This window comes from Vicia villosa, unplaced genomic scaffold (assembly GCF_029867415.1).
Source record: "Vicia villosa cultivar HV-30 ecotype Madison, WI unplaced genomic scaffold, Vvil1.0 ctg.004076F_1_1, whole genome shotgun sequence".
NCBI classification, from domain to species: domain Eukaryota; kingdom Viridiplantae; phylum Streptophyta; class Magnoliopsida; order Fabales; family Fabaceae; genus Vicia; species Vicia villosa.
The window spans coordinates 3119-75207 of NW_026706369.1; the positions used below are offsets into that span (position 1 = coordinate 3119).

At 35.5% G+C, this 72089-nt stretch overlaps 4 protein-coding genes and 1 non-coding gene across 5 annotated transcripts; 4 read left to right on the forward strand and 1 right to left on the reverse strand.

The window, feature by feature from the left end:
* Positions 1-4128: 4128 nt before the first annotated feature.
* On the forward strand, positions 4129-4776 carry LOC131641785 (uncharacterized). The gene has a single exon (XM_058912091.1). It carries the CDS (start codon positions 4129-4131, stop codon positions 4774-4776), a length of 648 nt encoding a protein of 215 aa, XP_058768074.1.
* A 12785-nt stretch (positions 4777-17561) lies between these two features.
* LOC131641786 (uncharacterized) lies at positions 17562-18209 on the forward strand. The gene has a single exon (XM_058912092.1). It carries the CDS (start codon positions 17562-17564, stop codon positions 18207-18209), a length of 648 nt encoding a protein of 215 aa, XP_058768075.1.
* Positions 18210-20634: 2425 nt separating this feature from the next.
* On the forward strand, positions 20635-21282 carry LOC131641787 (uncharacterized). The gene has a single exon (XM_058912093.1). The coding sequence runs from the start codon at positions 20635-20637 to the stop codon at positions 21280-21282; it is 648 nt and encodes a 215-aa protein (XP_058768076.1).
* A 2679-nt stretch (positions 21283-23961) lies between these two features.
* On the forward strand, positions 23962-24429 carry LOC131641788 (uncharacterized). The gene has a single exon (XM_058912094.1). It carries the CDS (start codon positions 23962-23964, stop codon positions 24427-24429), a length of 468 nt encoding a protein of 155 aa, XP_058768077.1.
* A 36344-nt stretch (positions 24430-60773) lies between these two features.
* Positions 60774-60880, reverse strand: LOC131641789 (small nucleolar RNA R71). Its single transcript, XR_009295624.1, has one exon. It is a non-coding gene; the product is annotated as a small nucleolar RNA R71 (small nucleolar RNA).
* Positions 60881-72089: the final 11209 nt, after the last annotated feature.

The window sequence follows — 72089 nt, forward strand, 5'->3', positions numbered from 1 at the left end:
CAACTTTGCAAAAAAAAGTAAAATAGGGGACGAAAATTGTATAGAAAACTCAAAAAATAGACTAAAATAATAGTTTTTAAAATACAGAGACCAAAATCAAGAAAAAGACAAAATATGAGGACTAAAGTTGCGATTATAAGCCAAAAAATTTAAACATAAAAAATACCGTTTGTAATTTTCATGTGAGTGCATATTAGAAAAAGCGGACCGATAAATACGAGATTCATTAATGTCAAATTTCAAAACCAATAACGATCCTTCACAAATTTTCATGATATATTACTTTGATAGACATTTAAATTCTCTTCGGCTATCCTCCATCTTCTCATGAAACAAATTTTAAGAAATCATACTTAACTCTCCCAAAGTAAATAAGCATGATATGATATATATCTCAAACAATGGTTTAACATAAATACATAAAATATGAGGTCACATAAAATCAATTTATATAGAATTGTCATCAGAAGATAACTGATACAAAGTACAAACAAACAACTTAAGGGAGTATTTCAGGCGAATTGCTATCCTACTTTGGATGGATGAAGTTAATGTTTAAACATGATTTATCCGTCACAATATTTAACGAGAGCATATTTAATTGTAGTTTAAATGTGACAAATTTTCGATCATGTGCGATAATCTGCACTGCTCCCCCTTAAAGACGGACATGCTCACAATTTGGAGAAATTATTTTTTATTTTTTATTTATATTTTTTATTAGATATCTGGAGGGAAGAAGGGAGAGATATATATTTATACTTTTTATGTGTGCACGATAAAAAGAGTTGAGAGACCAACATGAGAGTGCATATCACAAAATTTACACAAAAAATATTCATTTATATCTTAATGCTGTGCACATTAAAAAAGCGGACAAACGGGCACGAGAGTGCCCGTTTGAATGCTAGTAGTAATAATAATAATAATAATAATAATAATAATAATAATAATAATAATAATAATAATAATAATAATAATAATAATAATAATAATAATAATAATAATAATAATAATAATAATAATAATAATAATAATAATAATAATAATAATAATAATAATAATAATAATAATAATAATAATAATAATAATAATAATAATAATAATAATAATAATAATAATAATAATAATAATAATAATAATAATAATAATAATAATAATAATAATAATAATAATAATAATAATAATAATAATAATAATAATAATAATAATAATAATAATAATAATAATAATAATAATAATAATAATAATAATAATAATAATAATAATAATAATAATAATAATAATAATAATAATAATAATAATAATAATAATAATAATAATAATAATAATAATAATAATAATAATAATAATAATAATAATAATAATAATAATAATAATAATAATAATAATAATAATAATAATAATAATAATAATAATAATAATAATAATAATAATAATAATAATAATAATAATAATAATAATAATAATAATAATAATAATAATAATAATAATAATAATAATAATAATAATAATAATAATAATAATAATAATAATAATAATAATAATAATAATAATAATAATAATAATAATAATAATAATAATAATAATAATAATAATAATAATAATAAATAATAATAATAATAATAATAATAATAATAATAATAATAATAATAATAATAATAATAATAATAATAATAATAATAATAATAATAATAATAATAATAATAATAATAATAATAATAATAATAATAATAATAATAATAATAATAATAATAATAATAATAATAATAATAATAATAATAAATAATAATAATAATAATAATAATAATAATAATAATAATAATAATAATAATAATAATAATAATAATAATAATAATAATAATAATAATAATAATAATAATAATAATAATAATAATAATAATAATAATAATAATAATAATAATAATAATAATAATAATAATAATAATAATAATAATAATAATAATAATAATAATAATAATAATAATAATAATAATAATAATAATAATAATAATAATAATAATAATAATAATAATAATAATAATAATAATAATAATAATAATAACAATAATAATAATAATAATAATAATAATAGTCTGACTACAGTATCTTATAGATTTAATATTAATGGTAATCATTCTGAAATTCGTATTGCTAATAGAGGCATAAGGCAAGGGGATCCCATCTCCCCCTACCTTTTTGCCATGCTTATGGAATTCCTACAAAGAACTTTCCATCAAATGCAATTGAATCCATGTTTCAAACATCATGCCAAGTGTAAGAAACTACAGCTTACAAACCTAATGTTTGCTGATGATGTCCTTTTGTTTGCAAGAGGTGACCTCACTTCTGTTGAGCTTCTACTTACAGGCCTGTACAAATTCCTTCAATCCACTGGTATGCAGATTAATAAGAACAGAAGTAAAGTATTTTTTGGCTCTGTAGAGAATACTATGAAGAATGAACTACTTAGGGTCTCTGGTTTCCAAGAAGGTACTATGCCTTTTAGATATTTAGGAGTGCCCATTACAAGCAAGAAGTTATCCATTCAGCATTATATGGGGCTGGTTGACAAGATCATTAGTAGAACCCGAATCTGGACCTCTAAACTACTCACCTATGCTGGGAGGTTGCAGCTCATCAAGAGCATTTCCTTTGCTCTTGCCAACTACTGGATGCTTTGCTTTCCATTACCCAAAGCAGTTCTTGCTAAAATTGATGCCATTTGTCGTTCTTTTCTTTGGACAGGTAAAGATTATGTCAGTCGAAAGAGCCTTGTTGCTTGGAAGACAGTCTGTCAGCCTATGTCTAAAGGAGGGCTTGGGATTATTGACATCAGCACTTGGAACAAGTGTACGATGCTGAAACTTCTTTGGAACATTTGCAACAAGCCTGATATGTTATGGGTTAAATGGGTTCATGCTTATTACTTGAGGAATCAATCTGTTTGGGATTTTACTCCAAGAACAACTAGCACTTGGATTGTTAGGGATGTTATTAAGGCAAGAGATATTCTCCCATCCTGCCAAACACAATGGAATGAGATGAATCAAGCAGGTAAATTCAGTTGTGGTATTATATATCAATGTCTGAATTTGAATCCTACTGTGCCTTGGAAAACTCTTTTTCTGAAAAGCCCAGCTAGGTCGTGTGCAGTGCTTATTCTTTGGCTGCTTTGCCATCGTAGATTATCTACAAAGAATAGGCTAAACCATCTTGGGTTCATTACTTCCACTGAATGTAGTTTTTGTGATATGATTGAAACTGATAATCACATTTTCTTTGACTGTGTGGAATATCGCAAGATTTGGAAAGCTATTCTCCAATGGTTACAACTCGACCATGAACCTAAACAGTGGGATGAAGAAGTTAATTGACTTACTAACAAGACTAAAGGCAAAGGTTGGAGGGCATCATTACTCAAATTGGTCATTGCTGAAACTGTCTACGGTATTTGGACTCATCGTAACAAGAAGATTTTTGATACTCCTATTGATGCTTCACAAACTATTAAGTTAGTTATTGACAGAATTGTCTATAGGGGCTGGCACTGCAAGGGCATAAAACCCCATATTGTTAATCTTATGATTGAGTAGTTAGGGGTTGGTAGTTTGTCCAATTTGCTGCTGGATCCTTGTGATCGCATTTGTAATCACTGTTTTTGGTTAATAAAAGTCCTTTATTTCCAAAAAAAAATAAATATATAATAATAATAATAATAATAATAATAATAATAATGAGGGGCTAGTGGACAAGATTGTGAGCCGTATACGGCATTGGAGCGCAAGATTGCTTAGCATGGCTGGTAGAGTGCAGCTCATCAAAAGTGTGTTGTTTGCTGTTAGCAATTTCTGGCTCCAATGCATACCTCTCCCAAAGCAAGTGATACAGAGGATCGAATCCATTTGTATATCGTTTATGTGGGCCGGTACTGATATCATTACTAGGAAGTCCCCTGTGGCGTGGTCTAAGGTGTGCACACCTAGGAAGAAGGGTGGTTTGAACATAATCGGGCTTTTGGATTGGAACAGGGCAAATCTGATCAAGAACCTTTGGAACCTGCAGAAAAAGGCTGACAGTTTGTGGATTCAATGAGTACATGCGTATTATGTGAAAGGAATGGACATAATGAATACTCAGGTGAAGCAATCGATGTCTTGGATCATGAAGGCGATACTGCACTTGAGGGACGAGGCTATGAATGTTCAGGGATTAAATGGTATTATGGCACAACCGAGTTTCTGCACGCGTAAAGTGTATAACCTTCTTCGCGAGTATGGGCCGGATGTTGGTTGGAGGAAGGTTATGATGGCGAACACTGCGAGGTCTCGATCGGTGCAACTGTTATGGGTTGCGTGCCATGAAAGAATTCCAACGAAAGCGAGACTGGTTAGGCTTGGTCTACTGGATAATTCTGCGTGTGTGTTTTGTAGTGAAGTGGAAACCATGGAACATCTCCTTTTTTCCTGTCATGCTACAAGAACAGTCTGGGAACATATTTTAAAGTGGCTGGTTGTAGATCATAGGTCTGATTCCTGGAATAGTGAAATTGCGTGGATGAACCGGCAATGTAAGAAGAAGGGCAATAAGAGTAGGATTCTCCTTTGTGCTTTCACAGAGACGATTTATGAATGTTGGTGGTATAGAAACCAAGCTTGTTTTGGGGAGAAACCGAGTGAAATGACTGTGGTCTCTAGGATTATAGATGCTACGGTGTACCGGTGTTGGGCTAAACCGAAGTTGCGTACTACGTTGAGTAGAATTCTTATGCCTTAGGTTTCTTGTTATTTACAGTCTCCTCGTTGTATAGTGATGTTGGATCCCTTTGGATCACTTGGTCTTGTAACGATTTTTGAATCTATCAATATAAATCTTTCTTTGATTCAAAAAATAATAATAATAATAATAATAATAATAATAATAATAATAATAATAATAATAATAATAATAATAATAAGGGATAGAGACATAGAATTGAGTGGGGGTTTGAATAAGTGTAGTTTTAAAACTCTTAAGATAAAAACAATTTGCACAATGATTTTTATCCTGGTTCGTTGTTAACTAAACTACTCCAGTCCACCCCCTTGGAGTGATTTACCTCACCTGAGGATTTAATCCACTAATCACACAAGATTACAATGGTTTTCCACTTAGATAACCTCTAAGTCTTCTAGAGTATTCTGATCACAACCTGATCACTCTAGGAACACAATGCTTAGATACCCTATAAGACTTTCTAGAGAATCCGATCACAACTTGATCTCCTCTAGTTCTTACAAACGAATGTAACCAAATTCTTATAAGAGTTACAATGCTTCTTAATAAGCTATTATCACAACTGTGATTTTACTCTTAAGTTTAAGCTTAATCTAACTAAGATATTACAACAGTAATGAAGTGAGGTTGAAGATGAAGTTTGAGAGCTTTTAGAATTTGACAGGGTTTCTGTATGTTTGCGCAAAGTGTTGTCTTCAGCTTCTCATCAGAACTTCTATTTATAGGCGTTTGAGAAGATGACCGTTGGGAGCATTTAATGCTTTGCGTGATCCGTACAGCATTGCATTTAATGTTTCACTCTTTTGTCAACTACCTCGAGCCTTGCTTTTGCTGTGTCTACTGACGTTGCCTTTAATAGCTTCTAACGTTCCTTTTGTCAGTCAGCGTAGCCTGCCATCTTGTACTTGCTTCTGATCTGATGTTTGTGTAAACAACGTTTGAATATCATCAGAGTCAAACAGCTTGGTGCAGAACATCTTCTTGTCTTATGACCTTGAAGTGCTTCTAGCGTGATACCATGAGAACATCAGTGCTTCTGCTTCTGATCTCAAGTTCTTCTGATGCTTCAATAGACCATGTTCTGATTCTGCTTGACCATCTTCTGATGTCTTGCGAGAGCATGTTCTGATGTTGCATACTTGAACCTTCTGAGCCAGTGCTTCTTGCGCTGATTTTGTGCATACTCTTTATATATTTCCTGAAATGGAAATTGCATAGAATTAGAGTACCACATTATCTCAAGAAAAATTCATATACATTGTTATCATCAAAACTAAGAATATTGATCAGAACAAATCTTGTTCTAACAATCTCCCCCTTTTTGATGATGACAAAAACATATATAAATGATATGAATTTGCAATCAGAAAATCAGACGGCTAAAGATAATTACACAGTTATAGCATAAGCATATAAACATAGTGTGTGAATATGTCTCCCCCTGAGATTAACAATCTCCCCCTGAGATAAATAATCTCCCCCTGAAATAAATACTGGAAGAATTTTATAAATAAAAGACTTCTCTGAGTATTTTCCATTTCAGTTGAGACGATCACATATGCTTAGATCTTCAGAACATTCAGAGCTTCTGCTTCTTGCTTCCATAGGACAGCTTCAGAGCTTTGAATTTCTTCTTGAATCATTGCATGCTAGATTGTATCAGAACATTGTTGAATGTACCAGAGCATCATCAGAGCATCTCTACATCCTGAAATGTTTCAGAACAAACTAAACGACAAAAGTCAGAGCATGAATGAATCAGAACATAAAATATGTTTCAGAGCATATACTATGTATCAGAACATAAAATATGTATCAGAGCACATAGACAAAATGTATCAGAACATATAAGGAGTAAGAATGTGTTAGAGCATATTCTATCACAAGAATATCATAACATTCTTCCTTCTTGCTTCTAATCTTGAAGCTTCACAGCACTCAGCTTGCTTCAATTTCCATGAGCATGTTTCTATATAGAATTGCTTTTCCTCATGTCTTTGCTTCTCATGTTGAGCTTTTTAGAATATCTTCAATCCTGCAAAACACTCAAAGACATAGAACTTGCAAATTATGCTAGAAATGTGGAGGCTTACTCCCAGCAACTGATAATATAAATCAGATCATTTATCACATTTTCTCCCCCTTTTTGTCATAACATCAAAAAACATAAAAGATTCAGATGAAAAAAACAAACAATATGAGAGAAAAGAAGATAATTTTCATTGATTTAATCAGAAGAGTTATCAGAAGATACAAAAGGAGATGCAAGAAGATAGATGCAAGAACAAGGAGACAACTAAGACACAAAAAGACTACGACTAGCCTAGCTTAGACATAATCTTGGCCAGCATGTCGTGAATCCCAGTAGTGCTTTCATTCTGCTTCTTCATGAAGTCTCTGAATTCTTCATGTGCTTGATCATGCTTATCCAGGCGAGAAGCAATAACTTCTTGATTCTGTTGAAGAACCTCCAAAGTCTTCTCCAGACGAGAGGATTCACCAGAAGTTTCACCACCAGCATTCAGTGGAATAGCATGTTCAGCAGAAGCATCCAATGTAAGAACATCTTCTTGAGTTTCCGGAACAGGACTTTTCTCAGAAGATTGATTCTCAGCATCAACTTCTTCCATAGAAGCATCTTCATCATATTCTGGAGTAGGAAGATCAGAAACTCCATTCTCTAGGTCTTGAAGAATCTCAGCTAGATTCTTTGGAGGAATGGGAGCATCAACGACTGGATGGTAGGCAGCCTCAGGACCAGCCATGGTAGGAGCCTGCTCAGAAGAATTTGCCCGAAGCCAGTGAAATAGCCAATGGGAATCTTCAGTCAGAACAGGAAACTTAGGCTTCCACACAACAATCTTCCGAGAGTGTGCTTCTTGTTCAGCTTCTGAAGCTTCTGCTAGTTCATCAATAAAAGATTTTTCTTCAAAACAATGCCTGCCTCCGAGACGACTATGCCAGAAGTCTTCATAAGGTCTGAGAATCTTGCGAGGACCTGGGGCTATTGCTATGCACTTCTTTTGAAGCTCCAGAAACATAGAATCTATATTTCTTCTGAAAGTCCTCCATAGATTTCTGAAAGCCACATCATCCATCCTGGATTGATATGCTGCTTTCAAGACATCTAACCCTTCCTGCATCCTAATGTTTAACAATTCAAATTGTACACCAACAGATAATTCCCGGCGGGATTTGAGTTTTGTAATGGCAGAATCTGGTCTCAGAAAGAAGTAGGGTTGAGGTTCTCTATTGAGACAAAGAGAAGATTCTGCTTCATTCTCAGATTCTAACACCACTAACTCAGGTTCAGGACGAGGCTTGGGTGTGTAGTTGCAATCACGAAGCAATTGCTCATGTGATGCAGAATCTGGAAGGTTAGAGATGGAGGGATTATTTTGTGAGGGAGAAGGAATGAGTTCATAGTTTGCATGAGGAGGAGGTTGAGAAGTGGAGATATTTGAGTGAGGAGGAAAGAGGGTTTGAAGGGGTTGAATATTAAGAATGAGGGTTTCAAATGAATGGTCAGAAGCAACATTGGTTGTGGGTGGAGAGGAAGGAATGAGAACATTTGTGATAGGTGAAGAAGGTGGGGTAAGAACATTAGTTTGGGGAGAAGAAGGGGGTGTGAGAACATGGGTGAGTTGAGGTGTTTCTGTTGGGGCTGTTTCTGATAGAATTTCTGGTTGAGGGTTAACCGGAACTTCTGTTGGCACAGATTCTGAATGTAAAACAGATACAGAGACAGGTTCATAAAGATGTATACCTTTGGACATATTCTGAATAGCTTCGAATTCAGCCTCAAGTCTTTTCTGCTTCTTGTTCTTCTTCTCTTCCACAATCTTTGCCTTCCCAAGAGAAATTTCTCTTCTTTTGGCATTTTCCAGTCTTTCTTTCTTTCCATCCACAGCTTCTTGATTTTCAACTTCTTGCTGATTCACAGCTTCTAGAATCTCTTCTTCTTCTTCTTCTTCTTCTTCTTCTTCCGAATCTACTATTATTAATTTTCTTTTCTTTTTCTTCTTCTTTTCTACATCCTTTCCATCTTCTACATTCTTATTTTTCAACTTTCTCTTCTTCTTCTTCTTCTTCTTCTTCTCAGCACCTTCTTGTTCAGTATTTTCATTTTCAACTAATACAACCAGATTTTCTTCAGCAGCAACTTCTCTTCCAGCAGCATTCTCATCAACTACTGCAGCAGCTTCTTCTTGGACTTCCTTCTCCTGAATAACTATATATAAAGGGGATAGAGGTGTTTGGGCTGGCCTTTTTTCCTTCCAAAATTACCCTTCCATTGTCAATTATTTCAAATTTTATTCTCTAATTTATTTTAAAATAATAAATGATTAAAGGGAAGTTGAGCAGTTACAGTTTAAAAAAGCATAACACAACAACCGGAGGTAAAACCCGCTCATAGTATTTTACCCATTCTTCTAAATAAACTACTTCATTTTGTGCAACTACTAACACACAACTTTCATTATATAACAATAGGGTAACATAGGGAAATATTTTGAAATTTTTGCGTATGCATCTGTTTGCCTCTCTCTCATATAAATACACATGAAACTACATAGTAACTGCATGAAAAAACTGCAGTAGTTTTGTTTTTAGTTTTTAAAAGAGAAAGATGATACAATATAGTTAGAATCTTTTTCTCTTCAATGATCGCATGTCTCGGTGGCTTTCTTCTCCTCACTACTATAACACAAGTAAATTATTTATTTAGATTTTGGCCAATTCTAAATTCAAATTATTTTTTGGCTTTTTTTAAAAAAAAAATATTTGTATTATTGATATTGAGTTTGTACCAAAGATCATTGTGCAAAAATTAAACATTGTAAGATACAATCAATTTATTTGCTTACACTTGGAATTATGTGTTTTGTATCATATTTATATTCAAGAGACATAAGAGGGTGTGACAAGTAGAACTTATTTCTTTACATTGGGTCTCGTTTTAATTCAGGAAAGGGTTTATTGGATTAATTTCTTTTTAATAAACACACATTTTGAACTTAATCCGTCTGTCTGCTTTTTGTATTGTGCATAGTGTAACATTATATACGATACTTTTTATTTAATTTAAATTTAAAGTATTTAATTGATAAAACATGTGATATTTATTTATGTATTCATTAAATTTTCTTTTTAATAATAAATAACAATAAGAATAAGTTCAAGAGTTTAAGGGATATGCACTGACAGTGTAAAATAGTTTTACACTGTCATCCAATAGAAAACCACAAATCTGCCATGTCATTAAAAACTTTTTAAAATAAAAGAGGGTTTTAATTAGATACATGGCTGTGATTGGTTGACAGTGTAAAACTATTTTACACTGTCAGTGCATCACCCATTTTCTCTAAGTTCAAACGTTGTTAAAAATAATAAAGAGAGTAAAGGGTTTTAAAATTTTCTTTTTACAAATTGTTTGCTAGCATGAGAGGGAGGGGGAGATTTTTTTAATTTTGATTACTACATTAATAAATTAATTTAAATTACACAAATAATTAAAATTAAAATTAACTAAAAAATTAACCGTTAATATTTTAACGCATGTGCGCAATATAAAATTACATGTGTTCTCGAAAGTGCATATCACAAAATTTACACAAAAAATATTCATTTATATTTAGACGCGTGAGCGAATTAAAAAAAACGCACAAACGGGCACGGAAAATTTAATGAGGACATATTTAATTATAGTTAAAATGTGACAAATTTTGAATCATGTGCGAATCTGCACTGCTACCCCTCAAAGACGGTCATGCTCACAATTCGAAGGAATTATTTTTTATTAGATATCTGGAGGGAAGGAGGGAGAGAGATATTTATACTTTTTATGTGTGCACGATAAAAAGAGTTGAGAGACCAACATGGGAGTGCATATCACAAAATTTACACAAAAAAATATTCATTTATATGTTGACGCTGTGCGCATTAAAAAAGCGGACAAACGGGCACGGGAGTGCCCGTTTGAACGCTATTCTATATATAAAGGGGATAGCAAATTTTGGACTGACCTATTTTCTTTCCTATTTTGCCCTTTATAATTTATTTAAAAATTAAAAATGAAACACCACTTAGAAGATACAGTTTTTTTTAAGGGTTTGTAATTCTTATCCAACCAACCGTACATGTATAACTACCAAGACAACAATATGTAACTGTGTAACATTAACTTCTACATATTAAAATAGGAAACATGATCATTCAGAACAGAGTGTATTAAAACACTAAGCATTTCAATTTAAAGGAAAACCATCAGTCAATTGGTAAAAGAGGGAAATGCAGACATGGAAGATGTCAAGCATTCCTGTTATATTACCCTCAATTTATATTTTTAGAAGAGTGTATTCATAGGTGAAATAATAGTATTAGGGAATATAGCTAATACAATCATTTTTTAAGGATAGCAAAGAAGGTAAGATAATAGTGTAATATGTCAGATTTTTCCTGGTTTTTTATATAAGAAATAGAAAAGTGGATAGAGTAGAGTGCAAGAGATAAAAAAATCAAACTAGATGACACTCCATTAAAATTCAAGGTCATTTAATGAGATTACTTTGTTCTATGTTTTGTGTGTAATTTTTAATGAGATTACATTGTTGTTATGGATTTGCAAACAAAGAAATCAATTTTTTATTGTCCTGATTTTTTTGTGTTTTTTATATTTACTAATTTGAGATCTTTTTGTACCATTGTTGCAAATGGTGAAAGGCCAGTGAAAGTAACACACAGGGGCAGTTTGTCCTACAACAAAAAAGCCACACACATCGAATAACCTACTTGCTTTTCTATAAATTTATCTACTAAGTCTATTTCATATTCTCATATTATGTTTCTCTACTTTTTATTGTGAAAGTGATTTTATTTTTGCTGGGTTTTTTCTGGAATTTATGGTAGGTAAATGTCACAATATTGAAAAGTGAATGTGAGGCAAAAGTCATTTGCATTAAAAAGAATATTAGGAAGGCCTTAACACTTATTTAATTGTTAGTAGTTAGGAACTAAGCTCTCATATTTTATATGGCCAGTATACATAATTATTAGAGTTTAAAGATAGTGCATTGTCAGTGTAAAATAGTTTACACATACAACCAATCAAAATGCTTTAATTTGTCATATAATTTCAGTTTTTTAAAATTAAAAATGGAATTTATTCTGATGCATGTCTCTCATTGGTTGACAGTGTAAAAATACTTTACACTCAGTGCATTTCCTTTTTTCCCTAGTTATTATTGTGTTGTGGGTTTTTTTTTTAAGTTTTTTTTTCTAGATGTATTATTCTTTTCTCATTTTTTATATTTTTTCTACTTTTGTAGAAACTAATTTTTTTTAAGTATTGTGATTTGTGAGTTGCATTGAGATGGAGTTTTTTTGGTTTTGGTTTTTAACATTAGTTTCTTTAGTTTTTTTTTTAAGGCTATGTCATCGTAAAGATTTTGCTGATGCTACGGTTAAATTGTACTATAATATAACTTTTAATTATCGGAACAAATTGTCTCCTGTGACTTTTTTTCTCAAGTTTGCTTATGCGATGAGTCCAAACCTTTCAAATTTATTTTTTAAAGTTTAAATATTCTTAAATTTTATTTTTTAATGGCTATGATTTTATTGGACTTCAGTCATCTTAATTAAAAATTCAATCTTACATGTCTTGGTCTCTTTCATTGCCATGATACTCTTTTGATCCATATCTCATGCAACTGTTTCCATCACGCCACTCATATTGTTTACACATTTCATTTATACCTATCTTAGAGAGAGAGGGGGGAGAGAGAGGGGAGAGAGGGAGAAGGAGAAGGAGAGGGAGAGAGATAGAGACCTTGCATTGTTAAATTAGTTTCGATTATTTTTATGTGTGTTGATTACTCAGGTTTCAGTGGTAAATTTCTCAAACATATTAAAAGTTTACATGTATCATCATACTTCTATCATAAATTGTCGCTTGGAACATATTCATTAATATGTGGAGGTAATGACACATGAAATAGATATGAGTGATTGATTGGGACATTTTTAAAGAATCATTTCGATGACCGTATATGATTACTTGTCTCCGTCTTGATTGGACCGACCCTGTTTAAGAATATTGTAATGCTATATGGCTTTTTTTGTTTGAGGAAAATTGTTGAGAGAAAATTTTGAAAGAAAAATTAGACAACTTACATAATATGTTAAAGAAATTTGGCTTAATTACAACTTTGATCCCCTATTTTTTCTTTTTTCCGATTTTAGTCCCTCCATTTTTAAAACTACGATTTTGATCCTCCTTTTGAGTTTTCTATTGAAAAGTAGACAAAAATAGGGACCAACTTTGCAAAAAAAAGTAAAATAGGGGACGAAAATTGTATAGAAAACTCAAAAAATAGACTAAAATAATAGTTTTTAAAATACAGAGACCAAAATCAAGAAAAAGACAAAATATGAGGACTAAAGTTGCGATTATAAGCCAAAAAATTGAAACATAAAAAATACCGTTTGTAATTTTCATGTGAGTGCATATTAGAAAAAGCGGACCGATAAATACGAGATTCATTAATGTCAAATTTCAAAACCAATAACGATCCTTCACAAATTTTCATGATATATTACTTTGATAGACATTTAAATTCTCTTCGGCTATCCTCCATCTTCTCATGAAACAAATTTTAAGAAATCATACTTAACTCTCCCAAAGTAAATAAGCATGATATGATATATATCTCAAACAATGGTTTAACATAAATACATAAAATATGAGGTCACATAAAATCAATTTATATAGAATTGTCATCAGAAGATAACTGATACAAAGTACAAACAAACAACTTAAGGGAGTATTTCAGGCGAATTGCTATCCTACTTTGGATGGATGAAGTTAATGTTTAAACATGATTTATCCGTCACAATATTTAACGAGAGCATATTTAATTGTAGTTTAAATGTGACAAATTTTCGATCATGTGCGATAATCTGCACTGCTCCCCCTTAAAGACGGACATGCTCACAATTTGGAGAAATTATTTTTTATTTTTTATTTATATTTTTTATTAGATATCTGGAGGGAAGAAGGGAGAGATATATATTTATACTTTTTATGTGTGCACGATAAAAAGAGTTGAGAGACCAACATGAGAGTGCATATCACAAAATTTACACAAAAAATATTCATTTATATCTTAATGCTGTGCACATTAAAAAAGCGGACAAACGGGCACGAGAGTGCCCGTTTGAATGCTAGTAGTAATAATAATAATAATAATAATAATAATAATAATAATAATAATAATAATAATAATAATAATAATAATAATAATAATAATAATAATAATAATAATAATAATAATAATAATAATAATAATAATAATAATAATAATAATAATAATAATAATAATAATAATAATAATAATAATAATAATAATAATAATAATAATAATAATAATAATAATAATAATAATAATAATAATAATAATAATAATAATAATAATAATAATAATAATAATAATAATAATAATAATAATAATAATAATAATAATAATAATAAATAATAATAATAATAATAATAATAATAATAATAATAATAATAATAATAATAATAATAATAATAATAATAATAATAATAATAATAATAATAATAATAATAATAATAATAATAATAATAATAATAATAATAATAATAATAATAATAATAATAATAATAATAATAATAATAATAATAATAATAATAATAATAATAATAATAATAATAATAATAATAATAATAATAATAATAATAATAATAATAATAATAATAATAATAATAATAATAATAATAATAATAATAATAATAAATAATAATAATAATAATAATAATAATAATAATAATAATAATAATAATAATAATAATAATAATAATAATAATAATAATAATAATAATAATAATAATAATAATAATAATAATAATAATAATAATAATAATAATAATAATAATAATAATAATAATAATAATAATAATAATAATAATAATAATAATAATAATAATAATAATAATAATAATAATAATAATAATAATAATAATAATAATAATAATAATAATAATAATAATAATAATAATAATAATAATAATAATAATAATAATAATAATAATAATAATAATAATAATAATAATAATAATAATAATAATAATAATAATAATAATAATAATAATAATAATAATAATAATAATAATAATAATAATAATAATAATAATAATAATAATAATAATAATAATAATAATAATAATAATAATAATAATAATAATAATAATAATAATAATAATAATAATAATAATAATAATAATAATAATAATAATAATAATAATAATAATAATAATAATAATAATAATAATAATAATAATAATAATAATAATAATAATAATAATAATAATAATAATAATAATAATAATAATAATAATAATAATAATAATAATAATAATAATAATAATAATAATAATAATAATAATAATAATAATAATAATAATAATAATAATAATAATAATAATAATAATAATAATAATAATAATAATAATAATAATAATAATAATAATAATAATAATAATAATAATAATAATAATAATAATAATAATAATAATAATAATAATAATAATAATAATAATAATAATAATAATAATAATAATAATAATAATAATAATAATAATAATAATAATAATAATAATAATAATAATAATAATAATAATAATAATAATAATAACAATAATAATAATAATAATAATAATAGTCTGACTACAGTATCTTATAGATTTAATATTAATGGTAATCATTCTGAAATTCGTATTGCTAATAGAGGCATAAGGCAAGGGGATCCCATCTCCCCCTACCTTTTTGCCATGCTTATGGAATTCCTACAAAGAACTTTCCATCAAATGCAATTGAATCCATGTTTCAAACATCATGCCAAGTGTAAGAAACTACAGCTTACAAACCTAATGTTTGCTGATGATGTCCTTTTGTTTGCAAGAGGTGACCTCACTTCTGTTGAGCTTCTACTTACAGGCCTGTACAAATTCCTTCAATCCACTGGTATGCAGATTAATAAGAACAGAAGTAAAGTATTTTTTGGCTCTGTAGAGAATACTATGAAGAATGAACTACTTAGGGTCTCTGGTTTCCAAGAAGGTACTATGCCTTTTAGATATTTAGGAGTGCCCATTACAAGCAAGAAGTTATCCATTCAGCATTATATGGGGCTGGTTGACAAGATCATTAGTAGAACCCGAATCTGGACCTCTAAACTACTCACCTATGCTGGGAGGTTGCAGCTCATCAAGAGCATTTCCTTTGCTCTTGCCAACTACTGGATGCTTTGCTTTCCATTACCCAAAGCAGTTCTTGCTAAAATTGATGCCATTTGTCGTTCTTTTCTTTGGACAGGTAAAGATTATGTCAGTCGAAAGAGCCTTGTTGCTTGGAAGACAGTCTGTCAGCCTATGTCTAAAGGAGGGCTTGGGATTATTGACATCAGCACTTGGAACAAGTGTACGATGCTGAAACTTCTTTGGAACATTTGCAACAAGCCTGATATGTTATGGGTTAAATGGGTTCATGCTTATTACTTGAGGAATCAATCTGTTTGGGATTTTACTCCAAGAACAACTAGCACTTGGATTGTTAGGGATGTTATTAAGGCAAGAGATATTCTCCCATCCTGCCAAACACAATGGAATGAGATGAATCAAGCAGGTAAATTCAGTTGTGGTATTATATATCAATGTCTGAATTTGAATCCTACTGTGCCTTGGAAAACTCTTTTTCTGAAAAGCCCAGCTAGGTCGTGTGCAGTGCTTATTCTTTGGCTGCTTTGCCATCGTAGATTATCTACAAAGAATAGGCTAAACCATCTTGGGTTCATTACTTCCACTGAATGTAGTTTTTGTGATATGATTGAAACTGATAATCACATTTTCTTTGACTGTGTGGAATATCGCAAGATTTGGAAAGCTATTCTCCAATGGTTACAACTCGACCATGAACCTAAACAGTGGGATGAAGAAGTTAATTGACTTACTAACAAGACTAAAGGCAAAGGTTGGAGGGCATCATTACTCAAATTGGTCATTGCTGAAACTGTCTACGGTATTTGGACTCATCGTAACAAGAAGATTTTTGATACTCCTATTGATGCTTCACAAACTATTAAGTTAGTTATTGACAGAATTGTCTATAGGGGCTGGCACTGCAAGGGCATAAAACCCCATATTGTTAATCTTATGATTGAGTAGTTAGGGGTTGGTAGTTTGTCCAATTTGCTGCTGGATCCTTGTGATCGCATTTGTAATCACTGTTTTTGGTTAATAAAAGTCCTTTATTTCCAAAAAAAAATAAATATATAATAATAATAATAATAATAATAATAATAATAATAATAATAATGAGGGGCTAGTGGACAAGATTGTGAGCCGTATACGGCATTGGAGCGCAAGATTGCTTAGCATGGCTGGTAGAGTGCAGCTCATCAAAAGTGTGTTGTTTGCTGTTAGCAATTTCTGGCTCCAATGCATACCTCTCCCAAAGCAAGTGATACAGAGGATCGAATCCATTTGTATATCGTTTATGTGGGCCGGTACTGATATCATTACTAGGAAGTCCCCTGTGGCGTGGTCTAAGGTGTGCACACCTAGGAAGAAGGGTGGTTTGAACATAATCGGGCTTTTGGATTGGAACAGGGCAAATCTGATCAAGAACCTTTGGAACCTGCAGAAAAAGGCTGACAGTTTGTGGATTCAATGAGTACATGCGTATTATGTGAAAGGAATGGACATAATGAATACTCAGGTGAAGCAATCGATGTCTTGGATCATGAAGGCGATACTGCACTTGAGGGACGAGGCTATGAATGTTCAGGGATTAAATGGTATTATGGCACAACCGAGTTTCTGCACGCGTAAAGTGTATAACCTTCTTCGCGAGTATGGGCCGGATGTTGGTTGGAGGAAGGTTATGATGGCGAACACTGCGAGGTCTCGATCGGTGCAACTGTTATGGGTTGCGTGCCATGAAAGAATTCCAACGAAAGCGAGACTGGTTAGGCTTGGTCTACTGGATAATTCTGCGTGTGTGTTTTGTAGTGAAGTGGAAACCATGGAACATCTCCTTTTTTCCTGTCATGCTACAAGAACAGTCTGGGAACATATTTTAAAGTGGCTGGTTGTAGATCATAGGTCTGATTCCTGGAATAGTGAAATTGCGTGGATGAACCGGCAATGTAAGAAGAAGGGCAATAAGAGTAGGATTCTCCTTTGTGCTTTCACAGAGACGATTTATGAATGTTGGTGGTATAGAAACCAAGCTTGTTTTGGGGAGAAACCGAGTGAAATGACTGTGGTCTCTAGGATTATAGATGCTACGGTGTACCGGTGTTGGGCTAAACCGAAGTTGCGTACTACGTTGAGTAGAATTCTTATGCCTTAGGTTTCTTGTTATTTACAGTCTCCTCGTTGTATAGTGATGTTGGATCCCTTTGGATCACTTGGTCTTGTAACGATTTTTGAATCTATCAATATAAATCTTTCTTTGATTCAAAAAATAATAATAATAATAATAATAATAATAATAATAATAATAATAATAATAATAATAATAATAAAGGGATAGAGACATAGAATTGAGTGGGGGTTTGAATAAGTGTAGTTTTAAAACTCTTAAGATAAAAACAATTTGCACAATGATTTTTATCCTGGTTCGTTGTTAACTAAACTACTCCAGTCCACCCCCTTGGAGTGATTTACCTCACCTGAGGATTTAATCCACTAATCACACAAGATTACAATGGTTTTCCACTTAGATAACCTCTAAGTCTTCTAGAGTATTCTGATCACAACCTGACATTCTCTTTATGTCAACACCATAATTGTTGTATATCTACAATGACATAAAGAGAATGTCATTGTAATCACACAAGATTACAATGGTTTTCCACTTAGATAACCTCTAAGTCTTCTAGAGTATTCTGATCACATATACGGTCATCGAAATGATTCTTTAAAAATGTCCCAATCAATCACTCATATCTATTTCATGTGTCATTACCTCCACATATTAATGAATATGTTCCAAGCGACAATTTATGATAGAAGTATGATGATACATGTAAACTTTTAATATGTTTGAGAAATTTACCACTGAAACCTGAGTAATCAACACACATAAAAATAATCGAAACTAATTTAACAATGCAAGGTCTCTATCTCTCTCCCTCTCCTTCTCCTTCTCCCTCTCTCCCCTCTCTCTCCCCCCTCTCTCTCTAAGATAGGTATAAATGAAATGTGTAAACAATATGAGTGGCGTGATGGAAACAGTTGCATGAGATATGGATCAAAAGAGTATCATGGCAATGAAAGAGACCAAGACATGTAAGATTGAATTTTTAATTAAGATGACTGAAGTCCAATAAAATCATAGCCATTAAAAAATAAAATTTAAGAATATTTAAACTTTAAAAAATAAATTTGAAAGGTTTGGACTCATCGCATAAGCAAACTTGAGAAAAAAAGTCACAGGAGACAATTTGTTCCGATAATTAAAAGTTATATTATAGTACAATTTAACCGTAGCATCAGCAAAATCTTTACGATGACATAGCCTTAAAAAAAAAACTAAAGAAACTAATGTTAAAAACCAAAACCAAAAAAACTCCATCTCAATGCAACTCACAACTCACAAATCCCTAGCACTTGGATTGTTAGGGATGTTATTAAGGCAAGAGATATTCTCCCATCCTGCCAAACACAATGGAATGAGATGAATCAAGCAGGTAAATTCAGTTGTGGTATTATATATCAATGTCTGAATTTGAATCCTACTGTGCCTTGGAAAACTCTTTTTCTGAAAAGCCCAGCTAGGTCGTGTGCAGTGCTTATTCTTTGGCTGCTTTGCCATCGTAGATTATCTACAAAGAATAGGCTAAACCATCTTGGGTTCATTACTTCCACTGAATGTAGTTTTTGTGATATGATTGAAACTGATAATCACATTTTCTTTGACTGTGTGGAATATCGCAAGATTTGGAAAGCTATTCTCCAATGGTTACAACTCGACCATGAACCTAAACAGTGGGATGAAGAAGTTAATTGACTTACTAACAAGACTAAAGGCAAAGGTTGGAGGGCATCATTACTCAAATTGGTCATTGCTGAAACTGTCTACGGTATTTGGACTCATCGTAACAAGAAGATTTTTGATACTCCTATTGATGCTTCACAAACTATTAAGTTAGTTATTGACAGAATTGTCTATAGGGGCTGGCACTGCAAGGGCATAAAACCCCATATTGTTAATCTTATGATTGAGTAGTTAGGGGTTGGTAGTTTGTCCAATTTGCTGCTGGATCCTTGTGATCGCATTTGTAATCACTGTTTTTGGTTAATAAAAGTCCTTTATTTCCAAAAAAAAATAAATATATAATAATAATAATAATAATAATAATAATAATAATAATAATAATAATGAGGGGCTAGTGGACAAGATTGTGAGCCGTATACGGCATTGGAGCGCAAGATTGCTTAGCATGGCTGGTAGAGTGCAGCTCATCAAAAGTGTGTTGTTTGCTGTTAGCAATTTCTGGCTCCAATGCATACCTCTCCCAAAGCAAGTGATACAGAGGATCGAATCCATTTGTATATCGTTTATGTGGGCCGGTACTGATATCATTACTAGGAAGTCCCCTGTGGCGTGGTCTAAGGTGTGCACACCTAGGAAGAAGGGTGGTTTGAACATAATCGGGCTTTTGGATTGGAACAGGGCAAATCTGATCAAGAACCTTTGGAACCTGCAGAAAAAGGCTGACAGTTTGTGGATTCAATGAGTACATGCGTATTATGTGAAAGGAATGGACATAATGAATACTCAGGTGAAGCAATCGATGTCTTGGATCATGAAGGCGATACTGCACTTGAGGGACGAGGCTATGAATGTTCAGGGATTAAATGGTATTATGGCACAACCGAGTTTCTGCACGCGTAAAGTGTATAACCTTCTTCGCGAGTATGGGCCGGATGTTGGTTGGAGGAAGGTTATGATGGCGAACACTGCGAGGTCTCGATCGGTGCAACTGTTATGGGTTGCGTGCCATGAAAGAATTCCAACGAAAGCGAGACTGGTTAGGCTTGGTCTACTGGATAATTCTGCGTGTGTGTTTTGTAGTGAAGTGGAAACCATGGAACATCTCCTTTTTTCCTGTCATGCTACAAGAACAGTCTGGGAACATATTTTAAAGTGGCTGGTTGTAGATCATAGGTCTGATTCCTGGAATAGTGAAATTGCGTGGATGAACCGGCAATGTAAGAAGAAGGGCAATAAGAGTAGGATTCTCCTTTGTGCTTTCACAGAGACGATTTATGAATGTTGGTGGTATAGAAACCAAGCTTGTTTTGGGGAGAAACCGAGTGAAATGACTGTGGTCTCTAGGATTATAGATGCTACGGTGTACCGGTGTTGGGCTAAACCGAAGTTGCGTACTACGTTGAGTAGAATTCTTATGCCTTAGGTTTCTTGTTATTTACAGTCTCCTCGTTGTATAGTGATGTTGGATCCCTTTGGATCACTTGGTCTTGTAACGATTTTTGAATCTATCAATATAAATCTTTCTTTGATTCAAAAAATAATAATAATAATAATAATAATAATAATAATAATAATAATAATAATAATAATAATAATAAGGGATAGAGACATAGAATTGAGTGGGGGTTTGAATAAGTGTAGTTTTAAAACTCTTAAGATAAAAACAATTTGCACAATGATTTTTATCCTGGTTCGTTGTTAACTAAACTACTCCAGTCCACCCCCTTGGAGTGATTTACCTCACCTGAGGATTTAATCCACTAATCACACAAGATTACAATGGTTTTCCACTTAGATAACCTCTAAGTCTTCTAGAGTATTCTGATCACAACCTGACATTCTCTTTATGTCAACACCATAATTGTTGTATATCTACAATGACATAAAGAGAATGTCATTGTAATCACACAAGATTACAATGGTTTTCCACTTAGATAACCTCTAAGTCTTCTAGAGTATTCTGATCACATATACGGTCATCGAAATGATTCTTTAAAAATGTCCCAATCAATCACTCATATCTATTTCATGTGTCATTACCTCCACATATTAATGAATATGTTCCAAGCGACAATTTATGATAGAAGTATGATGATACATGTAAACTTTTAATATGTTTGAGAAATTTACCACTGAAACCTGAGTAATCAACACACATAAAAATAATCGAAACTAATTTAACAATGCAAGGTCTCTATCTCTCTCCCTCTCCTTCTCCTTCTCCCTCTCTCCCCTCTCTCTCCCCCCTCTCTCTCTAAGATAGGTATAAATGAAATGTGTAAACAATATGAGTGGCGTGATGGAAACAGTTGCATGAGATATGGATCAAAAGAGTATCATGGCAATGAAAGAGACCAAGACATGTAAGATTGAATTTTTAATTAAGATGACTGAAGTCCAATAAAATCATAGCCATTAAAAAATAAAATTTAAGAATATTTAAACTTTAAAAAATAAATTTGAAAGGTTTGGACTCATCGCATAAGCAAACTTGAGAAAAAAAGTCACAGGAGACAATTTGTTCCGATAATTAAAAGTTATATTATAGTACAATTTAACCGTAGCATCAGCAAAATCTTTACGATGACATAGCCTTAAAAAAAAAACTAAAGAAACTAATGTTAAAAACCAAAACCAAAAAAACTCCATCTCAATGCAACTCACAAATCACAATACTTAAAAAAAATTAGTTTCTACAAAAGTAGAAAAAATATAAAAAATGAGAAAAGAATAATACATCTAGAAAAAAAAACTTAAAAAAAAAACCCACAACACAATAATAACTAGGGAAAAAAGGAAATGCACTGAGTGTAAAGTATTTTTACACTGTCAACCAATGAGAGACATGCATCAGAATAAATTCCATTTTTAATTTTAAAAAACTGAAATTATATGACAAATTAAAGCATTTTGATTGGTTGTATGTGTAAACTATTTTACACTGACAATGCACTATCTTTAAACTCTAATAATTATGTATACTGGCCATATAAAATATGAGAGCTTAGTTCCTAACTACTAACAATTAAATAAGTGTTAAGGCCTTCCTAATATTCTTTTTAATGCAAATGACTTTTGCCTCACATTCACTTTTCAATATTGTGACATTTACCTACCATAAATTCCAGAAAAAACCCAGCAAAAATAAAATCACTTTCACAATAAAAAGTAGAGAAACATAATATGAGAATATGAAATAGACTTAGTAGATAAATTTATAGAAAAGCAAGTAGGTTATTCGATGTGTGTGGCTTTTTTGTTGTAGGACAAACTGCCCCTGTGTGTTACTTTCACTGGCCTTTCACCATTTGCAACAATGGTACAAAAAGATCTCAAATTAGTAAATATAAAAAACACAAAAAAATCAGGACAATAAAAAATTGATTTCTTTGTTTGCAAATCCATAACAACAATGTAATCTCATTAAAAATTACACACAAAACATAGAACAAAGTAATCTCATTAAATGACCTTGAATTTTAATGGAGTGTCATCTAGTTTGATTTTTTTATCTCTTGCACTCTACTCTATCCACTTTTCTATTTCTTATATAAAAAACCAGGAAAAATCTGACATATTACACTATTATCTTACCTTCTTTGCTATCCTTAAAAAATGATTGTATTAGCTATATTCCCTAATACTATTATTTCACCTATGAATACACTCTTCTAAAAATATAAATTGAGGGTAATATAACAGGAATGCTTGACATCTTCCATGTCTGCATTTCCCTCTTTTACCAATTGACTGATGGTTTTCCTTTAAATTGAAATGCTTAGTGTTTTAATACACTCTGTTCTGAATGATCATGTTTCCTATTTTAATATGTAGAAGTTAATGTTACACAGTTACATATTGTTGTCTTGGTAGTTATACATGTACGGTTGGTTGGATAAGAATTACAAACCCTTAAAAAAAACTGTATCTTCTAAGTGGTGTTTCATTTTTAATTTTTAAATAAATTATAAAGGGCAAAATAGGAAAGAAAATAGGTCAGTCCAAAATTTGCTATCCCCTTTATATATAGAGTTTCTGCACGCGTAAAGTGTATAACCTTCTTCGCGAGTATGGGCCGGATGTTGGTTGGAGGAAGGTTATGATGGCGAACACTGCGAGGTCTCGATCGGTGCAACTGTTATGGGTTGCGTGCCATGAAAGAATTCCAACGAAAGCGAGACTGGTTAGGCTTGGTCTACTGGATAATTCTGCGTGTGTGTTTTGTAGTGAAGTGGAAACCATGGAACATCTCCTTTTTTCCTGTCATGCTACAAGAACAGTCTGGGAACATATTTTAAAGTGGCTGGTTGTAGATCATAGGTCTGATTCCTGGAATAGTGAAATTGCGTGGATGAACCGGCAATGTAAGAAGAAGGGCAATAAGAGTAGGATTCTCCTTTGTGCTTTCACAGAGACGATTTATGAATGTTGGTGGTATAGAAACCAAGCTTGTTTTGGGGAGAAACCGAGTGAAATGACTGTGGTCTCTAGGATTATAGATGCTACGGTGTACCGGTGTTGGGCTAAACCGAAGTTGCGTACTACGTTGAGTAGAATTCTTATGCCTTAGGTTTCTTGTTATTTACAGTCTCCTCGTTGTATAGTGATGTTGGATCCCTTTGGATCACTTGGTCTTGTAACGATTTTTGAATCTATCAATATAAATCTTTCTTTGATTCAAAAAATAATAATAATAATAATAATAATAATAATAATAATAATAATAATAATAAGGGATAGAGACATAGAATTGAGTGGGGGTTTGAATAAGTGTAGTTTTAAAACTCTTAAGATAAAAACAATTTGCACAATGATTTTTATCCTGGTTCGTTGTTAACTAAACTACTCCAGTCCACCCCCTTGGAGTGATTTACCTCACCTGAGGATTTAATCCACTAATCACACAAGATTACAATGGTTTTCCACTTAGATAACCTCTAAGTCTTCTAGAGTATTCTGATCACAACCTGATCACTCTAGGAACACAATGCTTAGATACCCTATAAGACTTTCTAGAGAATCCGATCACAACTTGATCTCCTCTAGTTCTTACAAACGAATGTAACCAAATTCTTATAAGAGTTACAATGCTTCTTAATAAGCTATTATCACAACTGTGATTTTACTCTTAAGTTTAAGCTTAATCTAACTAAGATATTACAACAGTAATGAAGTGAGGTTGAAGATGAAGTTTGAGAGCTTTTAGAATTTGACAGGGTTTCTGTATGTTTGCGCAAAGTGTTGTCTTCAGCTTCTCATCAGAACTTCTATTTATAGGCGTTTGAGAAGATGACCGTTGGGAGCATTTAATGCTTTGCGTGATCCGTACAGCATTGCATTTAATGTTTCACTCTTTTGTCAACTACCTCGAGCCTTGCTTTTGCTGTGTCTACTGACGTTGCCTTTAATAGCTTCTAACGTTCCTTTTGTCAGTCAGCGTAGCCTGCCATCTTGTACTTGCTTCTGATCTGATGTTTGTGTAAACAACGTTTGAATATCATCAGAGTCAAACAGCTTGGTGCAGAACATCTTCTTGTCTTATGACCTTGAAGTGCTTCTAGCGTGATACCATGAGAACATCAGTGCTTCTGCTTCTGATCTCAAGTTCTTCTGATGCTTCAATAGACCATGTTCTGATTCTGCTTGACCATCTTCTGATGTCTTGCGAGAGCATGTTCTGATGTTGCATACTTGAACCTTCTGAGCCAGTGCTTCTTGCGCTGATTTTGTGCATACTCTTTATATATTTCCTGAAATGGAAATTGCATAGAATTAGAGTACCACATTATCTCAAGAAAAATTCATATACATTGTTATCATCAAAACTAAGAATATTGATCAGAACAAATCTTGTTCTAACAATCTCCCCCTTTTTGATGATGACAAAAACATATATAAATGATATGAATTTGCAATCAGAAAATCAGACGGCTAAAGATAATTACACAGTTATAGCATAAGCATATAAACATAGTGTGTGAATATGTCTCCCCCTGAGATTAACAATCTCCCCCTGAGATAAATAATCTCCCCCTGAAATAAATACTGGAAGAATTTTATAAATAAAAGACTTCTCTGAGTATTTTCCATTTCAGTTGAGACGATCACATATGCTTAGATCTTCAGAACATTCAGAGCTTCTGCTTCTTGCTTCCATAGGACAGCTTCAGAGCTTTGAATTTCTTCTTGAATCATTGCATGCTAGATTGTATCAGAACATTGTTGAATGTACCAGAGCATCATCAGAGCATCTCTACATCCTGAAATGTTTCAGAACAAACTAAACGACAAAAGTCAGAGCATGAATGAATCAGAACATAAAATATGTTTCAGAGCATATACTATGTATCAGAACATAAAATATGTATCAGAGCACATAGACAAAATGTATCAGAACATATAAGGAGTAAGAATGTGTTAGAGCATATTCTATCACAAGAATATCATAACATTCTTCCTTCTTGCTTCTAATCTTGAAGCTTCACAGCACTCAGCTTGCTTCAATTTCCATGAGCATGTTTCTATATAGAATTGCTTTTCCTCATGTCTTTGCTTCTCATGTTGAGCTTTTTAGAATATCTTCAATCCTGCAAAACACTCAAAGACATAGAACTTGCAAATTATGCTAGAAATGTGGAGGCTTACTCCCAGCAACTGATAATATAAATCAGATCATTTATCACATTTTCTCCCCCTTTTTGTCATAACATCAAAAAACATAAAAGATTCAGATGAAAAAAACAAACAATATGAGAGAAAAGAAGATAATTTTCATTGATTTAATCAGAAGAGTTATCAGAAGATACAAAAGGAGATGCAAGAAGATAGATGCAAGAACAAGGAGACAACTAAGACACAAAAAGACTACGACTAGCCTAGCTTAGACATAATCTTGGCCAGCATGTCGTGAATCCCAGTAGTGCTTTCATTCTGCTTCTTCATGAAGTCTCTGAATTCTTCATGTGCTTGATCATGCTTATCCAGGCGAGAAGCAATAACTTCTTGATTCTGTTGAAGAACCTCCAAAGTCTTCTCCAGACGAGAGGATTCACCAGAAGTTTCACCACCAGCATTCAGTGGAATAGCATGTTAAGCAGAAGCATCCAATGTAAGAACATCTTCTTGAGTTTCCGGAACAGGACTTTTCTCAGAAGATTGATTCTCAGCATCAACTTCTTCCATAGAAGCATCTTCATCATATTCTGGAGTAGGAAGATCAGAAACTCCATTCTCTAGGTCTTGAAGAATCTCAGCTAGATTCTTTGGAGGAATGGGAGCATCAACGACTGGATGGTAGGCAGCCTCAGGACCAGCCATGGTAGGAGCCTGCTCAGAAGAATTTGCCCGAAGCCAGTGAAATAGCCAATGGGAATCTTCAGTCAGAACAGGAAACTTAGGCTTCCACACAACAATCTTCCGAGAGTGTGCTTCTTGTTCAGCTTCTGAAGCTTCTGCTAGTTCATCAACAAAAGATTTTTCTTCAAAACAATGCCTGCCTCCGAGACGACTATGCCAGAAGTCTTCATAAGGTCTGAGAATCTTGCGAGGACCTGGGGCTATTGCTATGCACTTCTTTTGAAGCTCCAGAAACATAGAATCTATATTTCTTCTGAAAGTCCTCCATAGATTTCTGAAAGCCACATCATCCATCCTGGATTGATATGCTGCTTTCAAGACATCTAACCCTTCCTGCATCCTAATGTTTAACAATTCAAATTGTACACCAACAGATAATTCCCGGCGGGATTTGAGTTTTGTAATGGCAGAATCTGGTCTCAGAAAGAAGTAGGGTTGAGGTTCTCTATTGAGACAAAGAGAAGATTCTGCTTCATTCTCAGATTCTAACACCACTAACTCAGGTTCAGGACGAGGCTTGGGTGTGTAGTTGCAATCACGAAGCAATTGCTCATGTGATGCAGAATCTGGAAGGTTAGAGATGGAGGGATTATTTTGTGAGGGAGAAGCAATTGCTAATGTGCCTCTTCTTGGCATCCATGGAGGAATTACCTATAACCCTATACTTGCTCGACATCAGTTTGGTTTTGCTTTGAAAGATAAGCCCCGCTCCATATATCTTAGTGCGGAAAATTTTGACTATGGTTCAGATACAACTGAAAAGAAGAATCGCTTCATTAAAGCTTGGTATGAAGTAAAAAAGGTGGGTGCAAGAGAATTGGGAATGAGGATCGATACTCCTTCAGATCTTTACTTTAAATGGATTTATGACCGAGTCGTCGAGTTCGGCATACCACATCCATCTGACACACCCGTTGTTCCAAGGATCACTCCTCCCGAGGTCCACGTAGAATTGGAGCCTTATGTACCCGCTCCAAACGAAGACCTTGCTGCCACCGTTGCTCATTTAAGACAAGAAAAGGCTGATCTTGAGAAGCGTCTACAAAAGGTTGAAGCAGAAAAAGCAGTATTAGTGGCTAATGCTAAAGAACGAGATAGTATGCTTGACTATTTCTCTCGCAAGTGGAAGATTGAAGACTTCATCTCACCTGATCAGATACAATCATGGGAGCTAGAGATTGATAGGCTTATTCAAGAAAAGAACGAGATGGTCAAAGCCCATAAAGAGGAAATCAGAGGATTAAAGAGAAAGCGCCGACTTGAAGAATGATTCCTTTTATATTTTATTTATTATTTAGTATTTCTTTAATGTAACTTCAAAAAAATAATAGTAAAAAAAAACATATAATACACTGGTTTTTATTTAAAATAATTAATTTATTTTTGCTTCTACTTTTCTTTTCTTTTAAATGTGTTAAAAGGCCTGTAACTCCTTGAGATCATTGCATATGCATAATCATGCATTCATAAACATCGCATCACAGGTTTCATAAAAACAAATGCCTCATCTTTCCGCTGTTTATTTCAGTAAGAAAGATAGATCTCGAACAATCTGTCAAAAATCTTCAGGCTCAGAATAACCAGTTCCAAAAAGTAATCTTTCACTTGGCCAAGGGGCAAGAAGAATTGAAGGCACTTCTGATCGAGAAGGAGAAGAATCAATATAAGTATCAAGGTGGTCAAGATAATCAGAGATCCAAGCCTAAGCGGTCATTTACTCCATTACATATGCCGCTGTCTCAAGCTCTGCAACAACTGCTCAATCAGAACTTGATAACTCTATTGCCTCCATATTCACTTCCTACTAATCCCGCTCCTGGGTACCAGTACCATGCAAGATGTGCTTATCATTCAAACAGTCCCGGTCATGATACAGAGGATTGTGGACCGTTGAAGCACATGATCCAAGACCTCATTGATTGCAAGATCATTGACTTCAATTCACCTGAGAAACCTCATATGGCCAATACTGGGTACAATCGGAAAGGTTGCAATGAACCCAACCAATCTGTGGGGACAATTCTAATCTCTACACCAGTTCAACAACAAAGACACAAGTCAGATACACCTAAGCGCCAATTAGCAAAGATCAATATGACTCTGGCCGAAGCGTTGCAACAATTGCTGAAGAAAGGGCTAATCACTTTGAAGGATCCTCCGAGGAATCCCAGTATTTCCTCTTCTCGTTATAATCCTAATGCAAGGTGTGCGTATCACTCTGATAGTCCTGGACATGACACTAATAACTGTTGGACACTGAAGAATAAGATCCAAGACTTAATCGATGACAAGACCATTGACTGCCACTCTCCTGAGAAACCTCACACTGTGTACGACCAGAAAGATCACGATGAACATAACCAATCTATGGGGACAGTTCTGATCTCTACACTAGCTCCGCAACAAAGACGCAAGTCAGATACATCTAAACGTCAGTTTACAAAGATCAACATGTCACTAGCTCAGGCATTACAACAGTTGCTGAGAGAGAACTTGATTACTTTAAGGGATCCTCCTGTAAAGCCTAACACTTCCGCCCCTAGCTACAAGCCCAATGCGAGGTGCGCATATCACTCCAATAGCCCTGGGCATGATACGAATGATTGTTGGCCATTGAAGAACAAGATTCAAGACATGATCGATGCTGGTGAAATTGAATTCTATCATCCCAAGACTCCTGTGGTGATCACTACTCCTATGCCTAATCACAAAAAGATTGATTAATACCTAGAAGGATGAACTTTTTAGATCATTAGATTTACTTTCATTTGCAATTTCTATTCTGTTTGTTTAAACACTCCAATTATGAGAGACATTATCTGTTTTAAATAATTATCATCAGTGCATTGCATATGTTTGTCTTGAATAAATTATTTCGCTATCACTCTTTTTAAATTATGTCGTTACTCTGCATATGTTTTGTGATACTCAACTCCTGCTAAGCTGTAAGCCTTTTAAGGGAGGATGACGAGAACAATACCGCAACCTCATATAGTATGCTTTTGAACAGACTATGCTGACGATGTACAGGCATTGTTTCAATTCCTAAACAGCGGAGATATAAGGATGTTAATCCATCATTAACCCCTTTGAGCCAAAGAAGTAGAAGTTTTCTTTCTTGTACTAATTAAAACCCTTGATCATAACCTGGGGCAAGGTAGTTCTCAGTTAATTTGGCTGTGCATTCTATTTTAAGAGAATCATTCAGTACACCTTTCAACAAAGGTTTCAATCATAAACGTTCAACCATACACATCAAAGAAGTGTTGGAGATGTCAATCAAAAGACAGTGATGGTTCATCAATCATTAAGCAACGCAGTCAATATCTTTCAAAAGAAAAAAAATGAAAAAACATATATACAAAGCCTGCTAAGTCAAAAATCAAAAGGTGACTTAGGCAAAAAAAATCAAGGCATCCCGCTGATTGTAAGCTCAAAATAGACAGTTCAGGCAAAAGTTAGGGATATCAAAAAGATGAAGAAAAAAAAACAGAGAAGTCAACAAGTTCCTGAACAACACAATGTTGTAACTACCAAAAGGAAGAAGTGACTGCCATCTCAAAAGTTATCTTTGCTTGTGAACCATCATCAGTATCAAAGGTGCAAATCCAAAAGTCTCTTGGAACCTGAATGCATAAGTTGAATTAACTGAGCTTAGGACTGAAGAACATCACGAAGAAGGGGATGGGTATAAATAAATTTTGAGCCATTATCCTTTGTTTCTTAAAACCGTGAACCAAGCCACGTTACAACCCTTGAAAGTCCTAATTGAAGCATGGTTAGTTCGAAAGCATACTGTCACCAAAAAGGTATCCTGACTCCTTAAGGTTTACCAAAAAAGCTGAGTTAATATCTCATTTTTACAAACATCACGTTGTTACAAATATCATGTTTTTACAAATATCATGCTTTTACATCTCTCGTTTTAATGTTTTTCAAAAAACTCAAGGCAAACGCATGCATTGCATCTCATGAATTCATTATTAAACAAACTCTGCTACATAATTTCAAATGTTAGCAACAGAAAGAACTTGCACAGGGTACAACTAATGACTGAAAGTCATCCCGATAGACAAGATCACTCCAAGAAGCAATACAAGGGGCACGACACGTTTCCCAATCAATCTGGGGCAATCAGGTCAAGATTCCGAGAATCTCCCTTAAAGCCAAACAATCAAAGGCATACACCTCAAGTGGGTTTCAAACTATTTTCCCGATCAATCTGGGGCAATCAAGTCAAGATTCCGAGAATCTCTCACGGATGCCAAAAAATCAGGGGCTCGATCAGTCAGGGGCATCATCCTAAGCTTATGATTACTAGGGGCATGTCGCCCATAGTGCACATCTCATAAAGTCCTCGCGAGGCGAATCTTTTCAAAGTTCCTGCTAATAGGGGCAAATCTATGCAAGTCCAGTTTGACATCTTAATCAATACTCAAATCCAGGAATGGTAGTTACTATAATACTGGGGGCAACTTTCGAGGCACCCATGTCTCCCCACAGCTCCAATGTTCAAGATCATATCCCCACAGAGCAGTTCTCAAGAAGATATCTTCAAACATACTCGTCCCGACAAAGACATGACTCCCCAACAGAGTTTACATCTTCGACACTATTATTTCTCCAACAAGTTGCTCTTCTTCAACATGGTCCATTTATATCTCTAAATCAGGGTACATCAAATTACTGATCATCCCCAAGCAGAAACTGTAAATCCCCAGCTAAACATCTTCAAAGATACAAAGATTTATTTTCTCAATCAAGACAACATGAATCATATTCACATATCACATGTCATAAACATATTCATACAATTGCATACATGTTCATACATAATACATAAAACAGCGCGACAATTGCATACATAACACACGAGGTCCTCATTTATTTTGAGAATCCCGTCACATAAACACATTGCATGCATCATGACATGGCATAAAGAAAACTAACCTCTACTTTTCAGGATACCACTATCTCCATTTACAAGAGTTAAGTCGACACCTTTGACGGTTCCTTAACAATCTATTATTAAGTCGACACCTTTGACGGTTCCTTAATATATCAAGAGTTAAGTCGACACCTTTGACGGTTCCTTAACAACACACTTCAGATATAAGTCGATACCTTTGACGGTTCCTTATACAATCTATCTACATATCTGAGTCGATACCTTTGACGGTGCCTTAATGATATGCTTCAGAGTTAAGTCGATACCTTTGACGGTTCCTTAACAACCCACATCAAGAGTTAAGTCGACACCTTTGACGGTTCCTTAACAACACATTTCAGATATAAGTCGACACCTTTGACGGTTCCTTATACAATCTGTCTGCATATATGAGTCGATACCTTTGACGGTGCCTCAACAATATGCTTCAAATTTAAGTCGATACCTTTGACGGTTCCTTAAATAACCCAACACAGATTTGAGTCGATACCTTTGACGGTTCCTCAACATTCAAAAAAAAAAAAAAGAAGAAGAAGACAACAAAAGCAGAAATTTTGCAACAATCCATACTCCAACAACTACCAGATGGCATCTACAAGCCCATCTCCGACAAAAGTCCCTACTTCAAATAGGGCAAATTTCTTGGTATTCTTGTGTTCAATCATCTTCCACCTTCAGATACCGACTGGCATACAAACCACTCTACATCTTCAGGTCTAAGATAATTGAACAGGGGCAGCTGTCATACCCCAAAATTTGCCCACACTATTTCTCCTATTCAAGTTTCAAATCCATATGCAAAGCTCCTATACAAATTCTCCTATACAAGGCTCTGAACTAGGGTTTGGTTCATTCAAAAGAAAATCACTGAATCAATGGCTCAACATATCCCACTTTACCTCCATGACAAGTATCAAGGCCCATCTCAAAGTTTTGGTCATTCAAAAGCTCAGAAGGTCAACAGTCGACTGTTTAACCTAAAAAGTCAACTGTGGTCAAAGTAAAGTCAAAACTCCTGACTTTTCGCCAAGATCCTCATATTGAATTATCATTCACCATTTGATCAAGAATTGATCATGGTTCATCAAGGAAAGATCAGAAAAGTCAAAGGTCAGAAGTTACTATTTTTGGCATGAACTGAAAAAGTCAACCAAACTTTGAAAATTCACCAAATATTCATACTTCATCAGAAAAATTCCCACCAAAGCTCATTTTAAAGGAAATTCATTCCTCTATCCAATGGTCCAAGAATCAGAGCTCATAGGTCAATGGTTTAAGAGATATGGCTTCATACATTATAGGTCCTTTTCAAAAGTCAACAAAAAGACACTTTTTTTAAAAGGACATAAAATGAGCATGGAAAATAATTTTGATATGAGACCAAAGACATTGGTTAGAGGACTCTCTAAGGTTTCTAAAAAGTCCTAGAACACCTCCATACCTCAAAAATTGAGGGAGATACACCTTGTCAAAGTTGGACTATTTTTGAGAAAAAGATATGAAAAGAAAAGGTTCAAAATCCAAAATTCTCCAAATGGGCCTATGATTTCTTCACCCAATCTTCATTAAAAGCCCATGCACGCCCAAAAATTATATCCTTATAGTTTATATTATTTTTTATTAATTATTTTGTGATTTTAATCATTTAAAATCATGAATTAATTATAGAAAAATATAAAATATAAAAGATATGATTTGTGTCTATTTTTCAATCATCATTAATCACCAAAATATTCCAATATTCATTCAATTTTCGTGCAAAAGCAAATTGGTGGAGAAAAGATTTAATTTTGGACATATTTGGAAATATTTGCAAATAAAATTTCTCAAAAGAGCAAATTAAAGATTGGAGAAGATTGGATTCGTTTTTAGTTGACCTAATCATCCTCTATAAGTACATGAACACCCACAGATGCAAGGTTTACAAATTCTGCTCCAAGAATCCAAAATCCGAGTCTCAAAATCAAGCAAAAAGTGCAAGGTCAATTCAAAGTTTGAGGACGATTCAGAGCTTTTAAAGGGTTCAATCACACTCCTTGAGATTGCTGGAAGCTATTGGGATCACTGCACGACGTCAAAACCCCCATAATTATCTCCATTAAGCCAAGGTTTGTTGAAATTCTTCTTGATCCGATTCACATAATTCATGGCATATAAACATGTTTTGGATGCGTATTAATGTTTGTGGTATTGTTATGCGTGTTTCTGGATGTTTAATTGCGTTATTACTCACGATTGACATAGAACACCATAGTTAGGGTTTTTTAGTTTCAATTAGGGTTTCTTTATACAGGGGAAATTGGATCAAATAAGGGCCATGGTTGAAATCAGGAGACCTAGACGAATCCATCCATGGCCTCGCGAAATCGTTTTGTGTATGTTTGCATGTATTCGTAGGGTGCAGGTTGTAGCTACGACCAAAAACTGTCACTATAAGGTGTTACCAGGGCTAAGACGACGGAGGGGAGGTTGAAGACGATGACACGTCGCCTCCCCATTGGTCCACTTCGCGCGCGCGTTTGGTTCAAATCCGGGAAGATCCAGTGGATTAAGATGCACGTTGTACCATACTCCCTCACCATCTCAGCCATTGGATGCAGTCTGGGATCAATCCAACGCACCTTGAAACGAGGGCGCACCCTGCACTTCATGCGCGTACCGCATGCGATCCCAGTTAAGTATTTCTCATTTTTTTTTATTTTTTAATTATACAACTCTTCTTATTTTATTTTTATATTAATATATATATATATTTTCAAATTATTTATTTTTTCATTAATAATAAACTAATTACATGTTTTATTATAAAAACTTTTTATATAATTAATATCTATTTATTTATTTTATTTATTAATTTCACATATTTAATATATTTTGTTTATAATAATTTTATTTTCCTAATTATATGTTCATATATTTAATATTTAATTACATATTTATTTTAATTATATATTTATTTGTTTTCTTATTTAATTTATATTTAAATTATTTATATTATTTATAAAATTCATATTTATTTTGTTTTAATTCCAAAAATTGCCTAAAAATTATTTTCACTCTCGATTTAATTTTTGGTATCGATTTAATCAATTAGGTCGCAAGACCAATAATTAATTAAATCGAGTTATCATTATATTCTATTTGAATTCGAACCAGAATTTATTCTACACTGAATATTTCTTTCTTTGTGCCTTTTCAGGGTCGATTTCCAAATGCGCTCCGATTGTGCGCCCGTTCAAAATACGAAGCTAAGTATTCATTTTCACCGTTATTGTTTTAAGCCTATTTCGTTTCCTTTTAAATTAGGGTTATCTTTAGAACACTGCATACACTCACAATTGTTATTTTGCCTTTGCCATTTTTCAGGGTTTACCTCCGAGGTTTTCCTCCGCCCTATCAACCATATCAGATCAAATCAAAGCTAAGTACCATAGCCTATATTATTGTTTTAAATTTATTTATTCTTTTATTTTAGGGTTAACCTCATTCGCCTTTGAATTAGCCATACACTCACCCTATTTATTTATTGGCTTGCATTTTCAGGGTTGTTGATCGCCAAAGCTACGAGTTTGGTAACCCTAAACCCTAACTCTAATATTTTCCGTTTTAATTTTTAATTATATCCCGCTGGTTTCAATTCCCCTCTCCTCCGCTGGTTACAATTTCCCTTCCCCATTATTATTGTTATATTATTGTGTGGTTAGTAATCTTAGGGAGTGCAAGCCTTAAATGAATGTAGATAATTAATTAAAAGATAAATATCTGAATATAACCACGTGATTGTTGCACACACGCACACTTTTGGGTAACCCTCTCTGTTGCCTGTTGCCTGTTGCCTGTTGCCTTGTGTATTTTTTGCAGAATAGCCAGTCCCTCGAATACGAGGATACCTCAGCCATGTTGCCTCGATTAAAGGTCATGGTCCCTAATGATGCTGCCTTCGATACACTAACATGACCTCGACCCTCGGAAGTTGCCTACGAAAAAGGCTGAGGTATCTTCTGGTTGCCTACGAAAGGCTATTCTGATCCTTCCCTTTAGACTACCTGCCTCTCTATGGCATGGGTCAGTCTTGGAGTAATGATAATTCGATGACCCTTCTACCTCCAAACGAAAGGCTTCCTGCCCTCTTATGGCAAGGATTGACCCTTTCATTCTGAAAGGCTAAAAAGAGACCTATCATCTGAGTTTAAGGTAATTGCCCCTAATTGCCTTGCCATGCTCTATTTTCTATATTCTTTCTCAAAATTCTTCAAAAGCTGGCTACGCTCATTTACGAGCTAAAGTCCATTTTTCCTCTTTCATCTACATTTTCTGAAAACGAGCAAGCAAAGCAATTAAGAGCCCATGGAAAACCATGGATGCAAAGGGTGCCTTACACCTTCCCTTTGCATAAATTACCCCCCGAACTTAGATTTCTTTAAAAGGTTTTTTTCTGTTTCTTTTAGCCTTTCTGAATTTGTTTGGATAAAATAAAAGTCGGTGGCGACTCATGCTTAACCGTACATTTTCGATTATAAAAAGTCAGTTCACCGTATTACAGAACTGGCGACTCTGCTGGGGATTATTTCGATTAAGAGGGGTTACCTTAAAGGTTTAGGATTCATTTTAAAATGTTTTCTATTATTTGCTTTGTTTGTTTTATTTTTCAGGGGCGTTTTGGGAATTAACTGAAGGACGAATCCTATTCCCGGATTCAAGAACCCTTAAGATTAGGAGTGGCATAGTCATAAGGACCTCTTTCACATATGTGGGAGATGAGTCAGTATGAAGTTCACGCTTGAGTTAGGACTCCATAGCATATGCACACCTTTCTCAAATGAGGGAGGTCTATGTATGTGTCTGTGGGTGCGCCGGAGCTCAAGGACCTTTAGTTACCCTTAACCCATCCTGGCCTTTAGGAACGTAGTGGGGGGACTACCCTTGACAAATGTTAAGGACTAGTCGCTACCCGATGCTACAATTCAGATAGGTTCTTTCTCAAAGTATCATTGCATGGTGCAAATGCATCATGTCCGAGGGTGCTTTAGAAGGGCTTACAATTCTGGATAACTTGTAGAACCTGTTGCTGAAATCTCCTTATCCATAGAAATGCCTTTGGGAAGGACGCCTGATCTAAAACTCCATGCAAGCCTTAAACCAAAAATTGTGTGATTTGTGTGGATTTGTTTTTCTGTGATGTATCATGCATACATGCATTCATGACATGGCTAACTCATCTCAAGGAGAAAAAAGGTATTTTAACCATAATTTGTTTTGTAGGTTATTTAAATAATGGGAATCCTAATCAGAAAACCTTTCTTCCTCAACTTCAAGAAAGTACCTACTGCATTAAGACTCTTATGTGATGATATTACTGGTTCTCTTGTTCTTTCTGAATCTCTCAACAAACTGATGAGTTTAATGCGAACCAAAGTGGATGAAGCTCTCCTCAATTCTATGATGCAATTTTATGATCCTCTTCTCCATTGCTTCACTTATAGAGATTTTCAACTGGTACCTACATTGGAAGAATTCTCTTACATAATGGACATGCCCATACCTGATCAAATCCCTTACACTGGTGAGGAAGGAGGTCCTAAGTTGGAAGACATTGCTGTTGCTCTACACCTACCAAGATCAGAAATTAACAAAGTTTGGATCAACAAAAGAGACTACTCTGGGATACCTGTGGATTTCTTGATCGAGAAAGCTAAGATCTTTGCTAAAGCTTTAAGCATGGATGCCTTGGAAAGTGTTCTAACCCTGTTGATATATGGACAAGTTCTTTTTCACCGCTGCGACAAAGTTGTTGATAGGGCTGCTATCAAAATCTTCCTTAGCAAGAATCCTGTTCCTACTCTACTTGGTGATTTATTGCATTCCATCAACGCTAGAGTGACAAAGAGACGAGGTTGTGTTCTAGGGTGTATCCCTCTCTTACATAGGTGGTTTATTTCTCACTTACCCCGATCCTCAATAAAGAATGAAGAAGGTTTGACTTGGATTCAAAGGATTATGGAGCTTTCATACGACGACATCATTTGGTATCCAAAGAAATTTGAAGGAGTTCAGTTATATGACCGCTGTGGAGAGTTCCCTAATGTGCCTCTTCTTGGCATCCATGGAGGAATTACCTATAACCCTATACTTGCTCGACATCAGTTTGGTTTTGCTTTGAAAGATAAGCCCCGCTCCATATATCTTAGTGCGGAAAATTTTGACTATGGTTCAGATACAACTGAAAAGAAGAATCGCTTCATTAAAGCTTGGTATGAAGTAAAAAAGGTGGGTGCAAGAGAACTGGGAATGAGGATCGATACTCCTTCAGATCTTTACTTTAAATGGATTTATGACCGAGTCGTCGAGTTCGGCATACCACATCCATCTGACACACCCGTTGTTCCAAGGATCACTCCTCCCGAGGTCCACGTAGAATTGGAGCCTTATGTACCCGCTCCAAACGAAGACCTTGCTGCCACCGTTGCTCATTTAAGACAAGAAAAGGCTGATCTTGAGAAGCGTCTACAAAAGGTTGAAGCAGAAAAAGCAGTATTAGTGGCTAATGCTAAAGAACGAGATAGTATGCTTGACTATTTCTCTCGCAAGTGGAAGATTGAAGACTTCATCTCACCTGATCAGATACAATCATGGGAGCTAGAGATTGATAGGCTTATTCAAGAAAAGAACGAGATGGTCAAAGCCCATAAAGAGGAAATCAGAGGATTAAAGAGAAAGCGCCGACTTGAAGAATGATTCCTTTTATATTTTATTTATTATTTAGTATTTCTTTAATGTAACTTCAAAAAAATAATAGTAAAAAAAAACATATAATACACTGGTTTTTATTTAAAATAATTAATTTATTTTTGCTTCTACTTTTCTTTTCTTTTAAATGTGTTAAAAGGCCTGTAACTCCTTGAGATCATTGCATATGCATAATCATGCATTCATAAACATCGCATCACAGGTTTCATAAAAACAAATGCCTCATCTTTCCGCTGTTTATTTCAGTAAGAAAGATGGATCTCGAACAATCTGTCAAAAATCTTCAGGCTCAGAATAACCAGTTCCAAAAAGTATTCTTTCACTTGGCCAAGGGGCAAGAAGAATTGAAGGCACTTCTGATCGAGAAGGAGAAGAATCAATATAAGTATCAAGGTGGTCAAGATAATCAGAGATCCAAGCCTAAGCGGTCATTTACTCCATTACATATGCCGCTGTCTCAAGCTCTGCAACAACTGCTCAATCAGAACTTGATAACTCTATTGCCTCCATATTCACTTCCTACTAATCCCGCTCCTGGGTACCAGTACCATGCAAGATGTGTTTATCATTCAAACAGTCCCGGTCATGATACAGAGGATTGTGGACCGTTGAAGCACATGATCCAAGACCTCATTGATTGCAAGATCATTGACTTCAATTCACCTGAGAAACCTCATATGGCCAATACTGGGTACAATCGGAAAGGTTGCAATGAACCCAACCAATCTGTGGGGACAATTCTAATCTCTACACCAGTTCAACAACAAAGACACAAGTCAGATACACCTAAGCGCCAATTAGCAAAGATCAATATGACTCTGGCCGAAGCGTTGCAACAATTGCTGAAGAAAGGGCTAATCACTTTGAAGGATCCTCCGAGGAATCCCAGTATTTCCTCTTCTCGTTATAATCCTAATGCAAGGTGTGCGTATCACTCTGATAGTCCTGGACATGACACTAATAACTGTTGGACACTGAAGAATAAGATCCAAGACTTAATCGATGACAAGACCATTGACTGCCACTCTCCTGAGAAACCTCACACTGTGTACGACCAGAAAGATCACGATGAACATAACCAATCTATGGGGACAGTTCTGATCTCTACACTAGCTCCGCAACAAAGACGCAAGTCAGATACATCTAAACGTCAGTTTACAAAGATCAACATGTCACTAGCTCAGGCATTACAACAGTTGCTGAGAGAGAACTTGATTACTTTAAGGGATCCTCCTGTAAAGCCTAACACTTCCGCCCCTAGCTACAAGCCCAATGCGAGGTGCGCATATCACTCCAATAGCCCTGGGCATGATACGAATGATTGTTGGCCATTGAAGAACAAGATTCAAGACATGATCGATGCTGGTGAAATTGAATTCTATCATCCCAAGACTCCTGTGGTGATCACTACTCCTATGCCTAATCACAAAAAGATTGATTAATACCTAGAAGGATGAACTTTTTAGATCATTAGATTTACTTTCATTTGCAATTTCTATTCTGTTTGTTTAAACACTCCAATTATGAGAGACATTATCTGTTTTAAATAATTATCATCAGTGCATTGCATATGTTTGTCTTGAATAAATTATTTCGCTATCACTCTTTTTAAATTATGTCGTTACTCTGCATATGTTTTGTGATACTCAACTCCTGCTAAGCTGTAAGCCTTTTAAGGGAGGATGACGAGAACGATACCGCAACCTCATATAGTATGCTTTTGAACAGACTATGCTGACGATGTACAGGCATTGTTTCAATTCCTAAACAGCGGAGATATAAGGATGTTAATCCATCATTAACCCCTTTGAGCCAAAGAAGTAGAAGTTTTCTTTCTTGTACTAATTAAAACCCTTGATCATAACCTGGGGCAAGGTAGTTCTCAGTTAATTTGGCTGTGCATTCTATTTTAAGAGAATCATTCAGTACACCTTTCAACAAAGGTTTCAATCATAAACGTTCAACCATACACATCAAAGAAGTGTTGGAGATGTCAATCAAAAGACAGTGATGGTTCATCAATCATTAAGCAACGCAGTCAATATCTTTCAAAAGAAAAAAAATGAAAAAACATATATACAAAGCCTGCTAAGTCAAAAATCAAAAGGTGACTTAGGCAAAAAAAATCAAGGCATCCCGCTGATTGTAAGCTCAAAATAGACAGTTCAGGCAAAAGTTAGGGATATCAAAAAGATGAAGAAAAAAAAACAGAGAAGTCAACAAGTTCCTGAACAACACAATGTTGTAACTACCAAAAGGAAGAAGTGACTGCCATCTCAAAAGTTATCTTTGCTTGTGAACCATCATCAGTATCAAAGGTGCAAATCCAAAAGTCTCTTGGAACCTGAATGCATAAGTTGAATTAACTGAGCTTAGGACTGAAGAACATCACGAAGAAGGGGATGGGTATAAATAAATTTTGAGCCATTATCCTTTGTTTCTTAAAACCGTGAACCAAGCCACGTTACAACCCTTGAAAGTCCTAATTGAAGCATGGTTAGTTCGAAAGCATACTGTCACCAAAAAGGTATCCTGACTCCTTAAGGTTTACCAAAAAAGCTGAGTTAATATCTCATTTTTACAAACATCACGTTGTTACAAATATCATGTTTTTACAAATATCATGCTTTTACATCTCTCGTTTTAATGTTTTTCAAAAAACTCAAGGCAAACGCATGCATTGCATCTCATGAATTCATTATTAAACAAACTCTGCTACATAATTTCAAATGTTAGCAACAGAAAGAACTTGCACAGGGTACAACTAATGACTGAAAGTCATCCCGATAGACAAGATCACTCCAAGAAGCAATACAAGGGGCACGACACGTTTCCCAATCAATCTGGGGCAATCAGGTCAAGATTCCGAGAATCTCCCTTAAAGCCAAACAATCAAAGGCATACACCTCAAGTGGGTTTCAAACTATTTTCCCGATCAATCTGGGGCAATCAAGTCAAGATTCCGAGAATCTCTCACGGATGCCAAAAAATCAGGGGCTCGATCAGTCAGGGGCATCATCCTAAGCTTATGATTACTAGGGGCATGTCGCCCATAGTGCACATCTCATAAAGTCCTCGCGAGGCGAATCTTTTCAAAGTTCCTGCTAATAGGGGCAAATCTATGCAAGTCCAGTTTGACATCTTAATCAATACTCAAATCCAGGAATGGTAGTTACTATAATACTGGGGGCAACTTTCGAGGCACCCATGTCTCCCCACAGCTCCAATGTTCAAGATCATATCCCCACAGAGCAGTTCTCAAGAAGATATCTTCAAACATACTCGTCCCGACAAAGACATGACTCCCCAACAGAGTTTACATCTTCGACACTATTATTTCTCCAACAAGTTGCTCTTCTTCAACATGGTCCATTTATATCTCTAAATCAGGGTACATCAAATTACTGATCATCCCCAAGCAGAAACTGTAAATCCCCAGCTAAACATCTTCAAAGATACAAAGATTTATTTTCTCAATCAAGACAACATGAATCATATTCACATATCACATGTCATAAACATATTCATACAATTGCATACATGTTCATACATAATACATAAAACAGCGCGACAATTGCATACATAACACACGAGGTCCTCATTTATTTTGAGAATCCCGTCACATAAACACATTGCATGCATCATGACATGGCATAAAGAAAACTAACCTCTACTTTTCAGGATACCACTATCTCCATTTACAAGAGTTAAGTCGACACCTTTGACGGTTCCTTAACAATCTATTATTAAGTCGACACCTTTGACGGTTCCTTAATATATCAAGAGTTAAGTCGACACCTTTGACGGTTCCTTAACAACACACTTCAGATATAAGTCGATACCTTTGACGGTTCCTTATACAATCTATCTACATATCTGAGTCGATACCTTTGACGGTGCCTTAATGATATGCTTCAGAGTTAAGTCGATACCTTTGACGGTTCCTTAACAACCCACATCAAGAGTTAAGTCGACACCTTTGACGGTTCCTTAACAACACATTTCAGATATAAGTCGACACCTTTGACGGTTCCTTATACAATATGTCTGCATATATGAGTCGATACCTTTGACGGTGCCTCAACAATATGCTTCAAATTTAAGTCGATACCTTTGACGGTTCCTTAAATAACCCAACACAGATTTGAGTCGATACCTTTGACGGTTCCTCAACATTCAAAAAAAAAAAGAAGAAGAAGAAGACAACAAAAGCAGAAATTTTGCAACAATCCATACTCCAACAACTACCAGATGGCATCTACAAGCCCATCTCCGACAAAAGTCCCTACTTCAAATAGGGCAAATTTCTTGGTATTCTTGTGTTCAATCATCTTCCACCTTCAGATACCGACTGGCATACAAACCACTCTACATCTTCAGGTCTAAGATAATTGAACAGGGGCAGCTGTCATACCCCAAAATTTGCCCACACTATTTCTCCTATTCAAGTTTCAAATCCATATGCAAAGCTCCTATACAAATTCTCCTATACAAGGCTCTGAACTAGGGTTTGGTTCATTCAAAAGAAAATCACTGAATCAATGGCTCAACATATCCCACTTTACCTCCATGACAAGTATCAAGGCCCATCTCAAAGTTTTGGTCATTCAAAAGCTCAGAAGGTCAACAGTCGACTGTTTAACCTAAAAAGTCAACTGTGGTCAAAGTAAAGTCAAAACTCCTGACTTTTCGCCAAGATCCTCATATTGAATTATCATTCACCATTTGATCAAGAATTGATCATGGTTCATCAAGGAAAGATCAGAAAAGTCAAAGGTCAGAAGTTACTATTTTTGGCATGAACTGAAAAAGTCAACCAAACTTTGAAAATTCACCAAATATTCATACTTCATCAGAAAAATTCCCACCAAAGCTCATTTTAAAGGAAATTCATTCCTCTATCCAATGGTCCAAGAATCAGAGCTCATAGGTCAATGGTTTAAGAGATATGGCTTCATACATTATAGGTCCTTTTCAAAAGTCAACAAAAAGACACTTTTTTTAAAAGGACATAAAATGAGCATGGAAAATAATTTTGATATGAGACCAAAGACATTGGTTAGAGGACTCTCTAAGGTTTCTAAAAAGTCCTAGAACACCTCCATACCTCAAAAATTGAGGGAGATACACCTTGTCAAAGTTGGACTATTTTTGAGAAAAAGATATGAAAAGAAAAGGTTCAAAATCCAAAATTCTCCAAATGGGCCTATGATTTCTTCACCCAATCTTCATTAAAAGCCCATGCACGCCCAAAAATTATATCCTTATAGTTTATATTATTTTTTATTAATTATTTTGTGATTTTAATCATTTAAAATCATGAATTAATTATAGAAAAATATAAAATATAAAAGATATGATTTGTGTCTATTTTTCAATCATCATTAATCACCAAAATATTCCAATATTCATTCAATTTTCGTGCAAAAGCAAATTGGTGGAGAAAAGATTTAATTTTGGACATATTTGGAAATATTTGCAAATAAAATTTCTCAAAAGAGCAAATTAAAGATTGGAGAAGATTGGATTCGTTTTTAGTTGACCTAATCATCCTCTATAAGTACATGAACACCCACAGATGCAAGGTTTACAAATTCTGCTCCAAGAATCCAAAATCCGAGTCTCAAAATCAAGCAAAAAGTGCAAGGTCAATTCAAAGTTTGAGGACGATTCAGAGCTTTTAAAGGGTTCAATCACACTCCTTGAGATTGCTGGAAGCTATTGGGATCACTGCACGACGTCAAAACCCCCAGAATTATCTCCATTAAGCCAAGGTTTGTTGAAATTCTTCTTGATCCGATTCACATAATTCATGGCATATAAACATGTTTTGGATGCGTATTAATGTTTGTGGTATTGTTATGCGTGTTTCTGGATGTTTAATTGCGTTATTACTCACGATTGACATAGAACACCATAGTTAGGGTTTTTTAGTTTCAATTAGGGTTTCTTTATACAGGGGAAATTGGATCAAATAAGGGCCATGGTTGAAATCAGGAGACCTAGACGAATCCATCCATGGCCTCGCGAAATCGTTTTGTGTATGTTTGCATGTATTCGTAGGGTGCAGGTTGTAGCTACGACCAAAAACTGTCACTATAAGGTGTTACCAGGGCTAAGACGACGGAGGGGAGGTTGAAGACGATGACGCGTCGCCTCCCCATTGGTCCACTTCGCGCGCGCGTTTGGTTCAAATCCGGGAAGATCCAGTGGATTAAGATGCACGCTGTACCATACTCCCTCACCATCTCAGCCATTGGATGCAGTCTGGGATCAATCCAACGCACCCTGAAACGAGGGCGCACCCTGCACTTCATGCGCGTACCGCATGCGATCCCAGTTAAGTATTTCTCAATTTTTTTTATTTTTTAATTATACAACTCTTCTTATTTTATTTTTATATTAATATATATATATATTTTCAAATTATTTATTTTTTCATTAATAATAAACTAATTACATGTTTTATTATAAAAACTTTTTATATAATTAATATCTATTTATTTATTTTATTTATTAATTTCACATATTTAATATATTTTGTTTATAATAATTTTATTTTCCTAATTATATGTTCATATATTTAATATTTAATTACATATTTATTTTAATTATATATTTATTTGTTTTCTTATTTAATTTATATTTAAATTATTTATATTATTTATAAAATTCATATTTATTTTGTTTTAATTCCAAAAATTGCCTAAAAATTATTTTCACTCTCGATTTAATTTTTGGTATCGATTTAATCAATTAGGTCGCAAGACCAATAATTAATTAAATCGAGTTATCATTATATTCTATTTGAATTCGAACCAGAATTTATTCTACACTGAATATTTCTTTCTTTGTGCCTTTTCAGGGTCGATTTCCAAATGCGCTCCGATTGTGCGCCCGTTCAAAATACGAAGCTAAGTATTCATTTTCACCGTTATTGTTTTAAGCCTATTTCGTTTCCTTTTAAATTAGGGTTATCTTTAGAACACTGCATACACTCACAATTGTTATTTTGCCTTTGCCATTTTTCAGGGTTTACCTCCGAGGTTTTCCTCCGCCCTATCAACCATATCAGATCAAATCAAAGCTAAGTACCATAGCCTATATTATTGTTTTAAATTTATTTATTCTTTTATTTTAGGGTTAACCTCATTCGCCTTTGAATTAGCCATACACTCACCCTATTTATTTATTGGCTTGCATTTTCAGGGTTGTTGATCGCCAAAGCTACGAGTTTGGTAACCCTAAACCCTAACTCTAATATTTTCCGTTTTAATTTTTAATTATATCCCGCTGGTTTCAATTCCCCTCTCCTCCGCTGGTTACAATTTCCCTTCCCCATTATTATTGTTATATTATTGTGTGGTTAGTAATCTTAGGGAGTGCAAGCCTTAAATGAATGTAGATAATTAATTAAAAGATAAATATCTGAATATAACCACGTGATTGTTGCACACACGCACACTTTTGGGTAACCCTCTCTGTTGCCTGTTGCCTGTTGCCTGTTGCCTTGTGTATTTTTTGCAGAATAGCCAGTCCCTCGAATACGAGGATACCTCAGCCATGTTGCCTCGATTAAAGGTCATGGTCCCTAATGATGCTGCCTTCGATACACTAACATGACCTCGACCCTCGGAAGTTGCCTACGAAAAAGGCTGAGGTATCTTCTGGTTGCCTACGAAAGGCTATTCTGATCCTTCCCTTTAGACTACCTGCCTCTCTATGGCATGGGTCAGTCTTGGAGTAATGATAATTCGATGACCCTTCTACCTCCAAACGAAAGGCTTCCTGCCCTCTTATGGCAAGGATTGACCCTTTCATTCTGAAAGGCTAAAAAGAGACCTATCATCTGAGTTTAAGGTAATTGCCCCTAATTGCCTTGCCATGCTCTATTTTCTATATTCTTTCTCAAAATTCTTCAAAAGCTGGCTACGCTCATTTACGAGCTAAAGTCCATTTTTCCTCTTTCATCTACATTTTCTGAAAACGAGCAAGCAAAGCAATTAAGAGCCCATGGAAAACCATGGATGCAAAGGGTGCCTTACACCTTCCCTTTGCATAAATTACCCCCCGAACTTAGATTTCTTTAAAAGGTTTTTTTCTGTTTCTTTTAGCCTTTCTGAATTTGTTTGGATAAAATAAAAGTCGGTGGCGACTCATGCTTAACCGTACATTTTCGATTATAAAAAGTCAGTTCACCGTATTACATTATTTTTCAACTTTCTCTTCTTCTTCTTCTTCTTCTTCTTCTTCTTCTCAGCACCTTCTTGTTCAGTATTTTCATTTTCAACTAATACAACCAGATTTTCTTCAGCAGCAACTTCTCTTCCAGCAGCATTCTCATCAACTACTGCAGCAGCTTCTTCTTGGACTTCCTTCTCCTGAATAACTGAAGGGCGATCAAACTTGCGTTTTGTCCTTCTTTCTTTCTTTACAACAACTTCTGGTGCAGCTTCTGAAACATCTTCTGAAACTGCAGGCTTGGAAGTAGAAACCTTCTTGCGACCACCTTTAACAAGAGCATCTTTGGCTTTATCTTCCTTGAGAGAGTTAAGATATGTAGTCCTAACTCCTGGCAGCTCACTTCTGAAGAATGATTCAAACTCAGCAAGTACAGGATTTCTTCTGCTTCTTGCTCTTGGGAGAGGTTGAGGACTGACTTTAACCTCTTGAATGAAATTCATCTTTCTCAGGGTGTGAGCATTCAAACAGCTTCCTGTATCAGTAACAAGATCCTTGATAACTCCTTGAGCTTCCAAGTCTTCAACAATCTTGGTATGAATCAGAAGATTTGTAATAATTCTTCCAAAGGGAATAATATTACCCTTCTTTATTCTGAAAGCATTTCTGGAATCCCTTACAACATTCCACATATGATTGAATATTATGTAGATAATATCAACCTTCTTCTGAGTGGCAATGCATTACAGAATATATTGCTGCTCTTTGTTGACAAAATCTGCAGAATGGGTAGATTTCCTGTGATAGAAACACCCTAGAAGAATCTTGGTCCAGATTTTGTAGAGATCCTTCATGTCTTTGACACGCTTTGTTTTCTTTACATCTGGGTATAGCTGATTCAGAATGGCATCCCAATCTGCTCTTTGATCCAATTCATAGACACCTTCAGGGTTTCTTAGATCAAAAATCATTCTTAGGATGTTCTCAGTAACAACAACAAATCTTCCATGAACAAACGACAGGATTGATTTAGGGGCAACTACAACATGCACCCAAAATTCCTTCACTAGTTATGGGTAAACAGGTCCACAAAACTCAGAGAATAGAGAAGTCCATCCTTGAAACAACATATCCTCTTTCAGATGGAACTCATGTTTTTCAAGACTATCAAAGTCCACCATTAATTCACATATTACTTCTAACTCATTTCTGGGACTGGAGCAAGAGATAACGGGAACAATTTGTTGTTCTTCTTCTTGAAGATGTAGAGGAACAGAAGAACCAACGTTGAGAGATGATGAAGCAGCCATTGAAGCACTACTGAGAAAAGGGCAAACAAGTTGTAGAAATGCATGCAAGAAGAGAGAGAATGAGAGCGAAAAAGAGAAACGTTATGATTTGAAATGTATATATAGGGGCGGATTTGAAAAAGAATGCAATAAATTTATGAGAATGAACAGTTACAGAATCAATTGAAATCAAATGCATTAAATGATGAGTGACGTTAGGTGAGAGAACGTGATATTTGAAATGATTTACACAGTTACCTAGGGCGGCGTCCCATCAGTTTCACGCACGCTTTTACCTATCGTGTGAACACGTGTTCACCATCAGAAAACACTTGATGACAGCTGTTACAGAATTGCTTCTGATGAACGATAGAACTTCTCATCTTCTGATTCTGATCAATTGTTCTGACAACCATTCTTTAGAAAGGATCTGGTTTTGATAGGATCATCTTTCTTTCCAAGAATGGCATCTTCTGAGTGAGCAAAGGTGAGTCTAGAAGATCTTTTGACTGTTGGCTCTTCAGAAATTCTGAGATTCTCTAAAGATGCAACAACTTGATCTTCTGATTCTTTGCTTCTGAGATTTTCAGCTTATGAAACTTTGCTTCTTGGTTCTTCAGCTTCTGATATATCAATATCTATATCTGCAAAATCCTCAAACTGCTTTGGCTTTTCAAGACCAAGCTTATCATCAAATCTGATATTGATTGATTCTTCTACAACCAATGTTTCAGTATTGTATACTCTGTAGCCTTTAGAGCGTTCAGAATATCCAAGAAGGAAACATTTCTGTACCTTAGAGTCAAACTTACCAAGATGATCTTTAGTATTCGGAATGAAACAAACACATCCAAAAGGATGAAAATATGAAATGTTGGGCTTTCTGTTCTTCCACAATTCATAAGGAGTCTTATTTAGAATAGGTCTTATAGAGATTCTATTCTGAATATAACATGCAGTATTTATTGCTTCTGCCCAGAAGTGCTTAACCATATTGGTTTCATTGATCATGGTTCTGGCCATTTCTTGTAGAGTCCTATTCTTTCGTTCTACAACTCCATTTTGCTGTGGAGTTCTAGGACAAGAGAAATCATGGGCAATACCATTTTCTTTGAAGAACTCCTCAAAGAATCTGTTCTCAAATTCGCCACCATGATCACTTCTAACCTTTATGATTTTACACTCCTTCTCAGATTGAATCTGAGTGCAGAATTCAAAGAACACTGAATGAGACTCATCCTTGTGTTTTAAGAACTTTACCCATGTCCAGCGGCTATAATCATCTACGATGATTAATCCATATTTCTCCCCTCTGACAGATGCTGTTTTGACTGGGCCAAACAGATCAATATGCAGAAGTTCTAGCGGCCTAGAGGAAGAGACAACATTCTTAGACTTGAATGCAGGTTTGGAGAACTTGCCCTTCTGACATGCTTCACAAAGAGCATCTGATTTGTATTTCAGATTAGGGAGTCCTCTGACCAGACTTAGTTTGTTAATCTGAGAAATCTTTCTCAACTAGCATGTCCTAATCTTATGTGCCAGACCCATTGCTCTTCGGAAACATACATAAGGCAAGTCACCTTCTGCTTCTCAAGATCAGAAAGATCAATCTTATAAATGTTGTTCTTTCTCTTGCCTGTAAATAGGATTGAGCCATCCTTCTGACTTACAGCCTTGCAAGACTTTTGATTGAAGATTATGTCATAACCATTGTCACTTAATTAACTTATGGACAATAAGTTATGCGCTAATCCTTCTACAAGAAGTACATTAGATATGGAAGGAGATTTACCAATACTTATGGTTCCAGAGCCAATTATCTTGCCCTAATGATCTCCTCCAAACTTGACTTCTCCACCAGACTTAAGCACCAGGTCTTGGAACATAGACCTTCTTCCCGTCATGTGTCGCGAGCACCCAGAGTCCAGGTACCATGACATGTTGTGCTTTGTCTTCTTTGCTGCCAAGGATATCTGCAACAGAAATTATCTTCTCCTTAGGTACCCACAACTTCTTGGGTCCTTTCTTGTTAGTTTTCCTCAAGTTCTGATTGAACTTGGGTTTAGCAAAATAAACAACAGGAGGTACAACATGATATTCTTTAGGTTAAGCAGCATGATATTTTTTAGGTTGTGTCATGTAACACCCTTCTAAACCCCGCGGAAATTAATAAAATAATTCAGAGTAAAACATGAAAACAAGGGTGCCACAATTCCAATTAAAACAAATTTATCATAACTTCATTGTCATGCTTTCACTAAGGAACAATTCATCATAATACATAAACATCTCATGTTAACACAGCGGAAAATTCCTCATACGGATAAGCATAACATCATCTATGCAATATCCCACAGAATTAATACAATAACAACACGATAGAGTATCATCATAAACTCTAAACTAGTGTTCCCCCAGTGTTACAATATCAGAGCATGACGCCCGACGCTACACTAATATACTGACTTATGAGCTAATCCTCACCAAGTCGAAAGCAGCTATCCTCAATCTGAAAATGTCAACAGTAAGGGTGAGTCTCATCACAGTTAACAAATGTTATTGCATCTTAAATAACAACACATCATAGTTATATCATTCACCCAATTTCATCATATTCAGATTATCAGGAACGTCCATCATTTACACAAATGCCAACAGAACACATCTTTCAAACAGACAGTCATGCTCAACATTAATTCAACAAAACACGCAACTAACACATCATCAATATTTATAACACTGGAATACTTCCAATCATGTTATAAAAGTATGCATATGTATGAACTGACACTATGCATGTGGTACCAACCTCATCAAATGGGAATAACCCATGACCGATCCAACATCATCAAGATACGGCCCTGCCAGCACAGATTCCACACAATGGGAATCATGCCCTTCACTGATCCAACACACCCTTATGGATACAGTATCATCAATGAACATGAATGAATGCAAACATACATGAACATACTTATACCATCGTCAAGTCTAATGAGTAACATCGTCAAATACTCATTTCATCATCATCATCAACATCATCATCATCATCATCAAAGTATGTTTATATACATTAGCATCATTCAAATACAATCAATCATCATCATTATCATTAAAGAACATACATGTGTCCACATCAATCCACAACAATCAATCATCATCATATAATTCTCAACAAATCATCACATCATAATGTTTTTCAAAACAACATCTTATATTGTCACATTTCATCATATATGTCAACTGTAACACCCGTATAATTTTAATTTCAATTTAATTTGAATATTAGATTAATAATTATTATTATTATGGATTTTATGAAAATAATGGAAAAATTGATGGTTAATGGCATTTGGGCCATGTGTGAGATTAGTAAGAAGAGGGGGTGTGGTGTAGTAAAGCCCTTACTAATTTAATATTATTTTTCATAAAATAATTAGAATTGGGAAAGAAGGAACAGAACGTGAAAAGAGAGAAGTTGGAACACGAAGAACATAGAAGAGGAACAAAGAGGAAGAGACCAAAGAGCAAGAATTTGGCTAAGGTAAGGGGGGACTCTTCCAATTATCATCTCTTATCGTGATTATAGATGAATAGTGTATGAATAGTTGTGTTGTTGAGTCAATTCTGTTGGTATGTCAGAGTTAGGTTTTGGGGTTCTAAGAACTGGGTTAGATTTTGGGATTTGGATGTGTTTGATTGATATATGATGATATATTAGTTTGTATGAATGAATCATGTGGATGAAAATGTGAAATTGGACTGTTTTAGACTCAAAATCGTGGACTGGTATGAGTAGAAACGAGTGGGTTTTGGACTGTTACGAAATTGCAGGTTCTGGACATTTTCTGGTGTTTCGCGTATGGAACAGTGTCATACGCGTATGGGGTGAAGTCATACGCGTATGAGGGATACTCCCAAGGGGCTATACGCGTATGATACGCAAGTGCCCTATCCCAAATACCCTGTACTGATGATTTGCATATAGGGAGCGTATGAGGATGCTCATACGCGTATGGAAATTTTTAAAGAGGAAATTGGTCCTGGTGATACGCGTATGGCAAGCCTGATACGTGTATGGGTTGGTTTTAGGCCATTCTGGATTCTGATGAAATGCGTATGATACGCGTATGAGGCATGGTGATACGCGTATGGATGCGTATAGGCTATATGATACGCGTATGGTCGTTGCATGTGTAAAATTCTATTTTGTGAATTTTCTAGAAAGTTCAATGATGTGTAACTTTCGATTTGTAGACCTGTTTTGTGTGCTGTTTGAGAATGTGTAAACCTTGTGATGTGATTCCGTGGTTTACTGATGACTGATCGTATTGAATGATGTTAATGTATATATGAACATGCTTAGTATTGATGATGATGATGATGAAATGAGTATAGATGATGCTACTCATAGAGTGGAGATGATGAAAGTATGTTATATATATGTTTGCAAGCATTCATAAGCATTGAAGAGGGCTGAATCCTAGATGATGAGAGGATTCAGTGAATGGCAGAATTCCCATTGTGTGGAATTTGTGCTGGCAGGGCCGTATCTGGATGATGATAGATCGGTCGGTGGGTGATTCCCATTGATGATGATTGGTACCACATGCATAGAGTCAGTTGCATTCATTTGCCTGGATTTGATAACATGACTATATGTATACTCTTATATTATTGTGATGATATGTGTATGTATTGTTGATGGACGATCTGGATATAGATGGGTTGGGTGAATAATATAACTGTTAATGTACTGTTATTTATAATGCAATAATATTTGTTAATTGCGAATGAGACTCACCCTTACACTATATTTTTCAGATTGAGGATAGCGGCTTCGACTCGGTGAGGATTAGCTCATGAGTCAATGTGTCGGTTAGCGTCGGGTCATGCTCTGATAGATGTAACACTGGGGAACGCTGTTTTTAAGTTCATGACATTAACTCTGTTTTGTTTAATTTATTTTGAGGATTGGAAGCATTAATGATGTGATGCTAGTCGATGATTATTCCGCTGTGTAAACATGAGTTATTTGATTTATGAGTAATGTTAAGACGTTTTCCTTCAGTGAATGCATGACTATGACAAATGTTGTTTTATTTTATTTATTAATTGTGACGCCCTTGTGCATGTAACTCTGATTTAATTGTTTAATTGCCGCGGGGTTTAGAAGGGTGTTACATCAACAATACATCATCCAATTAAACAAATCGTCACATGATTAATATTTCAACATAGCATGTATTTAACACATCTCATCACATATATGTACAATACATCATTCACCAAGAAATAAAAATCATATTTAAAAATATTTGGATTCACACCTCATTCCATCATTTAAACACGTAGACCATCTCGTAAGATTCATCGTGCTCGAAACGACACTAAAAACAGACCTACGGTTCGAAAGTTACACATCATTTAACTTTTCCAAGAAACCAACCATCGCTACAGTACGCGGCGCAACCAAGGTTCGCGGCGCGACCTGAACCACACAAACGAGTTCGCGGCGCAACATATGCACGCGGCGCGAAACGAGAAAATAAGTACGCCTTCGCGGCGCCAACACTGGGACGCGGCGCGAACTGGCGATTTCATAGACTTTCGGGTCTGCGTCAGATCCTGCGATCTCGCCCAATTTGAGTCCAAAACTAACTCCAAACATCATATACAGGCAGTTAATCATCAATTGCATCATTATTCATCATCACACATCAAGACAACACATAAATCAATCAATAATCCATGCAATTTTCATCAATTCATAACCTCCCCAAACCTAACATATAATCCAATTGACTCAACAACATCCCTAATCAATATTATTATCTAATAACACGATAATAGATGATAACCAGAGAGTCCCCCCTTACCTTAGCCAAAGATTCTTGATTGGTTCTTTTCCTCTTTGTTCCTCTTCACGTACCAGCTTTCCAATCTCTCATCTCCTCTGCTCTGCTTTTCACGTTCCTTTTTCCTTTCTCCCCATTTTCCTTATTATTTATGAAAAATAACATTTTAATTAGTAAAGGGCTTTACTAACATAGCACCCCCTCTTTACTGACACCACACTTGGCCCAATAGCCCATCTCATAATTCTTTCCAAATAATTCCACAACATACCGAATAATTCCAAATAATAATTTAATTTCCGATTAAATTAAAATTAGAAAATATGGGGTGTTACAACTCTCCCCCACTAAAAGAGTTTTCGTCCTCGAAAACATACCTCAAGTAACCAGCTCGTATAAGAGTCCTTCACCTGACTCTCCAGCTCTCAATTAACATTACCATCAGTCAATCCTCAAAAATCCATCTAACATAACCAACAGGATACATGTTTCATACATTCAAATCCCAGTTCTTACGTCGCATTTGACCATCCAAAAGGATACCACTCGCTATATCTCCAAAAGGTTAACAACAATAGAACATTGAGGTACAACCTATATAATACGCTTAACAACTGAGTAATACAATTACACAATCCATAGTGTGATCACACTGATCAACACTGCAGGGATGCATACCATCTACCGAACTTATCATCCTCAGACACACTTTTCCATTTGAGTGATAAGGTAATAATTATACTTTTCACCAACCGCTTCCTTCAAGAAACTCAATACTCATATTCCTATACCATTGAATTCCAATTATCTGACTCCTCTTAAGTCACACCAGCAATTATCCAACACGTTACATTCCGCTTTTTCCGCATTACTCTGATTACTCATCACAATCATCTATACCAAATAGATTTCTGAGTTTCACCCGATTCCGACTCTCTTTACTCATTCATCCAAGAATCATTCCTCATCATTCATGGTACTAATCTTCCACTTAGCAATCCTTACTCGCATCCAACGAAAACCAATTCCTGATTTAATTCCTCTATTTAAACATCCTAACCATCAGGCCAAGTACACACAAGTAATTATAGTCACACTCATTAGCATCAATATACCATTGCTTACAAAATAGCCCAACTGAGTTCCACTCTCTTTTAAGAATTAAATCCACTTCGTCCTTCATAGAGTGTAATTACTCATTATACCTGGAATCTACAATATCACCTTAATAACAACACAAAATTATTACAGCATCATATAGTATCAATTCTTCGTTTTAATTTCTCCGAATACATACTCGTTAACTACGTACAACCGTAATAACATATTCATCATCTCGGCAATTATTCAAAAGAGTTATAATTCTTCGACACGACATCCTTACATCCAATGGATTCTAAATCCAACATATATATCAACACATATTCTCTATGTAAGCTCCTGACATATTAATTCCTCACTTCCCACGAGTAGTACTCATAACACTACTCCACATCACACTTTCGCTGTGCGACTCTAATTACCCGTCTTAAGTCATTTGTCCATCATGTTGCACTCTTTCATATTCACCTCTTTATAAATTCACACAACATAGTGAGTGATTATTCCCACGGCTTCGCATTCATCACATCTTATACCATTAAGGTAACAAAACAAGCTCATCTCATCTATATGATTCTATCTACTACCAACAAGAGATTTAGGGTGATCAAGTCCTAAATTTGTCAATAGATAGTTGAAAATCATATTTAAGCAAAAACCGTCGTTACTACATAATGTAACACCCCATAAATTTCTTTATTTATTTAATTAATTTTTTTAATTAAATATTAGAATTAATAGAATTATTTGAGAAATATGGCTTAATGAGGCTAATGGGCCAGTGTCGCAAGTAGCAATTGGGGGGTGTGTCAGTTGCAAAGCCTTTTTCTAAAATAAGGTTATATTTTCATAAAATAGAAAAGAGGAAGATATTGTGAAAAGAGAACAAAAAAGGAGAAGAGAAGATTGAACGTGAAATTGGGAGAAGAGCAAGTGCGAAGAGCAAGAGCATCCAAGAATTCGACATCGAGGTAAGAGGGGATTCTTCTCGTTAACCTCTATTATGGGTATTATGAATGATTCGATTGAATTCGTATGTTAGGATTCTGAATTGGATTATATGTCGGTGTTTGGGGTTTTGGGATTTGTAGAACTCTAGGTTCAATGTATGATGTGTGATGCAATTGAGTTGCCATGAATGATGTTTGATGTTGATTACTGATGTTAATACCTGTTAGAAGTATGTATAAATGTGCATTTTCGTGCTGTGATGAGATTTTGGATGTTTTGGTATGATTGGGTTCGCATTGGGAATGAATGAAGTGCTGCAGAAAAGTGATTTTCTGCTATATCAGTAATGTAACCGGTTACATGAAGGAAGTAACCGATTACATGGTCTCAAAAAGGCGAAGAACTGCATTTCGCGATGATGTAACCGGTTACATCATTTAGGTAACGGGTTACCACTGGGCGAAATTGAAAAATAAAAGTTACTGTCAGTGATGTAACCGGTTACATCATTTAGGTAACCGGTTACCACTGAAGCTTTTTGGAAAAATGTTTATTTTAAATGTCCGTAACTTTTGAACCGTTAATTCATTTTGTACGCCGTTTCGAGGACCTGGTAGATGAATTAATTACCTATTTTATGATGTATATTAGGGGATTATAACTTTAAAAAAATCATTTTTGTTGGTTTTGGTGAATTAGTATTTAGTAGTAGATTGAGTAATGGTACGAATATGTTATGCGGTGTTTTAGCTAGTACGATTGTTGAGATGATAATATATTGTTGTGCTAAATGTATTATGTTGTGGTGAATATCAAATGGTTGTGACATGAATGATTATGAATTGTTGGTGGATGTTAATGATGAGCATGTCGTGGTTGATGCATGCATTTCATAATCATGTTGCAGGTTGTATCCCTTATGGCGGTGGGACAGCGGTAGCTAATTCCCATTGTGTGGAATTAGTGAGAGAAGTAGCCGAATCTTTATGGTGGTGGATCGGTGAGATGGGTTATCCCATGTTTGGTACCACATGCATTTAGTTGCATTGCATTAGGTTGTGTGTATAATTGTAACATGAATGGAAGTTGTCCAATGTTACAATTTGTATGTATTTTGGTATGAATGACTGTAATTGATGAATGTTGCTATACTATCTGAATATAATTTATTTGGGTGAATAATGTATGGATGAAGTTGTATTGTTTATATTCCTATAATATTTGTTAATGCGAATGAAACTCACCCTTACTGTTGTTATTTTTCAGATTGAGGAGTAGCTTGTGTACTTGGTGAGGATTAGCTCGTCAAGTAGTTCGTTAGAGTCAGTTGGGTCTGTGTCATGCTCTGGTCGTGTAACACCGGGAACGTTATTTTAGAATTGGCTGATAAACTTCTGTTTTGTTTATCGTTTATGGTTGAATTATGAGTCTCTGACTCCGGTTGTTTAATTATTCAGTTGTTAAGAATATTCCGCTGTGTTAACATGCTACCTGAATAATTTTTGGTTTATCGTTCCTTTTATGGCATGACATAAATATCTATTTATTTTATTGGAGTTGTAATACCCTTTTTCATGTTTTACTCTGATTTTGTTAAATTTTCCGCGGGGTTTAGAAGGGTGTTACAATAGTGGTATCAGAGCATAGTTGGTCGTTTGAGTCAGAGTCTTAGTGTCGGTTGATCCTTCGTATACGATTAGTGTAAGGTTGACACTGTCGATACTTCTTGTTCTAATGAATATTGTTTGATATTTAGCAGAACAATGGCCGGAAGAGGAGGAAGAAACGACGACGCGATCGTTGAGGCTCTGGGCATGATTGCTGGTGTGTTGGGAGGGAATGCCAATGGGGCTGGTATTGGTGCTGACAGGCAGATGAACAGTTTTCAGAGGAACAATCCTCCGTTGTTCAAAGGCACGCACGATCCCGAAGGCGCTCAGAGGTGGCTGAAGGAAATTGAAAGGATCTTCAGAGTGATCGATTGTGCTGAAAATCTAAAGGTGAGGTATGGGACTCACATGCTGTCTGAAGAAGCTGATGATTGGTGGATGGCTAGTAGAGATGAACTTGAATCTGCAGGTGTAGCGATTACTTGGGCTGTATTCTGATAACACGATTTTATATCGTATATTTAGCTTGAAATTCATAGATATTTATAGCATTTTCCGTTTATTATATTGATTTATTATGATATTACGCGAGTTTTTGCTTTGTTTCAGGTTTTACACTCTTATTATGACTAATTGCGAAAAAGAGAAGAAATGGAGCTAAAACGACCCATATCTATGCCTAAAAGACGAAAAATAGGTGCTGAAGCAAAAAGGGAATGCAAATAAGGCCCAAGTGTGCTGAAAGAGACCCAAAGACCCAATGAAGCAATCCAGCCCACGAAGGAAAGCAGCCCAATGCACACAAGTAAGAGGAGACGCACGTCTCCAACGTCCCTATGCCACATCAGCAAAAGGGAGACGCACGTCTCCATTTCCCTGAAGATTCTCCACTTGAGACGCACGTCTCAAGTCACGCACCCAGTCTCCCTGAAGGATCGGAGACGCACGTCTCCAAGCCAGTCTGCAGAATCTCCTCTTTTCATGCAAAGCAACTGCAAAGCTTCCCCTATAAATAGAAGCAGTCACTTCAGTCCAAAGTGTCCGATTTCCTGCTAACGAAGTGCTGCCAAAATTGTACCGCGAATCATATTTTCCATTCTGTTTTCATTCAAACACTTATTTTCTCACAACGATTTCTACACCGGAAATTGTTGTGAACTTTTTATAAATCTAGCCTTACGTTAGATTTATCGTTTTTATTTCATTGTTTTATTTTCTCCCCGTTTAACTTCCGAAGAACGATCCAGCCAACTTGTGGTGGAGGTTCGATACTTGAAGATTTACTTGCCATTTATTTAATTCAGGTTTAATATTTACCGCCTTATTTATATTTTATTTGCATGATATATTGTATGCCTATTAACATGCCTATTATTATAAACCGAATCTATTTATGCATGTTTAACCATATTAATATGTCTGGCTAAATTACTAAGGTGTCGGTATTTAGAGTAAGTTAACCGTAGGGATCCGAAATAAATTGGCTTAATTATGTTTTATTAAATATCACTTATTTTTGGTTTATATGTCTAATTTAATTAGTAAGTCTTAAAACCAATAGAGCGAAAGTTTGAGGGGTTAAGACGGTCAAAGGTTAAAATCAATAGAGCGAAAGTTTGAGATCTTTAACCAGATAGAAGACATAGGACATTAGTTTTAAGGACGGCGAAAGCGTATTAAAACTAATTGGGACTTATTTATTTTCAAAAATTGTTTTTACACCCGAGCGGGATGGCGAAAGCGTACGTTAGGGATATTAGCTTGTTCCGAGTCAATAGAGCGAAAGTTTGAGATTAGGAGATTTAAATAGATAACAACTTCATAAAATAGGCATTTTACTAATTACGTTGTTTCCAAAAAGCTCTTCTAAAATCTAATGGGATGGCGAAAGCGTACATTAGGATTAGGATAGTAATCTGAATCAACAGAGCGAAAGTTTGAGACGAGGATTTTTAATCAATTTAACTAGTAAAGATTTTTAATTAAATTATGCAAAAGCCAATGGACCTTCGGATTACCTCAAGTTAAACGAAATACATACTGATACCTGTCTTTTATTATATTCTTTATTTCTCACTATCACTATCACTATCCCTTAGGAACAATCAAAATTTCAGTAGCCCTAGCTTTACATAGTAACCTTAGATAACGGTAGATCGATTCATAGTCCCTGTGGATTCGATATCTTTTAAAACTACACGACACGACTGTGCACTTGCAGTCATCAGATTAATAGACACGTAAAGTCGCGATTAAGTTTTTGGCGCCGTTGCCAGGGACTATTTAAGTCGATATCGTAACTCACTGTTACACCGTAGAGACTAGGACAATTCTTCCTTTTCTTTCTGAACGATGGTATGCCAAATACTCGTTCACAAGGAGGAGATTTAATACAACGAATTAACGAGATCGAACGTTTCATTAACGTCAAACGTCGAGCTCGCAATCTTCCCGAAGTAGCACCAATTCCTATTAATTAGGAATTGACTTTTACTGATCAAATCAATCAAATTATCCCGAAGTTAGAGATGGCTGCTATTCGTCCTCTTAGAGACTATGCCGCTCCTTCGCGCGCTGAACCGCACTCAAGTATCGCACCACCTTCGCTGGTCCAAGCTGTTCAACAGAATCAATTCTCTGGAAGCCCTGTAGACGACCCTAACCTCCATTTATCTGTGTTCGTGCAATACGCCGACACTGTCAAAGCTAACAACGTCAGTCCCGAAGCTATTCGATTACGTCTCTTTCCTTTCTCCTTGAGAGATAGAGCTAGAGCGTGGCTTCAATCCCTGCCTTCTAATTCCATAACTACATGGGATGAATTGAAGAGAGTATTCTTAGCGAGATACTTTCCGCCTAGCAAAACTGCTATGCTTAGAGGTCAAATCAACGGATTTACCCAGAAAGATAACGAATCACTCTTCGAAGCTTGGGAACGTTACAAGGACATGCTTAGAATATGCCCTCATCATGGACTCGAACCATGGCTGATCATCCATACTTTCTATGGTGGTCTCTTATATAACACCAAAATGACTATAGATGCCGCTGCTGGCGGAGCATTAATGGACAAACCCCATGATGAAGCATACAAACTCATAGAGAACATGGCACAAAACCATTACCAATGGGGTGGAGAACGAGCCGCTCTAGAGAAAACCCAAACCAAAGGAGGAATGTACGAAGTAAGTGGTATAGACCGCGTTAACGCTAAAGTAGACGCTTTAACTCAAAAGATCAAGAACTTAACCATCACTCCTTCAGCCACCGCTGCTGCTGTAACACCTAACTGCGAGATATGTGGATTGACTGGACATGTAGTTGCCGAATGTCAACTCTTGACTGGAGTCCCATCTGATCAAGTAAACTATGCTCAAGGAAACCCTTATTCTAACACTTACAACCCTGGATGGAAAAACCACCCGAACTTTTCTTATAAGAACAACAATGCGTTGTACGCACCTGGACAAGCACCTGCTGTACCACCTGGCTACCAAAAAGCGCCTGTAGCTGCTCAAAATACCCCTAGGAAGTCGAATCTAGAAATCATGATGGAGAACTTCATAGCTTCCCAACAACAAACCAATAAAGACTTCCTGAACCAAAACATCCACAACAACGAGCAACTAAAACAACTATCGAACAAAGTAGATGCTTTAGCTACTCATAACAAAATGCTAGAAACTCAAATCTCACAAGTAGCCCAACAACAAGCACCTACTGTTGCCCCTGCTGGCACGTTTCCTGCTCAACCACAACCTAATCCTAAAGGACATGCGAACGCAATAACACTACGAAGTGGAACGAATTACGATGGACCCATTGATCCTAGAACTCAAAACGTACCCATGTCACAACAAGAGCCAAAGGAAACCCAAAATACATCAACTGATGACCAAACTGCTAAGACTAAAGAGAACAATAACGAAGTGGAACCTAAAAAAGAGAAACCTTATGTTCCACCACCACCTTATAAGCCACCAATTCCTTATCCTCAGAGATTAGCTAAATCAAAAACCGAAGCGCAATTTAAAAGATTTGTAGAACTTCTGAAACAATTAAACATAACCATACCATTCACAGAAGCCATAACTGAAATGCCTTCGTACGCTAAATTCCTAAAAGAAATCTTATCAAACAAAAAGAAACTCGAGGATAACGAAACTGTAACGCTTACCGCTGAATGTAGCGCTATCATCCAAAATAACATGCCTCCAAAACTGAAAGACCCTGGTAGTTTCTCTATACCCTGCGTAATAGGTAAAACCATTATAGAGAAGGCCTTGTGCGATTTAGGAGCTAGTGTTAGTTTGATGCCTCTTTCAACCTGTAAGAAACTAAATCTAGGTGAGCTTAAAGCAACGAGAATGTCTCTTCAACTAGCTGACCGTTCAGTCAAATACCCTGTAGGAATGTTAGAGAATATCCCTGTTCGTGTAGGTCAATTCTACATCCCAACTGACTTCATCATAATGGATATCCAAGAAGATTCTAACATCCCGATCATATTAGGAAGACCGTTCTTAGCAACCGCTGGTGCAATTATAGATGTAAAGCGAGGAAAGCTTACTTTCGAAGTAGGAGAAGAGAAAATAGAATTTATCCTTTCCCAATTCCTAAAAGCACCTTCTATAATTGACACATGCTGTTCTGCCGACATAATCGACGAGTGTGTCAAAGAAATAAAATCCGAACCAAATAAGGAAACTGAGATCCTAAGAATTCCTATGCCGCCAATTCTTGAAGATGACAACTGGCGTGAGGAATATCAAGATGACCACCTGAGTGAATGCTTAGCTTTAACTCCCGATCCTATACCTAGACCTAAGAAACCTGCTATAGAACTGAAAACACTGCCTACCGATCTTAGATACGAATTCCTAGATGAAGAACGTAACCGACCAGTTATAGTTAATGCCAACTTAGGACGAACCGAGACTGAAAAATTACTTAATGTCCTAAGAAAATACCCGACCGCTTTAGGATATAACATATCAGATTTGAAAGGAATAAGTCCTTCCCTCTGTATGCACCGCATTATGCTCGAAGACGATTGTAAAACCTCTAGGGAACATCAAAGGCGAATAAATCCTATTATGAGCGATGTGGTTAAAAAGGAAATCCAAAAACTGCTAGAAGCCAGAATAATATATCCTATATCCGATAGTAAATGGGTTAGCCCTGTTCACGTCGTACCAAAGAAAGGAGGAGTTACTGTAATCACAAACGCTAAAGGCGAATCTGTAGCACAACGTACCCAAACTGGATGGAGAATGTGCATTGACTATAGGAAGCTAAACAAAGCCACCCGAAAAGACCATTTCCCTTTACCTTTCATAGATCAAATGCTCGAACGCCTAGCTAAACACTCGCATTTCTGTTATCTGGATGGATACTCCGGATTTTTCCAAATTCCTATCCACCCTGACGACCAAGAGAAGACCATGTTTACCTGTCCTTATGGTACATTCGCTTATAGACGAATGCCTTTTGGACTATGCAATGCACCCGCGACCTTCCAAAGATGCATGATGGCAATATTTGCCGACTTCTTAGATGGAATAATGGAGGTCTTTATGGACGACTTCTCTGTCTGTGGAGGAAGTTTCGAAACATGTTTAGAGAACCTTGAACTGGTACTTAAACGATGCGTAAGCGTTAACCTAGTCCTTAATTGGGAAAAATGCCATTTTATGGTTCGACAAGGAATTGTACTTGGACACATCGTATCCGATAGAGGGATCGAAGTAGATAAAGCTAAAATTGAAATTATCGAAAACCTTCAACCTCCCAAAACCGTTAGAGAAATAAGAAGTTTTATAGGACACGCTGGTTTTTACCGACGTTTCATTAAGGATTTCTCTAAAATTACAAAACCCTTAACTGAATTACTAATGAAAGACGCCGAATTCATTTTTACCGATAAATGCACTGAAGCATTCCATACGCTTAAACGAGCATTAATCTCTGCGCCAATTATGCAACCTCCCGACTGGAATGAGCCTTTCGAAATAATGTGTGACGCAAGTGATTATGCTGTAGGAGCCGTTCTAGAGCAAAGAAAAGATAAGAAACTACATGTCATATACTATGCGAGTAGAACCCTAGACGAAGCTCAAATGAATTATGCCACGACAGAAAAGGAATTATTAGCCGTGGTATTTGCACTAGACAAGTTCCGTTCTTACCTGGTAGGAGCCAAAATAATCATATACACTGACCATGCTGCCATTAGGTACCTCCTAACCAAAAAGGGTGCCAAACCAAGACTTTTGAGATGGATCTTGTTACTACAAGAGTTCGACCTGGAAATTAAAGATAAAAAAGGTACTGAAAATGTCGTAGCAGATCACCTCTCTCGATTGGAAAATCTAAAACCCGAACAAGTACCAATTGACGATGATTTCCCTTATGAAAGACTCATCGCTCAATTAGAAGCAAATGAATTCGAACCATACCATCCGAACGCTGAAACCAACAACTTAGCTGAAATAGCTTTAGCCCGCTCTGCCACACCTTGGTATGCAGACTTCGTAAACTACCTAGCTGCTGGTGTGCTTCCTCCTGATCTAAGTTACCAACAGAAGAAGAAATTCTTCCATGACCTAAAACATTATTATTGGGACGACCCACTCCTGTTCAAAAGAGGCCCTGATGGAATCTTTAGACGTTGTGTACCCGAGGAAGAAATAAGAAGCATAATAACACACTGCCATTCTGCACCGTGTGGAGGACACCATAGCACATCTAGAACCTGCGCCAAAATCCTTCAATCTGGACTTTTCTGGCCCAACCTGTGGAAAGACGTTTATTTTGCTGTAATAAACTGTGATAGATGCCAATGAACCGGAAACATTTCGAGACGTGATGAAATGCTTCAAAAGGGCATTCTTGAAGTAGAAATATTTGACGTCTGGGGAATAGACTTTATGGGTCCGTTTCCGTCGTCGTTTGGAAATCAATATATACTCGTAGCTGTCGATTACGTTTCAAAATGGATAGAGGCCATCGCTTCTCCTACAAACGATACACGAGTAGTTATCAAACTCTTCAAAAACGTCATCTTCCCTAGGTTCGGTGTGCCAAGATTGGTAATTAGCGATGGTGGTTCTCATTTCATTTCAAGAATACTTGAGAAACTCCTTCGAAAATATGGAGTAAATCATCGAATAGCTACACCATACCATCCACAAACAAGCGGACAAGTAGAAGTATCTAACCGCGAAATAAAACAAATATTGGAGAAAACTGTTGCTATATCTAGGAAAGATTGGTCAACCAAGCTAAATGAAGCTTTATGGGCTTATAGAACAGCTTTCAAAACTCCAATAGGAACTACCCCATTCAAACTCGTTTATGGAAAATCATGCCACCTACCGGTGGAGTTAGAACATAAAGCCTATTGGGCCATTAAGAACTTAAACCTAAACTACACTGCCGCTGGTGAGAGACGACTTCTAGACATAAACGAATTGGAAGAACTTAGACAAGACGCTTACGAAAACGCCAAAATCTATAAAGAGAGAACGAAAAAATGGCACGACAAGCGTATATCTAGGAAAAAATTTAGCATAGGCGATAAAGTACTTTTATTTAATTCTAGACTAAAATTATTTCCTGGTAAGTTACGATCTAGATGGTCCGGTCCTTTCGAAATAACTAACATATTTTCGAGTGGAGCGATAGAAATCAAAGGAGAAACCGTCAAACCTTTTGTCGTAAATGGGCAACGTCTTAAGTATTACCATCATCTCGAACACGATGAAAACATCGAAGTTTTTAAACTTGACGAACTGCCCGCTCTTTCGAAAAAATAGTTTTCTATTTTTTAAAATCGTCGAGCTTACGACATAAAACAAAGCGCTTGGTGGGAGACAACCCACATTTATTTATTATTTTATTTTATTCTATTTTATTTTATTTTATTTTTATTTTTTTTACCTTTTAATTTTCATTTAAATAATCTATTCTATTTTTAATTATTTTAATTTTAATCATTTGTTTTACTTTTTTTTCATACATCTTATAATAATTATTATAATTATAACTGCTATCTTAATTCGAGAAAATATTTCCTTTTTATAATTATATTTATTATTATAACTTGTTACTTAATTTTATTTTTATTTTTAAAATCGACACTAGCCTAGTTCTAACTTAATCTTAATATTTTCAACTTCTAGGTTTTTCATAACTACTAACTAAGATGCAAGAAGTCGATAATATGGAAGTTGTGTTCCGTGGTAGAGGACAAGAAGCAAGATTTGATAAGCTGGCTGAAAGACAAATGGAATTGACTTGCTACCCTCACCAATCGACTATGGTACGACTTGGTATCGAAGAAAGCGTTTTGCACCTGCTAAACCAAATTGGTTGGACTGGTTCTCACTTGTTCCGCAAGTTTAGTACCTACCGGAAGCTCACTCTGGAATTCTTGAGCTCCCTGACCTATCTTCCTAACTGTGGACAAGGACTGAGAAAAGGAGTCATTCTCTTTAGACTCTTTGGTATGGAATTTAATTTTTGCATCCGAGATTTTGCTGAAATGCTAGAGCTACCTCATGGATCAGATGCATACACCAAAGTAGCTGAAGACAGTCTTGCCTACTGGGAGTTGGAAAGATACTGGGGCAAGATCACTGGAAACGACAACCCTGAAGAGAACGAATTCCAATTTGAGAACATCCATAACCCCGCTTTCAGATACTTCCATAAGATCATCGCTCACTACATTTTTGGAAAACCTGATAACATCACTGAAGTTTCTAGAGAAGAGTTATTCATCATGTTCTGCTCCTCTCAGAATCGCCCGGTCAACGCCATCGCATTCATGCTAAAAAACTTCGAGCGCATCACGCAAGACGAAGTTTCACCTATTAGGATCGGCGGATTTGTCACTATGATTTCTAATGCTATAGGAATGAGAGTACCTTTGCTTAGATTGACACCTCTTGGTTCCCACAACTCTATGGACATTCAATTCTGCTTTAACCGAGGTATCATCGGTAACCTTGGACCTGATCAATTTGATTTGCTCATTGATAACAAAGTATTGGATCAGTTCACTTTACCGAGTCCAAGGACGAGTGTGCACAACCCTGCTAACTGGCTTTACTATGGTCAGATTCCTGAGAGAGAACCCTCACCTGAAACCCCTCAAGCTTATGAACATTTTGATGAGGAAATGCACGTATCAGAATCTGAGCCTGACACTCCTCCTGGATACTATGACCCTAATCCTGAAGATGAACCCATTCCTGATTATGAACCTCTTTCTGAAGATTCTGCTGATGATTACACTGTTGATATGACTGATGTCGAGCTCGAGCAACAACAACCCGCTACATCCACCGCATCAGTAAATCAAAGAATGCCTAATCTGAACACGCACGAGCAAGCCATCACTGCACTGCAACAAGATGTACAACATGTGCGTAACGAGCTTCACACTTTGCAAATGCATTTCTTCGATTTCATCGACACCGTCAATGCTCAGTTCGACGAAGTCTTCAAACACATTTATTCTAATGTGAATAACAATAGACGTGGCTAGATGTTACCGTTTAGATTATTAGATTTTATTTCTAGTTTTAGTAATTTCATATTCCTAGTTTAGAATTTAATTTTCTGCACTTTTACATTCTGCTCCTGTTAACACTCAGTACCGGTTTAATTTTAAATGCAATATTCTATTTATTACTGCTACTGTGTTATACTGCATTACTACTATTAACTACCATATATTCCTGGTTATCACTATTTTTTGTTGTTGTTTATAGTATGATAAAATGACACTGTTCTGAACTTTTATTCCATACTTAATGTCATCTGTCAGAACCTGTCTTGACCATGGCATGCGTGGAAACCACTTACCCGAGCTAGGAGACGCACGTGTCCATTCATGTGGGACCAGACCTCAGCATGCAAAGGACAGGAGACGCACGTCTCCATGCCCTGTCCCCCAGCAGACTGACTGCTTGAGACGCGCGTCTCCCAAGGCCAACAGTCTGCACCATTTGACCACGCATAAAGACCATATTTATTCCCTCTTGAATTTTGAATTTGAATTTCAAAATTCATTCTTCCTCATTCTTCCCCTATTTATTCCATTTAAACACCATAAACATCATTCATCCTCCATCATTCACCTCTTAATTCTTCATCATTTCCTAACCTTCTATTCCATTCAAACTTCAAACACCACCATTAATCCATTTTAATTCTCCATTAACCACACCATTCTCAAACCTCACTATAAAACCACACCACCACCACTCTTACTTTTCACAACCTTCATACCATTTTCTACCATTCTACTCTCATTTCTATTTTCCATTTTCAAAACTCACCATGCCTCCACGTTCAATCATCCGTAGTGTTCGTCCTGAGAGACCACCTCCCGACCTTTCAAATATTATTTTTCGAGAAGACGAAAATGATGCTCAAAGAACCAAATACCTCGCTTTCTATGAACGTTCGGTTGTTCCCACTAAATTTGTGAACACCGAATGTCTAGAAACTCTAGGCCTCATTGATGGTGTCACCCGTTTACTCACTAAATCTAGCCTACACCATCTTTGTACCGAACCCGTACCCACTTATGATCCGCTCGTCTTAGAGTTCTTGAGTTCTTTCAACTACGACACTCCTTCTAATCAACCGCTCTCAACCGGTAGCATCCAATTTCGGATGTTCAACCGTGAATATACTTTGGATCAAGAAGTAGTGGCTACGTACTTGCACTTTAATACGTCACCAAATGCTCTCCGCACTATCTTTCAAGAACTCAATGGTCGTTCATGGGAGCAACATGCTTTCGACCTGTGGTTTAATCTCACTGGCGAAGTCCCTACTGGTTGGAGGGCTCTACATGCTTCTCACATTCAAAACTCCGCTATACGTTATTTTCAGCGTGTTTTGGGGCACACTATTTTTGCGAGATCCAACAACCATAAGTTTAATCAACATGAATTATTTTTCCTTTATTGTGCGCTAAACAATATCCGTTTCAATGCCGCACCTTTTATGCTCCAACATATCCAAGGCTGTGTCAACGCCCTCGCTACAAACCCCTTTTTGTTTGGCGGACTTATTACCACCTTGGCATGTGCTCTAGGTCTTGGTGATGATCTCCTCTCACTCTCTCATCTCATGCTACCTGCTCAATCACTCGACCTCACTTATTGCCGTGACTCCCACTTGGTTTCACCCCGCCATGATGGCCGATACACTTTGGTCGTCAACAAATTTCTGATTCCTTATGTCATCCTTCCGTGCCCCGAAAGAATCAACATCCGTTATGTTCAGCGTTGGAGGCTTATTGAAGACAATCCTCAAGATAACCAACCTGAACATCCTAATGAACCTGTGGATGCAAATGAAGAAGAACTCAACCAAGGACAAGCTGATGTCAACCAACCTCCTCAAAACAACCCTCCGCCTATCACTCTTGAAGCCATGTATGTTGCAATTCAACGACAAGACCACCTATTTCAAGCTATGCAGACAAATCAAAATGAAACACTGAGGCTTATTCGAGAGATGCAACAGGAAAACCGTGACTATGCTATTAGGAACGAAGGCCAATACACTGAAATTGCTACACAATTGCATGATCTTAACATTCGTGTGAATGGCTCTCCTACTGATAGACGTCGCCGTGTTCGTACAAGAGGCGCAAGCAGTTCACGCAACCGCAACACTGAGGAGTAGTTCTCATGCACTGAGGACATTGCATCATCTAAGTCTGGGGGAGTCGTATTACTTGCTTTAGTTTTATTTCCTTTTAGTTTATTTCCTTTCTTTCTAGTTTATTTCCCTTCCTTGTAATGTTTTTTCTAATTCAATAAAGAATATTTATGGAATTTCAAGTCTTATCTTTATAATTCCGTAGTTATTTCAATTTCTTCCATTTTCTTGAGCCATAACAAAAATTTTGCTCTTTAACGATAAACGCAAACCCCACACGTTTGAGAAATACGAAGCTACTCAAAACGCTCAACGCATAGAAATTGATTCAAGTCAATACCCTTATTGTCCCAACACTCTAAAACCCCCAAGTATGCGTAACCGATTTGAATACCTGTTATACCGAAACCATCGACTTTAATTTTTGAAGTAACCCTTAGTAGTTTATTCTAGCAGTCAGCACCGTCTTAGATACAAACTACGCAGAGAGTCGATGAATATAAGTGTATGATCCTCATAATAATAATTATGTGCTTAACCATAATAAGAAATGTGCCTACTAAGTAAGGTGATCCTCACAAGATCATTTAACCTAACGGTCGCAAATCTCAAATACAAAGAATTTAAAAACTCATTGTTGATTGGTTCAGAAGTCATCTGGTACTGAACTTGGTAGGAAGGACTATTGTCCGATTCCCCACAATCTACAAGTGAATGCTAAGGAGTATACCACATATTGTGCCAGAACTCCATGAGAAGGATCATAGTCACTAACCGACTACTCTGCTATGTGCGTGTCAAGATAATGGGCTTAATGTGATTGCGTGCGAATGAAAAGGGTAAAACATGATGACGAGTCAAAAAGGTCGAGCTATAATGGCATGATTCGGATTGGTATGCATACTGTAACACCCTTCTAAACCCCACGGAAATTTATAATTAATTTTCAGAGTAAAACATGAAAACAAGGGTGCCACAATTCAATTTAAAACAAATTATCATAGATTCATTGTCATGCTTTCACTAAGGAACAATCTGTCATAATACATAAACATCTCATGTTTACACAGCGGAAAATTCATCATACGGATAAGCATAACATCATCTATGCAATATCCCACATAATTTAATTCAATAACAACACGATAGAGTATCATCATAAACTCTAAACTAGCGTTCCCCCAGTGTTACAATATCAGAGCATGACACCTGACGCTACACTAAACACTGACTTATGAGCTAATCCTCACCAAGTCGAAAGCAGCTATCCTCAATCTGAAAATGTCAACAGTAAGGGTGAGTCTCATCACAGTTAACAAATGTTATTGCATCTTAAATAACAACACATCATAGTTATATCATTCACCCAATTTCATCATATTCAGATTATCAGGAACATCCATCATTTACACAAACGTCAACAAAACACATCTTTCAAACAGACAATCATACTCAACATTAATTCAACAAAACACACAACCAACACATCATTGATATTTATAACACTGGAATACTTCCAATCATGTTATAAAAGTATGCATATGTATGAACTGACACTATGCATGTGGTACCAACCTCATCAAATGGGAATAACCCATGGCCGATCCAACATCATCAAGATACGGCCCTGCCAGCACAGATTCCACACAATGGGAATCATGCCCTTCACTGATCCAACACACCCTTATGGATACAGTATCATCAATGAACATGAATGAATGCAACATATACAACATACTATACCATCGTCAAGTCTAATGAGTAACATCATCAAATACCCATTTCCTCATCATCATCATAATCATCATCAAAGTATGTCTATATACATTAGCATCATTCAAATATAATCAATCATCATCATTAAAGAACATACAAGTGTCCACATCAATCATCATCATCAAAAATAAGGACACACATGTATTCACATCATTTCAAAGCAATTCAGTCATCGTCATACGACTCTAAACAAATCATCACATCATAATGTTTTTCAAAACAACATCTCATATTGTCACATTTCATCATATATGTCAACAATACATCATCCAATTAAACAAATCGTCACATGATTAATATTTCAACATATCATGTATTTAACACATCTCATCACATATATGTACAATACATCATACACCAAGAAATAAAATCATATTTAAAAATAATTGGATTCACACCTCATTTCATCATTTAAAACATAGGCTATCTCATAAGATTCATCGTGCTCGAAACGGCACTAAAAACAGACCTATGGTTCGAAAGTTACACATCATTTAACTTTCCCAAGAGATAACTATCGCTACAGCACGCGGCGCAACCAAAGTTCGCGGCGCGACCTGAAGCACACAAACACGTTCGCGGCGCCAACCTATGCACGCGGCGCGATGCGAGAAAACAAGTACCCCTTCGCGGCGCCAACACAGGTACGCGGCGCGACCTGTGCGTATCACAATTTCCTGGCATTCTGCCCACCTGTTCGCGGCGCCAACCCTGTGCACGCG

What these genes read in the sequence shown, in the direction of transcription:
- LOC131641785 (XM_058912091.1), top strand. Translation starts at nt 4,129, where the DNA reads ATGAATACTCAGGTGAAGCAATCGATGTCTTGGATCATGAAGGCGATA.
- LOC131641786 (XM_058912092.1), top strand. Translation starts at nt 17,562, where the DNA reads ATGAATACTCAGGTGAAGCAATCGATGTCTTGGATCATGAAGGCGATA.
- LOC131641787 (XM_058912093.1), top strand. Translation starts at nt 20,635, where the DNA reads ATGAATACTCAGGTGAAGCAATCGATGTCTTGGATCATGAAGGCGATA.
- LOC131641788 (XM_058912094.1), top strand. Translation starts at nt 23,962, where the DNA reads ATGGCGAACACTGCGAGGTCTCGATCGGTGCAACTGTTATGGGTTGCG.